The following is a 72,089-nucleotide window of genomic DNA, read 5'->3' as shown; positions in this document are numbered from 1 at the left end:
AAAGCATGATGATGTCACAAAGCATTCAGTGGATAAATGGCCGACAAGATAAAATAATGGCCGACAAAGTAAAAAGCAAAAGCAAAAAGAAAAAGAAGAAAAAACAAATGACTCAGCAACAGACAAAAGAAAATGACGCACTGACCGACACTCTTCACCAATGAAGGAAAGACAGCTCAGCAAGCACTATAATGGACCGCTCAATCAAATTTAATAACCATTTGACATCCGCGGCTATAAAAGAAGCTCTCCAGACCAACGAAGAAAAACACCGAAAAATCTCAAGCAAGAAAATTTCTCTCTTTAAATGTATTCCAGTTTATCTTTCTCATGTAAGGATACCGAAGTTTATAACAACTCGGTAGTAGCAGTAGTACCAGTGATAGTATAAATAGTACAAAAGGTAGTACATTGTATTTAGTTTTTAATACAATTATATTTTATACAACTGTTACAGTGTAAGTCCGTGTTAACGGCAATCCTATTCTCTCTCTCTCTCCGCTTATCAATCTGAGTTAATTCTGGGATTCCAGATTAACATTGCAGGAACCCTGACCAAGATAAAATCAATCATAAGTATGCTCTGTGGTTGCGGTTTATACTGATCTTCCACATCAGAAATTATATAGTGAGAAATGTTTAATCAAATAATAATTTATTGTTATTTATCCGATTGTTATTTACAAATAAGTCATCTTTACAGAATTATTAATCAATTTTCATTAGCAGAATTTTATTTAAATTTAGCTGATTATTATCTTGATCTAGCATTTTATTATTTGCTTAATTAAATAATGAGGTTTATAACATCTGCCTTAGAAAAATTAAGTTTAATAGATTTAACAAATAGAAATGAAGTAATATTTTTTAAAAATCAATTAATTCAACAAGGAACATATGTTATGGATTAGCATGTCTCTACTCATAATGAATTATGTGATTGTCGTGAAACACAAAGAACATTAGAATTATTTAATTGTATATTAATGTATTTAAATATTCTGATAGAAAATAATAATTTCTAAAAACCATGACTATTGAATTGTATGTATTTTTGTATTTATCTGGAATGATGTATGTATGGATATACGTATATATTTTATATGATATATGTATAAATTATTGGTATTATACTGAACATGATAAATGCTTTTGTTTAGATTATTGGTAATTATTCCTGATAATGACATTTGATAATTCGTAAAATAAATAAAATAAAATAGTTTAATCATAAATCATACCAATATTTAAATCATACCTGGGATCGTAAAAATGGTATCAGAGCCTGTGAAGGTTCTATGGATCTTAACCAATTCAAATTAAAGTTTTAGGGTTGGATCTGTGTCACGAAAACCGTAAGTCAGGCAGAGAGGAGTAAGACCTGCAGTGTGAGTAGAGAAGGAAGTGAATGAGAAAACCCTAGAAATTTAAGATGAATATGTTTAGGAGAAATAGATCTTCTAGGTCTAGGAGACCAGACGACGAACTCATAAATGATTTAAATATTAATACAGATCATAATCAAACAATTTTATCAAGAGAAAATATATGAAATGACCAGCAATTAACAAATTGGAAACCTCCAAAGACACCAATAGAAACAATTTATAAAACAGGAATATTAGATTTTAAATCAATTAGAGCAATTAAAACAAAAGAAAAAGTTATACCCTTATATGCTGATAAACAATCTATGAGTTTATTAAGTCAAAAAACGATAATAAAATATGTAAACCAAGGTTATAAATTTATGCACATAGGATTAGTACAAATTACTATAAAACCATTAACAGTTGAAGGATTAAACACCAGTATGCATGTAGCTCTGCGCGACTGTAGGCATAGGAATTATAAAGATTCATTATTAGGATTATTTGAAACCAGTCTTACAAATGGACCAATTTATTCAAATTGTTTTCCCAATTTTACCATATCATTAACAGACCCTCATATAATGAAAATTCTAACCTTAGAAATTCTAACTCATAATTATAATATGTTAAAAGGATCTCACATATATGAGATATTTTATAGATTAAATTATAAAATAATGAATACAGGATTATGTCCTAATGCTATAAACCATAAAAGGACAGAAGGAGAAACAATATTTTGGGAAATTGATCAATCCAAAGCAAATATAACCATTCCCAGAACTATCCAATGGAAAGATGTAACGTTACCAGAAATCTGGAAATATCCAGTCAAGACAATCCCTAACAAACCTTTTAAGGAAAATAAAGAAATAGACTATATTATTCAAAATGATGATGGATCATTAGAATTAAAATATAAGAGATCAAACTCTTTTAGACAAGCAACTCCTAATATATACCAACCCTCTCGACATTCTTTAGATACATCTCGTAGAAGACATAGTATAGAGATACAACCAGATAATAGTATATCAGAAGACTCTACTATTCCTCTTCCTCATTATCAAGGACCTTTTGTAGGAGAAACCTCTGGAACTAAACCAATAGAAGAAACATTTGACCAACATACAAAACCACAACACACTACGCAAGATATTAAAATACAAGAAGGTGTTTTTCGACAAGGCCAATTTAGTCAACCATATGAAGATAGTGATTTTACTATAAATACCTTAACCCAACCTTTCACCCTTGATAAGGACCTCATTCAAGCTGACTATATGTCAGATCAAAACTATTTTTACAAACTTATTCCAGAAAAGAACAAAGTCTCATTAAAAAACAATTCTTTACATTTTGTAAACAAGTCGAAAAGACTATACCATTTTTTACATATTTAAAATATTTTCATGAAAAGAAATTAAACGTATTGGAAAAGAAAATACACAAATGGCATAAAGTAAATAATGAAGGAGGCGTTAGTGACCTCGCCCATGAATGTGAAAAACCACCACTTGACAGAGTATTTTTCAAAAAGAACCAAATATCTCATGGAATGCAACCCATTGTAAAAACTGACAATATTGAAAAAACCCACATAAGAGAAATCAGCCTACAAAACAATTGGACCAATGTATCATTACATATCATAGGACAACAATTAGATAGGATAGAAGAAAAGATAGATAGAAATCATGAAGACATTACAAATATAGAACACATAGAAACACCCCAGGCACCATCTCCTTTACTACCAAAACCAAACACTATATATTTATCCCAACGATATAGTAATCCAAAACCATATGATCTAATAGATCCAGCTATAAAACCCATTAAACAACCTTTCACAAAAATGATACCTCCATCACAAAACCCTATAGAAATAGTAACAATAAATCCAAAAACAGAATTACAAGATATGTCAAAATTGTTACAAAACATTATAAAAGAACAAGGTACTACCTCAAAACCTATAGGAGGTATTAAAATAAAAGAACCTACACAAAGTAAGATATCAAGTGAGAGTATTAGTAAAGATAAAAATAAAATAACAATTTAAACTGAATATAATGAAACCTCTTCATCAGAAGATGACACTATAGACAATCCCTTGGAAGCATCAGACTCTGGCCAAGAAGACAATATCCCTGTAAATACTATAGGAAGAAATTATGATAAAAGACCAGATGATTTAAAAATATTAGATAGGAAACAAAAACAATATAATGCAAAAAATATTTATGAATGGAATATAGATGACTTATCAGAAACAGAAATAATACAAATAACAAAAGAAATGGTCATCGTAGGAAATATTTATAAACAACGAGTAGGCATTACAGAAAAAGATGCCGCTGAAAATATTATATTAGGCTTTACTGGTGAATTAAGAACTTGGTGGGATAAATTATTAAGTAATGAAATAAAAACAAATATATTAAATGCCAGAAGAATAGATAGTATTACTGGAGAACCTGTAATTGACCCAACAACAGGACAACCGCAAGCTTTTGTACTAGCTTATTTAGTCTATAATCTTATATCTCATTTTATAGGAGATTTAGATTTATACACTGAAAGAAATAGTGAAATATTACAAAATCTTAAATGTAGGAAGTTAGAAAATTTTAGATGGTATAAAGACAATTTTCTAAAACGAGTTTATGCATTAGCTGATCCAAACGCATACCATTGGAAAGAAAAATTCCTTACAGGACTACCTAGACTATTTGCAACTAAAGTAAAAGAAACAATTGAACAAAAATTTGGACACATTTCTTATGATGATTTAACATATGGAGACCTAATAACCTGTGTAAATTTAACAGGCATTAGACTATGTAGAGATATGAAACTACAACAAAAATTAAAAATGGAAAATAGACAATCTCGAAAAGAATTAGGGAATTGGTGTGAACAATTTGGATTTGGAACCATAAAGAAACAAAAGCATAAAAGATATAAACCATTTAAAAATAGAATTTATAAACAATATAAGTACCCTAGAAAGTCATATAATACATATAATAGATATAATAAACAGATAACTAAAAAACCTTTTACAAAGCGACCTTTTAAAAGAAATAATTATACGAAAAACAATTTTAAAAGATCTAATGATAAAACTAATATAACTTGTTATTTATGTAATCAAAAAGGACATTATGCAAAAGAGTGTCCTGCACGAAGAAAAATACATGAATTAGGCTTAGAATTAAAAATAGATAATATAGAAAAATTACTAGAAAAAATTGACCAAAATAAATTATCTTCCTCAGAATTAGATGATGAATATAATAGTGATACTTCAATAGACACAATAAGTAGTTCAGATAGTAACCATGATTGTCAAGGAGAACTTTGTAATTGCAACAATAAAATAAACGTTCTAACAGAATATAAACAAGTATTAGAACAAATAGAACAAGTACAAGATTCAAATATTAAACAAAAAATGTTTAAAAAATTAACAAAATTAATGAATGAAGAAATAAAACAAGACACTGTACCACCAACCAAATTTGAAGATATTGAACAATTGTTTAAAAATAAAAAATCGGTAACAACAATTTCCTCTATGGATTTACAATCTGAAATAAGACAATTAAAATTGGAAGTAAGACAATTAAAATTAAGATGTGATTATTTAGAACAAAATCAAAAAGTAACGCAAAATATAGAAATAGGACAAAGTTCAGGAAAAGATAAATTAAACATAGAACAGAAACCAACAGAAATAACGTCAGAAAGTGAAGGAGAAACAGCATTAAAATTTAATGACATTATAAGAATAAGATACCAAAAATGGTATGTAAAAATAAATTTGGTAATAAAAGATTTTACACTAGAAACCATAGCAATGTTAGACTCAGGTGCAGATATGAACTGTATAGACCAATGTATCATACCTAGTAAATATTTTCATAAAACAAAACAGACCCTATCAGCAGCAAATTCTACAAAGGTAAAAATAGATTACAAAATACCCAGTGCACATATATGTAATAATGGAATTTGTTTTAAAACTACTTTTATGTTAATAAAAAATCTGAATACACAAATTATATTAGGAAACCCATTTTTACAAATGTTGTATCCATTTAAGGTTACCCAATTAGGATTAGAAACAAATGTGTTAGGACAAGATATTCTTTTTCAATTTATAACACCCATTAGTTGTCATGATGTTAATCTATTCCAACAAACACATGTAAGTAAATTTTAGCTATTGTCTTAGATTTAACTAATTTTAAGTTTAATCAATAATTATATTTAAATAAAAATAGTTTAAAAATTTATATTATTTTTTATTCTCAATTTAATATGTAGTATAGATTATTAATTAAAATAATTATATTATGAAAAAAGTAATTTAAAAAAGAAATAAATTAATTTATAATATAAATTATTTATTTTTGAATAATTTAAAATTTTAAAATATTATGAAAAATTTCATTATTCTCGCTATTTTTATTTTTATATATAATATAAATTAGAACAATTAAATTAACGTGTTAATTGTTTTATTTTTTAAACTGTGAAATATTATTTGATCTAGTCTATTTTTTATATTATTTTTCATACTCTTTAATTTATTAATTGAGTCTATAAATAAATTTAATATACACTCAACTGAAATTATATATATATTTTTAAATATGTGTTTTGTTATAATTATTAGAGTGATTATATTTATATAAATTACTTTATTTTTTAAAATTTAAAGTGTTCTCATGTCATAATCTATTTAATATAATAATTTTTTCTATTTTTAATTTGTTGGTCGGGTATTTCAATTTACACTTACTCAAATTAAATTAATTAAATATTATGAAATTTAAAATATTAAAATTGAACCAATCGAAAAAATAAAAAAAATAAATTAATCTAATTAAATTAAATTAATTGAATATTCTGAAATTTTAAATATTAAAACTGGATTTATTAAATAGATTATACAAAGCACAAATATTTTCAAAATTTGACATGAAATCTGGATTTTGGCAAATTCAAATAGCTGAACAAGATAAATACAAAACTGCATTCACAGTACCATTCGGACAATATGAATGGAATATTATGCCTTTTGGATTAAAAAATGCACCAAGTGAATTTCAAAAAATAATGAACGATATTTTTAATCCATATAATTTTATATTAACATATATTGATGATGTTTTGATTTTTAGTGAAAATATAGACCAACACATTAAACATTTAAATATTTTTTATAAAGCTGTAAAACGAAACGGTTTAGTCTTATCAAAACCAAAAATGAAATTATTTCAAACTAAAATTAGATTTTTAGGACATGAAATATACCAAAATACTATAGTACCAATACAAAGAAGTTTAGAGTTTGCTAGCAAATTTCCCGATGAAATTAAAGAGAAAAACCAATTACAAATATTTTTAGGATCATTAAATTATGTTGCTGACTTTTTACCCAATCTAAGAATTTTATGCAAACCTTTATTCAACAGGCTAAAAAAGAACCCTAAACCATGGACAGCTGAACATACTAAACTAATACAAGAAATCAAAAAACATGTTAAAAGTTTACCATGTTTAAATATTTGTAATCCAAACTACCAAAAAATAGTTGAAACGGATGCTTCTGACCAAGGATATGGCGGTATACTTAAACAGAATATAAACCATAAAGATTATATTATTAGGTATTATTCTGGAATTTGGAACCCTACACAAGAAAAATATTCTACTATTAAAAAAGAAATTTTAGCTATTGTCTTATGTGTAACAAAATTCCAAAGTGATTTATTAAACAAAAAATTCACTATTAAAGTAGATTGCAAGGCAGCTAAGGATGTATTAACAAAAGATGTCAAAAATCTAGCAGCTAAACATATTTTTGCAAGATGGCAAGCTTTTCTATCCATATTTGATTTTGAAATTATTCATATTAAAGGAACTGACAATTCTATTGCAGATTTTTTAACACGAGAATTTTTGCAGGGAAGATGACAGACAAAGGAAAGGAAGCAGAAAAGATCTCTTTGAGATCACAAAGTTCACAAACAAATTTGACAAAATTACAATTATTTACTCCAGGACATAGTTCTGTCCAAAATATCACGGGACAGTTATCTGTACCCAGACCATTATATACAAATACTACTAGTATAATAAATAGACCCATTGGTCATATATCAAGTGCTTTGATCACACAACCACATTATGCAAGACCAAGATCGCCCAGACCTCATTTTACTTCATTTAACAAATTTAGCCCATTACAGGCAGTACCAATAACCCCATCCACATTTAAACAGGCTGTCACCAACACCTCATCTCCAAGCTACACAATACCTACAAGCCCATCTTCTTCAAGCCAAACTGATTTAACCCAATATAAATATAAGCCCATTGAAGACCAGATTATTACCATAGAACCAGAATATTGGGCACAAAACCCTCATTTAAATGAATACCAACTTTGTGAAACCATTTTTCCCAAAACTCATTACTACATCCCTGACAATTTCCAAAAATCCCAAATCTATTATGAAGCCATTCTCACCCACACAAATTCTATCCTCATACAAAACAATTTTGATCCTCATAATCGTACCAAACTCAGATATTGCAAAGTGAGGCTACTCAAGGTATGGACTCTTACTGAGTGGGGACAAGAACCCCATAAAACAAAAGAATTTACTTATACCAATGGACAATTGAGACAAAATGCAAAATATAATTATTATGATTATCAATTTGCTTGGGAAAGAACATTTTTCAAGCAAAATGAACAATTATCCATATCTTTCTTCTTTTATATCTCTGACAATTTTACTTATCCTATTCCATTTTGGTTTCACCAATGGTGGAACAAATTTGGTATCCATGATGATATTATCCCAGATCAAATTAAACCTGCTAAAACCCAATTTTTTGATAAACAGCAATTACCAGAAACCATTATTTGCTCTCCCCAGTGGCTTATTTACTCCCATTACTTTCATATACCTTGGATTTTCATGACTGAATATCATATTAAAGACCAAGTCATTGACAATTTCCAAATTCCCATGATAGTCAGAAAATACAAAACTAAATGGTGGACTAAAACTAATCTCCAAGGTTGCTGCCAAATAGCAGTAGACCAGTTTTTTGTAAACAATCCACAATATTGCAAAACACCTAGCCCAGCCGTTATTACCAAACAAGAAACCTTTTTAGCCCGAAAACAACAAATTATGGCACATATGGCTGCCTGTACCTCCGAACAAGAATATGAAAAATTACTTGAAGAATTAAAAGAAACAAGGAGTACTGCAGCATCACCATCACCAATCGACTTATCTGATGACAATGATGACTTTTTTACACAAGCAGAGATATAATGACAAAGTGGCAAGCAGACAAAGTGGCAGACAAAAGATAAAATATTAAAATTGAACCAATTAATAAATAATTTAACTAATTATTTTGCTAATTAGAAAAAAAAATTAACTATCTCGAATTATAATTTCAATTTAAAATCAAAATTATATCTTTTAATTTTGAATTAAAAATATAAACTTTAAATTTAATATCATAATTTACAATTGAAATCATCATTATATCTAAATTAAAAAATTGAGATACTAAATTTAAAATTAAAATATTTATTATTAAAATAAACTATATTGTAACCACGAAATATATATATATACTTTGCTCATAATACACTTTTATATATTATTGTTTTAAATATTATATTTTAATTTTTTAAATTATTTTATTAGTCTTAGTAATACAATTAAATCAATAAAATTATTTATTTAATAATATTTTATTTAATAAAAAATATTCGATAAGTAATTAATTTATAATTGAGTTCTAAATTATTAATTATTAGAAAATATTAATATAATAAATATTGAGTTATTTAATTATTTTTTATATTTAATAGGGATCAACACATATAAAAAGATGATAATATTCATATGACAAATCATAAAAGAAATTTTATGTTAAAATCAAATAAAAATTAAGAATTAAAGAATTTTTTTGTATATGTTGAAAAAATTGAATCCAATTACATGTGATAATAACATTTTACAAAATCTTATTAAAATAAAATGTCAATATTATGAATTAAAATGCCAATAAATGGATGAAAAGGAATAATTTTATTTCTATAGAAAATATTTGATATATATTTTAATTAAGAATTTTATTTATTTTTCACCTTAAATTTTATTTACAGTTTTTCTAAAAATGAATTTAATATTAATTCTAATATTTTTAATATTTTATTAATTCTTACGTAAGCTATTTCTAATGAGATTTTATTTTCTATATAATGATAAAAAAATTAAGAAAAATCATTCAATAAATTAAAATTTTTATATTTTTATCAATAAAGTAATTATAAGTGAACTATTTTTAATTTTTATGTCTTAAACATTCGTTATATATATTTTTTTGCCATTAATTTTATATATTTAATGGAATTTACACAATATATTTCATATGTAATGTAATTTTATTTTATGGCAACTATAATACATGCATCTAATGAAAAAAAAAAACCATGATACATGTATTAATAGTTTTGATAATAAATATATGTTTAAGTATGAAAAAAAATTATGATTTAAGATTTTTTATTTTATAGAAAATATTTTTAATATTTGAATACTTAAAAATTTAATGAAAAATATTTTTTAAATTAAATTATTTCAAAGAAATTGATTTTTCTTAATTGAGAAAGTTATTTTTCAAATTTTAAAAATCTTATTAAGTTTTTATATATAAATTTATTAATATATATATTTTTAATATTTAAATTAAATAACAGAAAATAAATTATTTTATTAAAAAATATTTTTATAAAAAATATTTTTCAAATATAAATTATTTTTTATAAATAAATGGAGACTTAATTTATTAAATGTGAAATTATTGTTGATAGTTAAATAAAAAATTATTTGAAATTAATAAAAAAATTATTATGAAATATTTTTTTATCTTTACTTAAAAATATTTTACTAAGATAATTTGATTACTTTTAAAATTAATTATGATAATTGTTATTTTTATCATAATTTCGGCCACCATGTGTCTCAATTTTGTTGTTTTAACTATTTTTTTCTAAAAAAAAATAGTTATGCTTTACGAGAGTTTACATAAATTTTTTAACATTAAAATAATAAAAAATATTTGTTATGCTTATTTATATTCATAAAAACAATTATGACATTAAGTATTTTTATGAAAAATTATTTATCATATTCTAAATTACTTTATTATCATATAATTTTTGATAAATAACATTGTCATATGAATAAATATATGACAAATAAAATATGGATACAATAAAGTTCTAATAAATAAAATTACAACTAATAAAATTATAGAAAAATAATTTAATAACTATTTATAATTTTATCATTAAAATAAAAAAAATATTTGTCACACTTATCTATATTAAAAAAAATTATTAGATTAAATATTTGTATCATAAATGTTCCAAAGTACTATCATATTTTTTACAAAATTATTTTCATCATTATATAGTTTTTGACAAATAATATCCTATATGAATAAACATATAACATGTAAAATATTTCACGATAATGCTCCAATAAAATAAATAAAATTACAAACTAATAAAATTAAAATAATTTAGCTAAGTATTTACAATTTCATTATTAGTCTAATAAAAATTATCACATTCGGTATTTATTTTCAAAGCATGCGCTCTTTAATAATTATTAATTTTTATCTAATGATGCCTTACACGTTTTAATACTCACTATAATAGTCGCGATTTATTTTATAAATAATAAAATTTTAATTTTTATATAATTTATTTTTTATATAATTTTATATAAAAAAATAGAGTAAATTTTTATACTCATTATAATAGTCGTAATTTATTTTATAAATAATAAAATTTTAATTTTTGTATAACTTATTTTTTATATAATTTTATAAAAAAATATAATAAAATTAGAATGTAAGTATATGAATAATAATTTTAAATTTTTATAATTTTATATAATAATTTTATATTATTTTTTAACTAAAATTAGTTTTCATGTAATAATTTTAAATTATCATGAGTAATTTTAATAGTATATATAATTTTGTTAATTTTATTCTAACAGATAAAATAATTTAAATTAATTAGTATTGCTTTTTAAATTTAGATGGTAAATTTATTTAAATGTTAAATTATAAATTATAATAGAGATTTTGATATAATTAAAATTATTATTAACATAAATTTAATTTTTATTTAATATTAATTATAATAATATTAATAATTAAATTTATTTATAAATGTAAAATTTTGTATAAATTTTTATTATTTAAGTTATTATTGACATAATGATTGCCACTGAATTTTATTAATGATAGTTTAATATGCATTAATAATAAATTTATTGTTATTAAATCATAATTTTTAGTAAACGAGAAATAATATTTTTTAAAAAATATTTAATAATTTTAACTTTTTTATAAATTTTATTTTAAATTATATAAAATTTTTTAAAAATTTAATTTAAATATAAATAGGACAAAAACATTAAATTTATGTAAATTTTAAAATTATATAAGTAATTAAAATTAAATTGTAAATAAAAATATAATTTAAATTTAAATAAAAATCAACATTTAAATAAATTAAAATTTTAAAATAATAAAATTTTATTTTATTTCTTAAGCGATCAAAATAAAAGATAATCAATAATTATATTTAAATAAAAATATTTTAAAAATTTATATTATTTTTTATTCTCAATTTAATATGTAGTATAGATTATTAATTAAAATAATTATATTATGAAAAAAGTAATTTAAAAAAGAAATAAATTAATTTATAATATAAATTATTTATTTTTGAATAATTTAAAATTTTAAAATATTATGAAAAATTTCATTATTCTCGCTATTTTTATTTTTATATATAATATAAATTAGAACAATTAAATTAACGTGTTAATTGTTTTATTTTTTAAACTGTGAAATATTATTTGATCTAGTCTATTTTTTATATTATTTTTCATACTCTTTAATTTATTAATTGAGTCTATAAATAAATTTAATATACACTCAACTGAAATTATATATATATTTTTAAATATGTGTTTTGTTATAATTATTAGAGTGATTATATTTATATAAATTACTTTATTTTTTAAAATTTAAAGTGTTCTCATGTCATAATCCATTTAATATAATAATTTTTTCTATTTTTAATTTGTTGGTCGGGTATTTCAATTTACACTTACTCAAATTAAATTAATTAAATATTATGAAATTTAAAATATTAAAATTGAACCAATCGAAAAAATAAAAAAAAATAAATTAATCTAATTAAATTAAATTAATTGAATATTCTGAAATTTTAAATATTAAAACTGAATTAATTGAAAAAATAAAAAAAATTAATTAATGTAATTAAATTAATTGAATATTCTGAAATTTTAAATGTTAAAACTGAATCAATTAAACATTTGTATCATGACTATTGAATTGTATGTATCAATTCCCTAATCCTTGACTATTAAATAATAAAAGGATGTATTGAATATGAATTGTATTATAAAAGGATGTATTAACGAGTATTGACTATTAAATGTTTATCATTAAAAAAATTAATTAAACATTTGTATCATAAATGTTCCAAAGTACTATCATATCTCTACATAAAAGCCCATCATTGATAATTGACATAATATTAATGCAAATTTAAATATAAAATTTTGTGATTTTTTATTGGATTGTAGCTTATTTAAACAAACATATATTTAAAATAAAAATAAGATTTTTTTCTTTAAATAAATAAACTTCATTATTGTCATAAAGTTTTGAAAATTTTATCTTATTTATCCAAACATATTTTTCTTGCAAATAAAATAATTAAATAATATTTAATTTAAAATATTTACCAATCCAGATAAAAATTAAGAATAATAATTATATTGATCTAAATTAAAATAAATTTTTTATGAATATTTTTCAATTATAATTTTTTAGCAATAATTCAAAAAATAATAACAAACATTATCATTAAATACCTAAAACTTTCTTTCTTTTCTTAGTTGGAATAAAATTTGAATTGGAAATAAAATAGTCATACTCATATCATTTGATTAATAAACATAATATCTTCATTTTCATGAGAATATTTAACTATAAATATACAAACCTACATTACTTATTATTTTTCCCTAAATAGTAATAATCATTCTTTGTTACAATTTTTTCTCTTTAGAGCTAAATATAAAATAAATTCTTGATAGTAACATTATAGATTTCCTGATGAAAGAGATTTTGGAAATGAATTCTAAAATTATTGTGGTGAGTGGGTGATTTCATTAGTATCACTAATTGGTGTCGAAACCACCCAAAATACTGATAAGTAAATTAATTTTATTGAATAAATAAAAATTAAATTAAATTAAAATTTTCAACGAGTTAATGATTAATATATTTCAATAACGTATATTTTATGAAATATATATTAAATTAATAAAAATTAAATTTTTAAATATATATATATAATTTTATCCCGCTAAGCTACCACAATAAAATTGAAAGATTAAAAAAAATAATATAAAGTTAAATACATATATTTTCTTTGATTTTTATATAAAATGAATTGACACTGAAATTTTATTACTAACTTTTTATTAATTATTTTTATAAAATATAATTAATTAATTTTAAAAGTTAAAATTAAAAATAGTCGAATCCAACTAAATTTTAAAATAAAAGTTAAAAAGCAATTATATACACATATTAATATAATTTTATAACAATATTATTATTTAAAAATATTATTTTGTTATATTACTTACAAAAATATATTATTAATATAACGTGTTCTTTTTTATATATTTTTTTAAATAATTACTATTTTTATTTTTTTATAAATAATTACTTCAAAAACTTTATATTATTTTTATAAAATTATAAAATAAAAACACAAATATTATATTTTTTTTAATTCAAAACATTAAAATTTCAAAAAATTATTATTATTTTCTTGTTAATAGTGTAATGTTTATATATTATAATTAATTATGAAAAATAAATCCACTCTATAAAAATTTAAAATAAAATCTAATTTTTAAAAAAATAATTAATTTAACTTTATTTAGAAAAAAGTAACAATAAAAGCCCATCGATAATTGACATAACATTAATGCAAATTTATTTATAAAATTTTGTGATTTTTTATTGGATTGTAGCTTATTTGAACAAACATATATTTAAAATAAAAATAAGATTTTTTTTTCTTAAAAAAATAAACTTCATTATTGTCATAAATTTTAGAAAATTTTATCTATAATTAAAATTTTATCTTATTTATCCAAACATATGTTTCTTCTAAATAAAATAATTAAATAATCTTTAATTTAAAATATTTATCAATCCAGATAAAAAATAAGAATAATAATTATATTGATCTAAATTAAAATAAGCTTCTTATGAATATATTAAATGGGTTATAACAAAACAACATTTCACAGTTTAAAAAATAAAAAAACTTTTACTAATATAATCACTCTAATAATTATAACAAAAAGCATATTTAAAAATATATATACAATTTAAATTGAGTGTGTATTTAAATTTATTTATAAACTCGACTAATAAATTAAAGAGTATGAAAAATAATATAAAAAATAGACTAGATCAAATAATATTTCATATTTTAAAAAATAAAATAATTCACACGCTAATTTAATTGTTCTAATTTATATTATATATAAAATTAAAAAAAAGAGAGAATAATAAAAAGAATTTATAATATTTTAAATGTTTAAATCATTTAAAAATAAATAATTTATCTTATAAATTAATTTTTTTAAAAATTATTTTGTTAATAATATAATTATTTTAATTAATAATCTATACTATATATATATATATATATAAAAGTGAGAATGAAAAATAATAAAATTTCTAAACTACTTGTATTTAAATGTAATTATTGATTGTTCTCTATTTTGATCGGTTAAGAAATAAAATAAAATTTTTATTATTTTAAATTTTTAATTTATTTAAATATTGATTTTTATTTAAATTTATATTATATTTTTATTTATAATTTAATTTTAATTAGTTATATAATTTTAAAATTTTTATAAATTTAAAATTTTTGTTCTATTTATATTTAAATTAAACTTTTAAAAACTTTGTTATATAATTTAAAATAAATTTTACAAAGTTAAAATTATTAAATATTTTTAAAAAAAATATTATTTCATATCTTACAAAAGATATGATTTAATAATAATAAATTTATTACTAATGCATATTCAATTACCATTAATAAAATTTAGTGGCAATCATTCTATAATAATGTTAAATAATAAAAATTTATATAAAATCTTATATTTATATATAAATTTAATTATTAATATTATTATAATTAATATTAAAAAGTTTAAATTATTTTAATAGTAATTTTAATTCTATTATAATTTATAATTTAAAATTTAAATAAATTTATCATCTAAATCTAATAAGTAATACTAATTAATTTAAATTATTTTATCTATTAGAATAAAATTAACAAAATTATATATATTATTAAAATTACTCATGATAATTAAAAATTATTACATGAAAACTAATTTTAATTTAAAAATAATATATATTTACTATTTAAGATTATAAAAATTTATAATTATTATTCATATACTTACATTCTAATTTTATTATATTTTTTATATAAAATTATATAAAAATAAAATATATGAAAAATTAAAATTTTATTATTTATAAAATAAATCACGACTACTGTAATAAGTAGATAAAGGTTAATAATTATAAAAAAACGCATACCTTAAAGTATTTACTAAAGATGGTAATATATATTTTTTTATGAATATAGGTGGACATGCTAAATAATTTTTCTTAGACTAAGAAATTGTAAATACTTCTAAATTATTTTAATTTTATTAGTTTGCAATTTTATTTATTTTATCGGAGTATTTATTGTGAAATATTTTAATTGTGATATATTTATTCATAGTATAATATTATTTGTCAAAAACTATATAACAGTGAAAATAATTTTATAAAAAATATGATAGTAATTTGGAGATTTATAATACAAATATTTAATTTAACCGTTTTTTTTAACATAAATAAGTGTGGTAATTATTTTTTGTTATTTTAATGATAAAATTATAAATAATTATTAAATTATTTTTCTATAATTTTATTAGTTATAATTTTATTTATTAGAATCTTTATTGTGCCTATATTTTATTTGTCATATATTTATTTATATGGCAATTGTTATTTGTCAAAAATTATATAATAATGAAAGTAATTTGGAGTATGACAAGTAATGTGATAATTTTTTTCTGAATATAGGTAGGTATAACAAATATTTTTATTATCTTAATAATAAAAAATTTAGGTAAACTATTGTGAAGCGTGACCATTTCTTTTGGGAAAAAAATATTCAACACTATAAAATTGAGACATATGCTAGTTGAAATTATGATAAAAATAACAATTATTTTAAAAGTAATCAAATTATCTTGATAAAATATTTTAAAATAAAGATAGAAAGTGTTTCATAATAATTTTTTGTTAATTTTAAATATTTTTTATTTTTTTTATTTAACTATCAACAATAATTTCACATTTAATAAATTAAATCTCTTTTTATAAATAAAAATATTTTTTAATAAGATAATTTATTTTCTATTATTTAATTTAAATATTAAAAATAAAATATATTAATAAATTTATATATAAAAACTTAATAAGATTTTTATAATTTGAAAAATAACTTTCTCCACTGAGAAAAATCAATTTCTTTATATATTTTGAAAAATAACTTTCTCCGCTGAGAAAAATCAATTTCTTTAAAATAATTTAATTTAAGTATCCAAATATTAAAAAATATTTTTTATAAAATAAAAAATCATAAATCATAAATATTTTTCTACTTAAACATGTATTTTTTATTATTATCAAAACTACTAATATTTTTTTTTTTCCTTAAATGGATTTCTTTTCATTAAATGAATGAATCATAATTTTTATAAAATAAAATTATATATTTCAAGTGCATAAATTTCATTAAATAGATAAAGTAAAATGACATAAAAACAATATATAATAAACAGTATATAATACCTTTAACGTTTAAAATATAAAAATTAAAAATAATTCACTTATAACTACTTCATTGATACAAATATAAAAATCTTAATTTATTAATAATCTCTTCTTGATCCACTTATAACTATTTCATTGATACAAATATAAAAATTTTAATTTATTGATAATCTCTTCTTAATTCATTTTATAATTATGTAGAAAATAAAATATTATTAGAAATATATGATATAAGTATTAAGATAATATTAAAAATACTGATATCAATCGATTCCAAAAAGCTGTTGGTAAATCTGAACATAACTCTTTTTCAAATTTGTCTTGAATTTCTTTTATGTGTTGTTGTATACTTGGTTTTTCTAATTGTTCTTCTATTTTTATAGAATGCAAATCTTTTTTTAAAAATTTTATTTGGTTTTCGAGATTATTAATTTTACTTACATGTGTTTGTTGGAATAGATTAACATCATGACAACTAATGGGTGTTATAAATTGGAAAAGAATATCTTGTCCTAACACATTTGTTTCTAATCCTAATTGGGTAACCTTAAATGGATACAACATTTGTAAAAATGGGTTTCCTAATATAATTTGTGTATTCAGATTTTTTATTAACATAAAAGTAGTTTTAAAACAAATTCCATTATTACATATATGTGCACTGGGTATTTTGTAATCTATTTTTACCTTTGTAGAATTTGCTGCTGATAGGGTCTGTTTTGTTTTATGAAAATATTTACTAGGTATGATACCTTGGTCTATACAGTTCATATCTGCACCTGAGTCTAACATTGCTATGGTTTCTAGTGTAAAATCTTTTATTACCAAATTTATTTTTACATACCATTTTTGGTATCTTATTCTTGTAATGTCATTAAATTTTAATGCCGTTTCTCCTTCACTTTCTGACGTTATTTCTGTTGGTTTCTGTTCTATGTTTAATTTATCTTTTCCTGAACTTTGTCCTATTTCTATATTTTGCATTAATTTTTGATTTTGTTCTAAATAGTCACATCTTAATTTTAATTGTCTTACTTCCAATTTTAATTGTCTTATTTCAGATTGTAAATCCATAGAGGAAATTGTTGTTACCGATTTTTTATTTTTAAACAATTGTTCAATATCTTCAAATTTGGTTGGTGGTACAGTGTCTTGTTTTATTTCTTCATTCATTAATTTTGTTAATTTTTTAAACATTTTTTGTTTAATATTTGAATCTTGTACTTGTTCTATTTGTTCTAATACTTGTTTATATTCTGTTAGAACGTTTATTTTATTGTTGCAATTACAAAGTTCTCCTTGACAATCATGGTTACTATCTGAACTACTTATTGTGTCTATTGAAGTATCACTATTATATTCATCATCTAATTCTGAGGAAGATAATTTATTTTGGTCAATTTTTTCTAGTAATTGTTCTATATTATCTATTTTTAATTCTAAACCTAATTCATGTATTTTTCTTCGTGCAGGACACTCTTTTGCATAATGTTCTTTTTGATTACATAAATAACAAGTTATATTAGTTTTATCATTAGATCTTTTAAAATTGTTTTTCTTATAATTATTTCTTTTAAAAGGTCGCTTTGTAAAAGGTTTTTTAGTTATCTGTTTATTATATCTATTATATGTATTATATGACTTTCTAGGGTACTTATATTGTTTATAAATTCTATTTTTAAATGGTTTATATCTTTTATGCTTTTGTTTCTTTATGGTTCCAAATCCAAATTGTTCACACCAATTCCCTAATTCTTTTCGAGATTGTCTATTTTCCATTTTTAATTTTTGTTGTAGTTTCATATCTCTACATAGTCTAATGCCTGTTAAATTTACACAGGTTATTAGGTCTCCATATGTTAAATCATCATAAGAAAATCCAAGGTATATCAAGTAATGGGAGTAAATAAGCCACTGGGGAGAGCAAATAATGGTTTCTGGTAATTGCTGTTTATCAAAAAATTGGGTCTTAGCAGGTTTAATTTGATCTGGGATAATATTATCATGGATACCAAATTTGTTCCACCATTGGTGAAACCAGAAGGGAATAGGATAAGTAAAATTGTCAGAGATATAAAAGAAGAAAGATATGGATAATTGTTCATTTTGCTTGAAAAATGTTCTTTCCCAAGCAAATTGATAATCATAATAATTATATTTTGCATTTTGTCTCAATTGTCCATTGGTATAAGTAAATTCTTTTGTTTTATGGGGTTCTTGTCCCCACTCAGTAAGAGTCCATACCTTGAGTAGCCTCACTTTGCAATATCTGAGTTTGGTATGATTATGAGGATCAAAATTGTTTTGTATGAGGATAGAATTTGTGTGGGTGAGAATGACTTCATAATAGATTTGGGATTTTTGGAAATTGTCAGGGATGTAATAATGAGTTTTGGGAAAAATGGTTTCACAAAGTTGGTATTCATTTAAATGAGGGTTTTGTGCCCAATATTCTGGTTCTATGGTAATAATCTGGTCTTCAATGGGCTTATATTTATATTGGGTTAAATCAGTTTGGCTTGAAGAAGATGGGCTTGTAGGTATTGTGTAGCTTGGAGATGAGGTGTTGGTGACAGTCTGTTTAAATGTGGATGGGGTTATTGGTACTGCCTGTAATGAGCTAAATTTGTTAAATGAAGTAAAATGAGGTCTGGGCGATCTTGGTCTTGCAGAATGTGGTTGTGTGATCAAAGCACTTGATATATGACCAATGGGTCTATTTATTATACTAGTAGTATTTGTATATAATGGTCTGGGTACAGATAACTGTCCCGTGATATTTTGGACAGAACTATGTCCTGGAGTAAATAATTGTAATTTTGTCAAATTTGTTTGTGAACTTTGTGATCTCAAAGAGATCTTTTCTGCTTCCTTTCCTTTGTCTGTCATCTTCCCTGCAAGAATTCTCTTGTTAAAAAATCTGCAATAGAATTGTCAGTTCCTTTAATATGAATAATTTCAAAATCAAATATGGATAGAAAAGTTTGCCATCTTGCAAAAATATGTTTAGCTGCTAGATTTTTGACATCTTTTGTTAATACATCTTTAGCTGCCTTGCAATCTACTTTAATAGTGAATTTTTGGTTTAATAAATCACTTTGGAATTTTGTTACACATAAGACAATAGCTAAAATTTCTTTTTTAATAGTAGAATATTTTTCTTGTGTAGGGTTCCAAATTCCAGAATAATACCTAATAATATAATCTTTATGGTTTATATTCTGTTTAAGTATACCGCCATATCCTTGGTCAGAAGCATCCGTTTCAACTATTTTTTGGTAGTTTGGATTACAAATATTTAAACATGGTAAACTTTTAACATGTTTTTTGATTTCTTGTATTAGTTTAGTATGTTCAGCTGTCCATGGTTTAGGGTTCTTTTTTAGCCTGTTGAATAAAGGTTTGCATAAAATTCTTAGATTGGGTAGAAAGTCAGCAACATAATTTAATGATCCTAAAAATCTTTGTAATTGGTTTTTATCTTTAATTTCATCAGGAAATTTGCTAGCAAACTCTAAACTTCTTTGTATTGGTACTATAGTATTTTGGTATATTTCATGTCCTAAAAATCTAATTTTAGTTTGAAATAATTTCATTTTTGGTTTTGATAAGACTAAACCGTTTCGTTTTACAGCTTTATAAAAAATATTTAAATGTTTAATGTGTTGGTCTATATTTTCACTAAAAATCAAAACATCATCAATATATGTTAATATAAAATTATATGGATTAAAAATATCGTTCATTATTTTTTGAAATTCACTTGGTGCATTTTTTAATCCAAAAGGCATAATATTCCATTCATATTGTCCGAATGGTACTGTGAATGCGGTTTTGTATTTATCTTGTTCAGCTATTTGGATTTGCCAAAATCCAGATTTCATGTCAAATTTTGAAAATATTTGTGCTTTGTATTTACTCCAGGACATAGTTCTGTCCAAAATATCACGGGACAGTTATCTGTACCCAGACCATTATATACAAATACTACTAGTATAATAAATAGACCCATTGGTCATATATCAAGTGCTTTGATCACACAACCACATTATGCAAGACCAAGATCGCCCAGACCTCATTTTACTTCATTTAACAAATTTAGCCCATTACAGGCAGTACCAATAACCCCATCCACATTTAAACAGGCTGTCACCAACACCTCATCTCCAAGCTACACAATACCTACAAGCCCATCTTCTTCAAGCCAAACTGATTTAACCCAATATAAATATAAGCCCATTGAAGACCAGATTATTACCATAGAACCAGAATATTGGGCACAAAACCCTCATTTAAATGAATACCAACTTTGTGAAACCATTTTTCCCAAAACTCATTACTACATCCCTGACAATTTCCAAAAATCCCAAATCTATTATGAAGCCATTCTCACCCACACAAATTCTATCCTCATACAAAACAATTTTGATCCTCATAATCATACCAAACTCAGATATTGCAAAGTGAGGCTACTCAAGGTATGGACTCTTACTGAGTGGGGACAAGAACCCCATAAAACAAAAGAATTTACTTATACCAATGGACAATTGAGACAAAATGCAAAATATAATTATTATGATTATCAATTTGCTTGGGAAAGAACATTTTTCAAGCAAAATGAACAATTATCCATATCTTTCTTCTTTTATATCTCTGACAATTTTACTTATCCTATTCCATTTTGGTTTCACCAATGGTGGAACAAATTTGGTATCCATGATGATATTATCCCAGATCAAATTAAACCTGCTAAAACCCAATTTTTTGATAAACAGCAATTACCAGAAACCATTATTTGCTCTCCCCAGTGGCTTATTTACTCCCATTACTTTCATATACCTTGGATTTTCATGACTGAATATCATATTAAAGACCAAGTCATTGACAATTTCCAAATTCCCATGATAGTCAGAAAATACAAAACTAAATGGTGGACTAAAACTAATCTCCAAGGTTGCTGCCAAATAGCAGTAGACCAGTTTTTTGTAAACAATCCACAATATTGCAAAACACCTAGCCCAGCCGTTATTACCAAACAAGAAACCTTTTTAGCCCGAAAACAACAAATTATGGCACATATGGCTGCCTGTACCTCCGAACAAGAATATGAAAAATTACTTGAAGAATTAAAAGAAACAAGGAGTACTGCAGCATCACCATCACCAATCGACTTATCTGATGACAATGATGATTTTTTTACACAAGCAGAGATATAATGACAAAGTGGCAAGCAGACAAAGTGGCAGACAAAAGATAAAGAAAAAAAGAGAACAAGACAAAAGCATGATGATGTCACAAAGCATTCAGTGGATAAATGGCCGACAAGATAAAATAATGGCCGACAAAGTAAAAAGCAAAAGCAAAAAGAAAAAGAAGAAAAAACAAATGACTCAGCAACAGACAAAAGAAAATGACGCACTGACCGACACTCTTCACCAATGAAGGAAAGACAGCTCAGCAAGCACTATAATGGACCGCTCAATCAAATTTAATAACCATTTGACATCCGCGGCTATAAAAGAAGCTCTCCAGACCAACGAAGAAAAACACCGAAAAATCTCAAGCAAGAAAATTTCTCTCTTTAAATGTATTCCAGTTTATCTTTCTCATGTAAGGATACCGAAGTTTATAACAACTCGGTAGTAGCAGTAGTACCAGTGATAGTATAAATAGTACAAAAGGTAGTACATTGTATTTAGTTTTTAATACAATTATATTTTATACAACTGTTACAGTGTAAGTCCGTGTTAACGGCAATCCTATTCTCTCTCTCTCTCCGCTTATCAATCTGAGTTAATTCTGGGATTCCAGATTAACATTGCAGGAACCCTGACCAAGATAAAATCAATCATAAGTATGCTCTGTGGTTGCGGTTTATACTGATCTTCCACATCAGAAATTATATAGTGAGAAATGTTTAATCAAATAATAATTTATTGTTATTTATCCGATTGTTATTTACAAATAAGTCATCTTTACATAATTATTAATCAATTTTCATTAGCAGAATTTTATTTAAATTTAGCTGATTATTATCTTGATCTAGCATTTTATTATTTGCTTAATTAAATAATGAGGTTTATAACATCTGCCTTAGAAAAATTAAGTTTAATAGATTTAACAAATAGAAATGAAGTAATATTTTTTAAAAATCAATTAATTCAACAAGGAACATATGTTATGGATTGGCATGTCTCTACTCATAATGAATTATGTGATTGTCGTGAAACACAAAGAACATTAGAATTATTTAATTGTATATTAATGTATTTAAATATTCTGATAGAAAATAATAATTTCTAAAAACCATGACTATTGAATTGTATGTATTTTTGTATTTATCTGGAATGATGTATGTATGGATATACGTATATATTTTATATGATATATGTATAAATTATTGGTATTATACTGAACATGATAAATGCTTTTGTTTAGATTATTGGTAATTATTCCTGATAATGACATTTGATAATTCGTAAAATAAATAAAATAAAATAGTTTAATCATAAATCATACCAATATTTAAATCATACTTGGGATCGTAAAAATGGTATCAGAGCCTGTGAAGGTTCTATGGATCTTAACCAATTCAAATTAAAGTTTTAGGGTTGGATCTGTGTCACGAAAACCGTAAGTCAGGCAGAGAGGAGTAAGACCTGCAGTGTGAGTAGAGAAGGAAGTGAATGAGAAAACCCTAGAAATTTAAGATGAATATGTTTAGGAGAAATAGATCTTCTAGGTCTAGGAGACCAGACGACGAACTCATAAATGATTTAAATATTAATACAGATCATAATCAAACAATTTTATCAAGAGAAAATATATGGAATGACCAGCAATTAACAAATTGGAAACCTCCAAAGACACCAATAGAAACAATTTATAAAACAGGAATATTAGATTTTAAATCAATTAGAGCAATTAAAACAAAAGAAAAAGTTATACCCTTATATGCTGATAAACAATCTATGAGTTTATTAAGTCAAAAAACGATAATAAAATATGTAAACCAAGGTTATAAATTTATGCACATAGGATTAGTACAAATTGCTATAAAACCATTAACAGTTGAAGGATTAAACACCAGTATGCATGTAGCTCTGCGCGACTGTAGGCATAGGAATTATAAAGATTCATTATTAGGATTATTTGAAACCAGTCTTACAAATGGACCAATTTATTCAAATTGTTTTCCCAATTTTACCATATCATTAACAGACCCTCATATAATGAAAATTCTAACCTTAGAAATTCTAACTCATAATTATAATATGTTAAAAGGATCTCACATATATGAGATATTTTATAGATTAAATTATAAAATAATGAATACAGGATTATGTCCTAATGCTATAAACCATAAAAGGACAGAAGGAGAAAGAATATTTTGGGAAATTGATCAATCCAAAGCAAATATAACCATTCCCAGAACTATCCAATGGAAAGATGTAACGTTACCAGAAATCTGGAAATATCCAGTCAAGACAATCCCTAACAAACCTTTTAAGGAAAATAAAGAAATAGACTATATTATTCAAAATGATGATGGATCATTAGAATTAAAATATAAGAGATCAAACTCTTTTAGACAAGCAACTCCTAATATATACCAACCCTCTCGACATTCTTTAGATACATCTCGTAGAAGACATAGTATAGAGATACAACCAGATAATAGTATATCAGAAGACTCTACTATTCCTCTTCCTCATTATCAAGGACCTTTTGTAGGAGAAACCTCTGGAACTAAACCAATAGAAGAAACATTTGACCAACATACAAAACCACAACACACTACGCAAGATATTAAAATACAAGAAGGTGTTTTTCGACAAGGCCAATTTAGTCAACCATATGAAGATAGTGATTTTACTATAAATACCTTAACCCAACCTTTCACCCTTGATAAGGACCTCATTCAAGCTGACTATATGTCAGATCAAAACCGAGGGAAAAGGGACCTATTTTTACAAACTTATTCCAGAAAAGAACAAAGTCTCATTAAAAAACAATTCTTTACATTTTGTAAACAAGTCGAAAAGACTATACCATTTTTTACATATTTAAAATATTTTCATGAAAAGAAATTAAACGTATTGGAAAAGAAAATACACAAATGGCATAAAGTAAATAATGAAGGAGGCGTTAGTGACCTCGCCCATGAATGTGAAAAACCACCACTTGACAGAGTATTTTTCAAAAAGAACCAAATATCTCATGGAATGCAACCCATTGTAAAAACTGACAATATTGAAAAAACCCACATAAGAGAAATCAGCCTACAAAACAATTGGACCAATGTATCATTACATATCATAGGACAACAATTAGATAGGATAGAAGAAAAGATAGATAGAAATCATGAAGACATTACAAATATAGAACACATAGAAACACCCCAGGCACCATCTCCTTTACTACCAAAACCAAACACTATATATTTATCCCAACGATATAGTAATCCAAAACCATATGATCTAATAGATCCAGCTATAAAACCCATTAAACAACCTTTCACAAAAATGATACCTCCATCACAAAACCCTATAGAAATAGTAACAATAAATCCAAAAACAGAATTACAAGATATGTCAAAATTGTTACAAAACATTATAAAAGAACAAGGTACTACCTCAAAACCTATAGGAGGTATTAAAATAAAAGAACCTACACAAAGTAAGATATCAAGTGAGAGTATTAGTAAAGATAAAAATAAAATAACAATTTTAACTGAATATAATGAAACCTCTTCATCAGAAGATGACACTATAGACAATCCCTTGGAAGCATCAGACTCTGGCCAAGAAGACAATATCCCTGTAAATACTATAGGAAGAAATTATGATAAAAGACCAGATGATTTAAAAATATTAGATAGGAAACAAAAACAATATAATGCAAAAAATATTTATGAATGGAATATAGATGACTTATCAGAAACAGAAATAATACAAATAACAAAAGAAATGGTCATCGTAGGAAATATTTATAAACAACGAGTAGGCATTACAGAAAAAGATGCCGCTGAAAATATTATATTAGGCTTTACTGGTGAATTAAGAACTTGGTGGGATAAATTATTAAGTAATGAAATAAAAACAAATATATTAAATGCCAGAAGAATAGATAGTACTACTGGAGAACCCGTAATTGACCCAACAACAGGACAACCGCAAGCTTTTGTACTAGCTTATTTGTCTACAATCTTATATCTCATTTTATAGGAGATTTAGATTTATACACTGAAAGAAATAGTGAAATATTACAAAATCTTAAATGTAGGAAGTTAGAAAATTTTAGATGGTATAAAGACAATTTTCTAAAACGAGTTTATGCATTAGCTGATCCAAACGCATACCATTGGAAAGAAAAATTCCTTACAGGACTACCTAGACTATTTGCAACTAAAGTAAAAGAAACAATTGAACAAAAGTTTGGACACATTTCTTATGATGATTTAACATATGGAGACCTAATAACCTGTGTAAATTTAACAGGCATTAGACTATGTAGAGATATGAAACTACAACAAAAATTAAAAATGGAAAATAGACAATCTCGAAAAGAATTAGGGAATTGGTGTGAACAATTTGGATTTGGAACCATAAAGAAACAAAAGCATAAAAGATATAAACCATTTAAAAATAGAATTTATAAACAATATAAGTACCCTAGAAAGTCATATAATACATATAATAGATATAATAAACAGATAACTAAAAAACCTTTTACAAAGCGACCTTTTAAAAGAAATAATTATAAGAAAAACAATTTTAAAAGATCTAATGATAAAACTAATATAACTTGTTATTTATGTAATCAAAAAGAACATTATGCAAAAGAGTGTCCTGCACGAAGAAAAATACATGAATTAGGTTTAGAATTAAAAATAGATAATATAGAACAATTACTAGAAAAAATTGACCAAAATAAATTATCTTCCTCAGAATTAGATGATGAATATAATAGTGATACTTCAATAGACACAATAAGTAGTTCAGATAGTAACCATGATTGTCAAGGAGAACTTTGTAATTGCAACAATAAAATAAACGTTCTAACAGAATATAAACAAGTATTAGAACAAATAGAACAAGTACAAGATTCAAATATTAAACAAAAAATGTTTAAAAAATTAACAAAATTAATGAATGAAGAAATAAAACAAGACACTGTACCACCAACCAAATTTGAAGATATTGAACAATTGTTTAAAAATAAAAAATCGGTAACAACAATTTCCTCTATGGATTTACAATCTGAAATAAGACAATTAAAATTGGAAGTAAGACAATTAAAATTAAGATGTGACTATTTAGAACAAAATCAAAAATTAATGCAAAATATAGAAATAGGACAAAGTTCAGGAAAAGATAAATTAAACATAGAACAGAAACCAACAGAAATAACGTCAGAAAGTGAAGGAGAAACGGCATTAAAATTTAATGACATTACAAGAATAAGATACCAAAAATGGTATGTAAAAATAAATTTGGTAATAAAAGATTTTACACTAGAAACCATAGCAATGTTAGACTCAGGTGCAGATATGAACTGTATAGACCAAGGTATCATACCTAGTAAATATTTTCATAAAACAAAACAGACCCTATCAGCAGCAAATTCTACAAAGGTAAAAATAGATTACAAAATACCCAGTGCACATATATGTAATAATGGAATTTGTTTTAAAACTACTTTTATGTTAATAAAAAATCTGAATACACAAATTATATTAGGAAACCCATTTTTACAAATGTTGTATCCATTTAAGGTTACCCAATTAGGATTAGAAACAAATGTGTTAGGACAAGATATTCTTTTCCAATTTATAACACCCATTAGTTGTCATGATGTTAATCTATTCCAACAAACACATGTAAGTAAAATTAATAATCTCGAAAACCAAATAAAATTTTTAAAAAAAGATTTGCATTCTATAAAAATAGAAGAACAATTAGAAAAACCAAGTATACAACAACACATAAAAGAAATTCAAGACAAATTTGAAAAAGAGTTATGTTCAGATTTACCAACAGCTTTTTGGAATCGATTGATATCAGTATTTTTAATATTATCTTAATACTTATATCATATATTTCTAATAATATTTTATTTTCTACATAATTATAAAATGAATTAAGAAGAGATTATCAATAAATTAAAATTTTTATATTTGTATCAATGAAATAGTTATAAGTGGATCAAGAAGAGATTATTAATAAATTAAGATTTTTATATTTGTATCAATGAAGTAGTTATAAGTGAATTATTTTTAATTTTTATATTTTAAACGTTAAAGGTATTATATACTGTTTATTATATATTGTTTTTATGTCATTTTACTTTATCTATTTAATGAAATTTATGCACTTGAAATATATAATTTTATTTTATAAAAATTATGATTCATTCATTTAATGAAAAGAAATCCATTTAAGGAAAAAAAAAAATATTAGTAGTTTTGATAATAATAAAAATACATGTTTAAGTAGAAAAATATTTATGATTTATGATTTTTTATTTTATAAAAAATATTTTTTAATATTTGGATACTTAAATTAAATTATTTTAAAGAAATTGATTTTTCTCAGCGGAGAAAGTTATTTTTCAAAATATATAAAGAAATTGATTTTTATCAAGAGAAAATATATGGAATGACCAGCAATTAACAAATTGGAAACCTCTCAAAGACACCAATAGAAACAATTTATAAAACAGGAATATTAGATTTTAAATTCATTAGAGCAATTAAACAAAAGAAAAAGTTATACCCTTATATGCTGATAAACAATCTATGAGTTTATTAAGTCAAAAAAACGATAATAAAATATGTAAACCAAGGTTATAAATTTATGCACATAGGATTAGTACATTTGCATAAACCATTAACAGTTGAAGGATTAAACACCAGTATGCATGTAGCTCTGCGCGACTGTAGGCATAGGAATTATAAAGATTCATTATTAGGATTATTTGAAACCAGTCTTACAATGCCAATTTATTCAAATTGTTTTCCCAATTTTACCAATCATTACAGACCCTCATATAATGAAAATTCTAAACCTTAGAAATTCTAACTCATAATTATAATATGTTAAAAGGATCTCACATATATGAGATATTTTATAGATTAAATTATAATAATAGAATACAGGATTATGTCCTAATGCTATAAACCATAAAAGGACAGAAGGAGAAAGAATATTTTGGGAAATTGATCAATCCAAAGCAAATATAACCATTCCCAGAACTATCCAATGGAAAGATGTAACGTTACCAGAAATCTGGAAATATCCAGTCAAGACAATCCCTAACAAACCTTTTAAGGAAAATAAAGAAATAGACTATATTATTCAAAATGATGATGGATCATTAGAATTAAAATATAAGAGATCAAACTCTTTTAGACAAGCAACTCCTAATATATACCAACCCTCTCGACATTCTTTAGATACATCTCGTAGAAGACATAGTATAGAGATACAACCAGATAATAGTATATCAGAGACTCTACTATTCCTCTTCCCATTATCAAGGACCTTTTTGTAGGAGAAACCTCTGGAACTAAACCAATAGAAGAAACATTTGACCAACATACAAAACCACAACACACTACGCAATATTAAAATACAAGAAGGTGTTTTTCGACAAGGCCAATTTAGTCAACCATATGAAGATATGATTTTTACTATAAATACCTTAACCCAACCTTTCACCCTTGATAAGGACCTCATTCAAGCTGACTATATGTCAGATCAAAACCGGGGGAAAGGGACCTATTTTTACAAACTTATTCAGAAAAGAACAAAGTCTCATTAAAAAACAATTCTTTACATTTTGTAAACAAGTCGAAAAGACTATACCATTTTTTACATATTTAAAATATTTCATGAAAAGAAATTAAACGTATTGGAAAAGAAAATACACAAATGGCATAAAGTAAATAATGAAGGAGGCGTTAGTGACCTCGCCCATGAATGTGAAAAACCACCACTTGACAGAGTATTTTTCAAAAAGAACCAAATATCTCATGGAATGCAACCCATTGTAAAAACTGACAATATTGAAAAAACCCACATAAGAGAAATCAGCCTACAAAACAATTGGACCAATGTATCATTACATATCATAGGACAACAATTAGATAGGATAGAAGAAAAGATAGATAGAAATCATGAAGACATTACAAATATAGAACACATAGAAACACCCCAGGCACCATCTCCTTTACTACCAAAACCAAACACTATATATTTATCCCAACGATATAGTAATCCAAAACCATATGATCTAATAGATCCAGCTATAAAACCCATTAAACAACCTTTCACAAAAATGATACCTCCATCACAAAACCCTATAGAAATAGTAACAATAAATCCAAAAACAGAATTACAAGATATGTCAAAATTGTTACAAAACATTATAAAAGAACAAGGTACTACCTCAAAACCTATAGGAGGTATTAAAATAAAAGAACCTACACAAAGTAAGATATCAAGTGAGAGTATTAGTAAAGATAAAAATAAAATAACAATTTTAACTGAATATAATGAAACCTCTTCATCAGAAGATGACACTATAGACAATCCCTTGGAAGCATCAGACTCTGGCCAAGAAGACAATATCCCTGTAAATACTATAGGAAGAAATTATGATAAAAGACCAGATGATTTAAAAATATTAGATAGGAAACAAAAACAATATAATGCAAAAAATATTTATGAATGGAATATAGATGACTTATCAGAAACAGAAATAATACAAATAACAAAAGAAATGGTCATCGTAGGAAATATTTATAAACAACGAGTAGGCATTACAGAAAAAGATGCCGCTGAAAATATTATATTAGGCTTTACTGGTGAATTAAGAACTTGGTGGGATAAATTATTAAGTAATGAAATAAAAACAAATATATTAAATGTCAGAAGAATAGATAGTATTACTGGAGAACCTGTAATTGACCCAACAACAGGACAACCGCAAGCTTTTGTACTAGCTTATTTAGTCTATAATCTTATATCTCATTTTATAGGAGATTTAGATTTATACACTGAAAGAAATAGTGAAATATTACAAAATCTTAAATGTAGGAAGTTAGAAAATTTTAGATGGTATAAAGACAATTTTCTAAAACGAGTTTATACATTAGCTGATCCAAACGCATACCATTGGAAAGAAAAATTCCTTACAGGACTACCTAGACTATTTGCAACTAAAGTAAAAGAAACAATTGAACAAAAATTTGGACACATTTCTTATGATGATTTAACATATGGAGACCTAATAACCTGTGTAAATTTAACAGGCATTAGACTATGTAGAGATATGAAACTACAACAAAAATTAAAAATGGAAAATAGACAATCTCGAAAAGAATTAGGGAATTGGTGTGAACAATTTGGATTTGGAACCATAAAGAAACAAAAGCATAAAAGATATAAACCATTTAAAAATAGAATTTATAAACAATATAAGTACCCTAGAAAGTCATATAATACATATAATAGATATAATAAACAGATAACTAAAAAACCTTTTACAAAGCGACCTTTTAAAAGAAATAATTATAAGAAAAACAATTTTAAAAGATCTAATGATAAAACTAATATAACTTGTTATTTATGTAATCAAAAAGGACATTATGCAAAAGAGTGTCCTGCACGAAGAAAAATACATGAATTAGGCTTAGAATTAAAAATAGATAATATAGAAAAATTACTAGAAAAAATTGACCAAAATAAATTATCTTCCTCAGAATTAGATGATGAATATAATAGTGATACTTCAATAGACACAATAAGTAGTTCAGATAGTAACCATGATTGTCAAGGAGAACTTTGTAATTGCAACAATAAAATAAACGTTCTAACAGAATATAAACAAGTATTAGAACAAATAGAACAAGTACAAGATTCAAATATTAAACAAAAAATGTTTAAAAAATTAACAAAATTAATGAATGAAGAAATAAAACAAGACACTGTACCACCAACCAAATTTGAAGATATTGAACAATTGTTTAAAAATAAAAAATCGGTAACAACAATTTCCTCTATGGATTTACAATCTGAAATAAGACAATTAAAATTGGAAGTAAGACAATTAAAATTAAGATGTGATTATTTAGAACAAAATCAAAAATTAACGCAAAATATAGAAATAGGACAAAGTTCAGGAAAAGATAAATTAAACATAGAACAGAAACCAACAGAAATAACGTCAGAAAGTGAAGGAGAAACAGCATTAAAATTTAATGACATTACAAGAATAAGATACCAAAAATGGTATGTAAAAATAAATTTGGTAATAAAAGATTTTACACTAGAAACCATAGCAATGTTAGACTCAGGTGCAGATATGAACTGTATAGACCAAGGTATCATACCTAGTAAATATTTTCATAAAACAAAACAGACCCTATCAGCAGCAAATTCTACAAAGGTAAAAATAGATTACAAAATACCCAGTGCACATATATGTAATAATGGAATTTGTTTTAAAACTACTTTTATGTTAATAAAAAATCTGAATACACAAATTATATTAGGAAACCCATTTTTACAAATGTTGTATCCATTTAAGGTTACCCAATTAGGATTAGAAACAAATGTGTTAGGACAAGATATTCTTTTCCAATTTATAACACCCATTAGTTGTCATGATGTTAATCTATTCCAACAAACACATGTAAGTAAAATTAATAATCTCGAAAACCAAATAAAATTTTTAAAAAAAGATTTGCATTCTATAAAAATAGAAGAACAATTAGAAAAACCAAGTATACAACAACACATAAAAGAAATGACAACGTTCAGGATACAACATTAATATTTTTATCTAATTTTAAGTTAAAAGCAATTTATTATATTTTCCTATTGTATCAATTTAGAGTATGAGAATGGTTGTTTATAAAAGCTGACCACCTCACATAGTCAATTTAGTTTTATTTTTCAGTCACATTAAAAATAATAATTTTGATAATATAAAATTATTAGATAAAATGTTAGATTTTTTAATTATGACAATTATATTTAAATTTTAAAATAAAAATAATAATTATTGTTATTGGAATTAATTTAAAATTGGTAAATAATTATGTAACTTTTAAGATACACATCAATAGTAAGAAAATCCAAATTTTAATATAAGAAATTATGGAATAATAATTAAATTAATTATAATAAATTTAAGGATCCACTATTATATATATATATATATATAATTTAAAAATTTTAATATAATCTAAAAATTTCTTTATGTAATTATAAAAGATTAATAATTTTGATTATATAAAATTATTATATAATAAGTTGTTGCTTTAATTATTTAAAATTATATTTAAATTTTGAAGTAGAGAATAATTTTTATTATCTCAATTTATTTAAATTAAATTATGAGATTTATGAAAATATAAAATAATCAAAATTTTGATATAAAATTATCAAAATAGCTGTCCATGGTTTAGGGTTCTTTTTTAGCCTGTTGAATAAAGGTTTGCATAAAATTCTTAGATTGGGTAAAAAGTCAGCAACATAATTTAATGATCCTAAAAATCTTTGTAATTGGTTTTTCTCTTTAATTTCATCGGGAAATTTGCTAGCAAACTCTAAACTTCTTTGTATTGGTACTATAGTATTTTGGTATATTTCATGTCCTAAAAATCTAATTTTAGTTTGAAATAATTTCATTTTTGGTTTTGATAAGACTAAACCGTTTCGTTTTACAGCTTTATAAAAAATATTTAAATGTTTAATGTGTTGGTCTATATTTTCACTAAAAATCAAAACATCATCAATATATGTTAATATAAAATTATATGGATTAAAAATATCGTTCATTATTTTTTGAAATTCACTTGGTGCATTTTTAATCCAAAAGGCATAATATTCCATTCATATTGTCCGAATGGTACTGTGAATGCAGTTTTGTATTTATCTTGTTCAGCTATTTGAATTTGCCAAAATCCAGATTTCATGTCAAATTTTGAAAATATTTGTGCTTTGTATAATCTATTTAATAAATCTTGCTTATTTGGTATAGGATATCTTATCCATTTTAAAACTGTATTTAAAGGTTTATAATTTATGACTAATCGGGGTGCTCCCCTTTCAATCTCTGCATTTTTCATTACATAAAAAGCTGCACATGACCATGGTGATTTACTTGGTCTAATTAATTTTTTTGTTAATAAATCTTGGATTTCTTTTTTGCAGAATTCTAACATTTCTTGGTTCATCTGTATAGGTCTTGCTTTTGTTGGTATATCTTGTTCTTTAAAGTCTGGTTCATATGGTAAAGTTACTATATGTTGTTTGCGATTCCAAAAAGCTGTTGGTAAATCTGAACATAACTCTTTTTCAAATTTTTCTTGAATTTCTTTTATGTGTTGTTGTATACTTGGTTTTTCTAATTGTTCTTCTATTTTTATAGAATGCAAATCTTTTTTTAAAAATTTTATTTGGTTTTCGAGATTATTAATTTTACTTACATGTGTTTGTTGGAATAGATTAACATCATGACAACTAATGGGTGTTATAAATTGGAAAAGAATATCTTGTCCTAACACATTTGTTTCTAATCCTAATTGGGTAACCTTAAATGGATACAACATTTGTAAAAATGGGTTTCCTAATATAATTTGTGTATTCAGATTTTTTATTAACATAAAAGTAGTTTTAAAACAAATTCCATTATTACATATATGTGCACTGGGTATTTTGTAATCTATTTTTACCTTTGTAGAATTTGCTGCTGATAGGGTCTGTTTTGTTTTATGAAAATATTTACTAGGTATGATACCTTGGTCTATACAGTTCATATCTGCACCTGAGTCTAACATTGCTATGGTTTCTAGTGTAAAATCTTTTATTACCAAATTTATTTTTACATACCATTTTTGGTATCTTATTCTTGTAATGTCATTAAATTTTAATGCTGTTTCTCCTTCACTTTCTGACGTTATTTCTGTTGGTTTCTGTTCTATGTTTAATTTATCTTTTCCTGAACTTTGTCCTATTTCTATATTTTGCGTTAATTTTTGATTTTGTTCTAAATAATCACATCTTAATTTTAATTGTCTTACTTCCAATGCCTGTTAAATTTACACAGGTTATTAGGTCTCCATATGTTAAATCATCATAAGAAATGTGTCCAAATTTTTGTTCAATTGTTTCTTTTACTTTAGTTGCAAATAGTCTAGGTAGTCCTGTAAGGAATTTTTCTTTCCAATGGTATGCGTTTGGATCAGCTAATGCATAAACTCGTTTTAGAAAATTGTCTTTATACCATCTAAAATTTTCTAACTTCCTACATTTAAGATTTTGTAATATTTCACTATTTCTTTCAGTGTATAAATCTAAATCTCCTATAAAATGAGATATAAGATTATAGACTAAATAAGCTAGTACAAAAGCTTGCGGTTGTCCTGTTGTTGGGTCAATTACAGGTTCTCCAGTAATACTATCTATTCTTCTGGCATTTAATATATTTGTTTTTATTTCATTACTTAATAATTTATCCCACCAAGTTCTTAATTCACCAGTAAAGCCTAATATAATATTTTCAGCGGCATCTTTTTCTGTAATGCCTACTCGTTGTTTATAAATATTTCTTACGATGACCATTTCTTTTGTTATTTGTATTATTTCTGTTTCTGATAAGTCATCTATATTCCATTCATAAATATTTTTTGCATTATATTGTTTTTGTTTCCTATCTAATATTTTTAAATCATCTGGTCTTTTATCATAATTTCTTCCTATAGTATTTACAGGGATATTGTCTTCTTGGCCAGAGTCTGATGCTTCCAAGGGATTGTCTATAGTGTCATCTTCTGATGAAGAGGTTTCATTATATTCAGTTAAAATTGTTATTTTATTTTTATCTTTACTAATACTCTCACTTGATATCTTACTTTGTGTAGGTTCTTTTATTTTAATACCTCCTATAGGTTTTGAGGTAGTACCTTGTTCTTTTATAATGTTTTGTAACAATTTTGACATATCTTGTAATTCTGTTTTTGGATTTATTGTTACTATTTCTATAGGGTTTTGTGATGGAGGTATCATTTTTGTGAAAGGTTGTTTAATGGGTTTTATAGCTGGATCTATTAGATCATATGGTTTTGGATTACTATATCGTTGGGATAAATATATAGTGTTTGGTTTTGGTAGTAAAGGAGATGGTGCCTGGGGTGTTTCTATGTGTTCTATATTTGTAATGTCTTCATGATTTCTATCTATCTTTTCTTCTATCCTATCTAATTGTTGTCCTATGATATGTAATGATACATTGGTCCAATTGTTTTGTAGGCTGATTTCTCTTATGTGGGTTTTTTCAATATTGTCAGTTTTTACAATGGGTTGCATTCCATGAGATATTTGGTTCTTTTTGAAAAATACTCTGTCAAGTGGTGGTTTTTCACATTCATGGGCGAGGTCACTAACGCCTCCTTCATTATTTACTTTATGCCATTTGTGTATTTTCTTTTCCAATACGTTTAATTTCTTTTCATGAAAATATTTTAAATATGTAAAAAATGGTATAGTCTTTTCGACTTGTTTACAAAATGTAAAGAATTGTTTTTTAATGAGACTTTGTTCTTTTCTGGAATAAGTTTGTAAAAATAGGTCCCTTTTCCCCCGGTTTTGATCTGACATATAGTCAGCTTGAATGAGGTCCTTATCAAGGGTGAAAGGTTGGGTTAAGGTATTTATAGTAAAATCACTATCTTCATATGGTTGACTAAATTGGCCTTGTCGAAAAACACCTTCTTGTATTTTAATATCTTGCGTAGTGTGTTGTGGTTTTGTATGTTGGTCAAATGTTTCTTCTATTGGTTTAGTTCCAGAGGTTTCTCCTACAAAAGGTCCTTGATAATGAGGAAGAGGAATAGTAGAGTCTTCTGATATACTATTATCTGGTTGTATCTCTATACTATGTCTTCTACGAGATGTATCTAAAGAATGTCGAGAGGGTTGGTATATATTAGGAGTTGCTTGTCTAAAAGAGTTTGATCTCTTATATTTTAATTCTAATGATCCATCATCATTTTGAATAATATAGTCTATTTCTTTATTTTCCTTAAAAGGTTTGTTAGGGATTGTCTTGACTGGATATTTCCAGATTTCTGGTAACGTTACATCTTTCCATTGGATAGTTCTGGGAATGGTTATATTTGCTTTGGATTGATCAATTTCCCAAAATATTCTTTCTCCTTCTGTCCTTTTATGGTTTATAGCATTAGGACATAATCCTGTATTCATTATTTTATAATTTAATCTATAAAATATCTCATATATGTGAGATCCTTTTAACATATTATAATTATGAGTTAGAATTTCTAAGGTTAGAATTTTCATTATATGAGGGTCTGTTAATGATATGGTAAAATTGGGAAAACAATTTGAATAAATTGGTCCATTTGTAAGACTGGTTTCAAATAATCCTAATAATGAATCTTTATAATTCCTATGCCTACAGTCGCGCAGAGCTACATGCATACTGGTGTTTAATCCTTCAACTGTTAATGGTTTTATAGCAATTTGTACTAATCCTATGTGCATAAATTTATAACCTTGGTTTACATATTTTATTATTGTTTTTTGACTTAATAAACTCATAGATTGTTTATCAGCATATAAGGGTATAACTTTTTCTTTTGTTTTAATTGCTCTAATTGATTTAAAATCTAATATTCCTGTTTTATAAATTGTTTCTATTGGTGTCTTTGGAGGTTTCCAATTTGTTAATTGCTGGTCATTCCATATATTTTCTCTTGATAAAATTGTTTGATTATGATCTGTATTAATATTTAAATCATTTATGAGTTCGTCGTCTGGTCTCCTAGACCTAGAAGATCTATTTCTCCTAAACATATTCATCTTAAATTTCTAGGGTTTTCTCATTCACTTCCTTCTCTACTCACACTGCAGGTCTTACTCCTCTCTGCCTGACTTACGGTTTTCGTGACACAGATCCAACCCTAAAACTTTAATTTGAATTGGTTAAGATCCATAGAACCTTCACAGGCTCTGATACCATTTTTACGATCCCAGGTATGATTTAAATATTGGTATGATTTATGATTAAACTATTTTATTTTATTTATTTTACGAATTATCAAATGTCATTATCAGGAATAATTACCAATAATCTAAACAAAAGCATTTATCATGTTCAGTATAATACCAATAATTTATACATATATCATATAAAATATATACGTATATCCATACATACATCATTCCAGATAAATACAAAAATACATACAATTCAATTAAATCTTATAATAAAATATTAATTTAATATATAATTTTAAAAAATATCATATGGTACACATTTTTATATAACAAACAGTGACTTAGATTATAGAGAATTTCTGTATTGAATTTTTCAATTCAATAAATTAAATTTTATTGTCAATGAATCGACTCGTTAATAAATAAAGTGTTTCAATAAAGTAATATTTAAAATGTATATAATAATATAATTATTTTCAAAATTATTTATTATTTAAAAATATTACTCTTAAAAATTAGATTCAAATATAATATTTAAATAAATTAATATATAATTTTAACATCAAGAAAATAATAATAATATTAAAAATTAGTAACAATTATATAGTTTCATAAAAATATTATAAATATATTAAAATTATGATAATGTTAAAATTGTGATTTAATTATCTAAAATTTAAAAATTAATATAAATATGAATTCGAAAAAAGTTTTGATTATTTTATGCAATTGACCATTAATAGTTAATTAAAAGTTAAAAATATTTCATTGAATAGATTTGGTTTTATTGAAATTTAAACTTATATACTTTGTCATTTTAAAAATAATTTAAATATTATTAATAAATTAAAACCCGTCGATGGTGAAAAAAGAGAATAGGGATTTTTCTGTTTTTTTTTTTTTAAATCAAAGGTAGAGATAATAGGGAACCTTCGGTCCAATCCTATATATGCATAGGAATCCGAAAAGTAACGTGTACTAATGTGAAATATTAAAATAATTTATTTTTCATTATATATTTAATAAATTTTTATAGTGCTCACATTTTAAAAAATTTTAATTTTTTAAAAATAATAAAATTAAAAAAATAAAATTATTTTGTGACTTATTAAAAAAAGAAAATGTGAATTCAAATCAGTATATTAGAAAATATAATAAATATAATAAATTATAATCTATGATAGCATCAGACTCTGACCAAAAAGACAATATCCCTGTAAATACTATAGGAAGAAATTATGATAAAAGACCAGATGATTTAAAAATATTAGATAGGAAACAAAAACAATATAATGCAAAAAATATTTATGAATGGAATATAGATAACTTATCAGAAACAGAAATAATACAAATAACAAAAGAAATGGTTATCGTAGGAAATATTTATAAACAACGAGTAGGCATTACAGAAAAAGATGCCGCTGAAAATATTATATTAGGCTTTACTGGTGAATTAAGAACTTGTTTATATTCTGTTAAAACGTTTATTTTATTGTTGCAATTACAAAGTTCTCCTTGACAATCATGGTTACTATCTGAACTACTTATTGTGTCTATTGAAGTATCACTATTATATTCATCATCTAATTCTGAGGAAGATAATTTACTTTGGTCAATTTTTTCTAGTAATTGTTCTATATTATCTATTTTTAATTCTAAGCCTAATTCATGTATTTTTCTTCGTGCAGGACACTCTTTTGCATAATGTCCTTTTTGATTACATAAATAACAAGTTATATTAGTTTTATCATTCGATCTTTTAAAATTGTTTTTCTTATAATTATTTCTTTTAAAAGGTCGTTTTGTAAAAGGTTTTTTAGTTATCTGTTTATTATATCTATTATATGACTTTCTAGGGTACTTATATTGTTTATAAATTTTATTTTTAAACGGTTTATATCTTTTATGCTTTTGTTTCTTTATGGTTCCAAATCCAAATTGTTCACACCAATTCCCTAATTCTTTTCGAGATTGTCTATTTTTCATTTTTAATTTTTGTTGTAGTTTCATATCTCTACATAATTTTAGTTTGAAATAATTTCATTTTTGGTTTTGATAAGACTAAACCGTTTCGTTTTACAGCTTTATAAAAAATATTTAAATGTTTAATGAAATGAAAGATATAATATTTATTTAACATATGGAGAAACAGCATAATCATAATATAATTTTTAATTGATTAGTGATTATCATACTACCAATCATAACGAATATTGCGATTGTAGAGAAGTAGAACGAATATTAGAATTGTTTAATTCTATGATTATGTATCTTGAAATATTATTGAGTAATAATAATTTCTAAACACCATAACTATTGAATTGTATGTATTTTTGTATGTATTTTTATATTTATCCGGAATGATATATGTATGGATAATTGTATGTCTACTATATGAGTTTATTAAGTCAAAAAACGATAATAAAATATGTAAACCAAGGTTATAAATTTATGCACGTCGGATTAGTACAAATTGCTATAAAACCATTAACAGTTGAAGGATTAAACACCAGTATGCATGTAGCTCTGCGCGACTGTAGGCATAGGAATTATAAAGATTCATTATTAGGATTATTTGAAACCAGTCTTACAAATGGACCAATTTATTCAAATTGTTTTCCCAATTTTACCATATCATTAACAGACCCTCATATAATGAAAATTTTAACCTTAGAAATTCTAACTCATAATTATAATATGTTAAAAGGATCTCACATATATGAGATATTTTATAGATTAAATTATAAAATAATGAACACAGGATTATGTCCTAATGCTATAAACCATAAAAGGACAGAAGGAGAAACAATATTTTGGGAAATTGATCAATCCAAAGCAAATATAACCATTCCCAGAACTATCCAATGGAAAGATGTAACGTTATAAATTCTTTTTATTATTCTCTTTTTTTAATTTTATATATAATATAAATTAAAACAATTAAATTAGCGTGTGAATTATTTTATTTTTTAAAATATGAAATATTATTTGATCTAGTTTATTTTTTATATTATTTTTCATACTCTTTAATTTATTAGTCGGGTCTATAAATAAATTTAAATACACACTCAATTTAAATTATATATATATTTTTAAATATGTTTTTTGTTATAATTATTAGAGTGATTATATTAGTAAAAGTTTTTTTATTTTTTAAACTGTGAAATGTTGTTTTGTTATAACCCATTTAATATATATTTTTTCACAATTTAATTTGTTGGTTGGTATATAAATAAATTTGAATTTACGTTTAATCCAATTAAATTAATTGAATATTTTAAAATTTAAAATATTAAAATTGAACCAGTTAAAAAAATAAAAAATTAATAAATAATTTAACTAATTATTTTACTGATTAAAAAAATTAACTATGCACAATTATAATTTCAATTTAAAATCAAAATTATACCTTTTAATTTTGAATTAAGAATATAAAATTTAAATTTAATATCATAATTTAAAATTGAGACCCACCATTATATCTAAATTAAAAAATTGAGATACTAAATCTAAAATTAAAAAATTTATTATTAAAATAAACTATATTGTAACCATGAAATATATATATTTATATACTTTACTTGAGAATGCACTATTATAAATTACTGTTTTAAATATTATATTTTAATTTTTTAAATTATTTTATTAGTCTTAATAATATAATTAATCTTATGAAACTATTAATTTAATAATATTTTATTTAATAAAAAGTATTGGATAAATAATTAATTTTTAATTGAGTTTTAAATTATTAGTTATTAAAAAAATATTAATATGATAAATATTGAGTTATTTAATTATTTTTTATATTTAATAAGGATCACACATAAAAAGATGATGATATTAATATGAGTAGATGTGAAATCGTAAAAGAAATTTTATGTTAAAATTAAATAAGAATTGAGAATTAAAGATTTTTTTTACATGTTAAAAAAATTTAATTTAATTACTTTAATAGTCAATTAGAGCAAATAATAAAAATATGGGAATAAGCATGTGATAATAACATTTTATAAAATTTCATCAAAATAAAATATTAATATTATAAATTAAGATGCCAATAAATGTACGAATCGAAATGATTTTATTTATATATATTTTAGTTATGAATTTTAATTTTTTATTTATTTTTCATCTTAAATTTTATTAACAGTTTTTCTAAAAATTAATTTAATGTTGATACCAATATTTTTAATATTTTATTAATATTTATGTAATATATTTTTTTCTCAATAAATTATAACTTTTATACTTTTATAATAAAGTAGTTATGAATAGACTACTTTTAATTTTTATTTCTTAAATATTTTTTATATATTTTTTTTGTGCCACTAACTTTATATATTTAATGGAATTTATACATTATATTTCATATATTATGTAATTTTAATAAAAAAACCATAATACATGTATTAATAGTTTTGATAATAATAAAAAATACATGTTTAAGTATGAAAAAAATTTATGATTTAAGATTTTTTATTTTATAGAAAATATTTTTTAATATTTGAATACTTTAAAATTTAATGAAAAATATTTTTTTACATTAAATTATTTCAAACAAATTGATTTTTCTGAATGGAGAATTATTTGGCATGTATTTTTTGGCATGTCTATTTATATTCATAAAAAAAAATATATTACCACCTTTCGTATATATTTTTAAGGTTATAATTATTAACTTTTATGTAGTGTGCGTTATACATTTTTATACTCATTATAATAGTCATGATTTATTTTATAAATAATAAAATTTTAATTTTTATATATTTTATTTTTATATAATTTTATATAAAAATATAATAAAATTAGAATGTAAGTATATGAATAATAATTATAAATTTTTATAATTTTAAATAGTAAATTTATATTATTTTTAATTAAAATTAATTTTCATGTAATAATTTTAAATTATCATGAGTAATTTTAATAATATATATAATTTTGTTAATTTCATTCTAAGAGATAAAATAATTTAAATTAATTAGTATTACTTATTAGATTTATATGATAAACTTATTTAAATTTTAAATTATAAATTATAATAGAATTAAAATTACTATTAAAATAATTTTAATTTTTTATTTAATATTAATTATAATAATATTAATAATTAAATTTATATATAAATATAAGATTTTATATAAATTTTTATTATTTGACATTATTATTCACAGAATAATTGTCACTAAATTTTATTAATGGTAATCGAATATCTTTTGGTAAGATATAAAATAATATTTTTTTAAAAAATATTTAATAATTTTAACTTATTTATAAATTTTATTTTAAATTATATAACAAAGTTTTTTAAAGTTTAAATATAAATAGAAAAAAAATAAATTTATATAAATTCTAAAATTATATAACTAATTAAAATTAAATTATAAATAAAAATATAATTTAAATTTAAATAAAAATCAATATTTAAATAAATTGAAATTTTAAAATAACAAAAATTTCATTTTATTTCTTAACGATCAAAATAGTGAACTATCAATAATTATATTTAAATAAGTGTAATTTAGAAATTTTTATTATTTTTCATTCTCACTTATATATATATATATAGTATAGATTATTAATTAAAATAATTATGTTATTAAAAAAAATAATTTAAAAAAATAAATAAATTAATTTATAAGATAAATTATTTATTTTTAAATAATTTAAACATTTAAAATATTATGAAAAATTTATTTTTTTTTTTGAATCAATATGAAAAATTTTATTATTCTTGCTCTTTTTATTTTTTTATATAATATAAATTAGAGTAATTAAATTAACGTGTGAATTATTTTATTTTTTTAAACTGTGAAATATTATTTGATTTAATCCATTTTTTATATTATTTTTCATACTCTTTAATTTATTAATCGAGTCTATAAATAAATTTAAATATACACTCAATCGAAATTGTATATATATATTTTTAAATATACTTTTTATTATAATTATTAGTGTGATTATATTAGTATAAATTGCTTTATTTTTTAAATTGTAAAGTATTCTTTTGTCATAACGCATTTAATACACCATTTTCCCACAATTTAATTTGTTGGTGGAGTATATAAATAAATTTAAATTTAGATTTAATCCAATTAAATTAATTGAATATTCTGAAATTTAAAATATTAAAATTGAACCAATTAATAAATAATTTAACTAATTATTTTGCTAATTAGAAAAAAAAATTAACTATCTCGAATTATAATTTCAATTTAAAATCAAAATTATATCTTTTAATTTTGAATTAAAAATATAAACTTTAAATTTAATATCATAATTTACAATTGAAATCATCATTATATCTAAATTAAAAAATTGAGATACTAAATTTAAAATTAAAATATTTATTATTAAAATAAATTATATTGTAACCACGAAATATATAGATATATTTGCTCATAATACACTTTTATAAATTATTGTTTTAAATATTATATTTTAATTTTTTAAATTATTTTATTAGTCTTAGTAATACAATTAAATCAATAAAACTATTTATTTAATAATATTTTATTTAATAAAAAATATTCGATAAGTAATTAATTTATAATTGAGTTCTAAATTATTAATTATTAGAAAATATTAATATAATAAATATTGAGTTATTTAATTATTTTTTATATTTAATAGGGATCAACACATATAAAAAGATGATAATATTCATATGACAAATCATAAAAGAAATTTTATGTTAAAATCAAATAAAAATTAAGAATTAAAGAATTTTTTTGTATATGTTGAAAAAATTGAATCCAATTACATGTGATAATAACATTTTACAAAATCTTATTAAAATAAAATGTCAATATTATGAATTAAAATGCCAATAAATGGATGAAAAGGAATAATTTTATTTCTATAGAAAATATCTGATATATATTTTAATTAAGAATTTTATTTATTTTTCACCTTAAATTTTATTTACAATTTTTCTAAAAATGAATTTAATATTAATTCTAATATTTTTAATATTTTATTAATTCTTACTTAAACTATTTCTAATGAGATTTTATTTTCTATATAATGATAAAAAAATTAAGAAAAATCATTCAATAAATTAAAATTTTTATATTTTTATCAATAAAGTAATTATAAGTGAACTATTTTTAATTTTTATGTCTTAAACATTCGTTATATATATTTTTTTGCCATTAATTTTATATATTTAATGGAATTTACACAATATATTTCATATGTAATGTAATTTTATTTTATGGCAACTATAATACATGCATCTAATGAAAAAAAAAACCATGATACATGTATTAATAGTTTTGATAATAAATATATGTTTAAGTATGAAAAAAAATTATGATTTAAGATTTTTTATTTTATAGAAAATATTTTTAATATTTGAATACTTAAAAATTTAATGAAAAATATTTTTTAAATTAAATTATTTCAAAGAAATTGATTTTTCTTAATTGAGAAAGTTATTTTTCAAATTTTAAAAATCTTATTAAGTTTTTATATATAAATTTATTAATATATATATTTTTAATATTTAAATTAAATAACAGAAAATAAATTATTTTATTAAAAAATATTTTTATAAAAAATATTTTTCAAATATAAATTATTTTTTATAAATAAATGGAGACTTAATTTATTAAATGTGAAATTATTGTTGATAGTTAAATAAAAAATTATTTGAAATTAATAAAAAAATTATTATGAAATATTTTTTATCTTTACTTAAAAATATTTTACTAAGATAATTTGATTACTTTTAAAATTAATTATGATAATTGTTATTTTTATCATAATTTCGGCCACCATGTGTCTCAATTTTGTTGTTTTAACTATTTTTTTCTAAAAAAAATAGTTATGCTTTACGAGAGTTTACATAAATTTTTTAACATTAAAATAATAAAAAATATTTGTTATGCTTATTTATATTCATAAAAACAATTATGACATTAAGTATTTTTATGAAAAATTATTTATCATATTCTAAATTACTTTATTATCATATAATTTTTGATAAATAACATTGTCATATGAATAAATATATGACAAATAAAATATGGATACAATAAAGTTCTAATAAATAAAATTACAACTAATAAAATTATAGAAAAATAATTTAATAACTATTTATAATTTTATCATTAAAATAAAAAAAATATTTATCACACTTATCTATATTAAAAAAAATTATTAGGTTAAATATTTGTATCATAAATGTTCCAAAGTACTATCATATTTTTTACAAAGGAAAAATTATTATGTAGAGATATGAAATTGGTAATAAAAGATTTGGGATTTTTTCGTTTTACAGCTTTATAATATCACATACGATCAGTTATATCAATTCCCTAATCCTTGTTAATACATCCTTAGCTGCCTTGCAATCTACTTTAATAATGAATTTTTGGTTTAATAAATCACTTTGGAATTTTGTTACACATAAGACAATAGCTAAAATCTCTTTTTTAATAGTAGAATATTTTTCTTGTGTAGGGTTCCAAATTCCAGAATAATACCTAATAATATAATCTTTATGGTTTATATTCTGTTTAAGTATACCGCCATATCCTTGGTCAGAAGCATCCGTTTCAACTATTTTTTGGTAGTTTGGATTACAAATATTTAAACATGGTAAACTTTTAACATGTTTTTTGATTTCTTGTATTAGTTTAGTATGTTCAGCTGTCCATGGTTTAGGGTTCTTTTTTAGCCTGTTGAATAAAGGTTTGCATAAAATTCTTAGATTGGGTAGAAAGTCAGCAACATAATTTAATGATCCTAAAAATCTTTGTAATTGGTTTTTATCTTTAATTTCATCAGGAAATTTGCTAGCAAACTCTAAACTTCTTTGTATTGGTACTATAGTATTTTGGTATATTTCATGTCCTAAAAATCTAATTTTAGTTTGAAATAATTTCATTTTTGGTTTTGATAAGACTAAACCGTTTCGTTTTACAGCTTTATAAAAAATATTTAAATGTTTAATGTGTTGGTCTATATTTTCACTAAAAATCAAAACATCATCAATATATGTTAATATAAAATTATATGGATTAAATATATCGTTCATTATTTTTTGAAATTCACTTGGTGCATTTTTTAATCCAAAAGGCATAATATTCCATTCATATTGTCCGAATGGTACTGTGAATGCGGTTTTGTATTTATCTTGTTCAGCTATTTGGATTTGCCAAAATCCAGATTTCATGTCAAATTTTGAAAATATTTGTGCTTTGTATAATCTATTTAATAAATCTTGCTTATTTGGTATAGGGTATCTTATCCATTTTAAAGCTGTATTTAAAGGTTTATAATTTATGACTAATCGGGGTGCTCCCCTTTCAATCTCTGCATTTTTCATTACATAAAAAGCTGCACATGACCATGGTGATTTACTTGGTCTAATTAATTTTTTTGTTAATAAATCTTGGATTTCCTTTTTGCAAAATTCTAACATTTCTTGGTTCATCTGTATGGGTCTTGCTTTTGTAGGTATATCTTGTTCTTTAAAGTCTGGTTCATATGGTAAAGTTACTATATGTTGTTTGCGGTTCCAAAAAGCTGTTGGTAAGTCTGAACATAAATCTTTTTCAAATTTTTCTTGAATTTCTTTTATGTGTTCTTGTATACTTGGTTTTTTTAATTGTTCTTCTATTTTTATAGAATACAAATCTTTCTTTAAAAATTTTATTTGGTTTTCGAGATTATTAATTTTACTTACATTTGTTTGTTGGAATAGATTAACATCATGACAACTAATGGGTGTTATAAATTGGAAAAGAATATCTTGTCCTAACACATTTGTTTCTAATCCTAATTGGGTAACCTTAAATGGATACAACATTTGTAAAAATGGGTTTCCTAATATAATTTGTGTATTCAGATTTTTTATTAACATAAAAGTAGTTTTAAAACAAATTCCATTATTACATATATGTGCACTGGGTATTTTGTAATCTATTTTTACCTTTGTAGAATTTGCTGCTGATAGGGTCTGTTTTGTTTTATGAAAATATTTACTAGGTATGATACCTTGGTCTATACAGTTCATATCTGCACCTGAGTCTAACATTGCTATGGTTTCTAGTGTAAAATCTTTTATTACCAAATTTATTTTTACATACCATTTTTGGTATCTTATTCTTGTAATGTCATTAAATTTTAATGCTGTTTCTCCTTCACTTTCTGACGTTATTTCTGTTGGTTTCTGTTCTATGTTTAATTTATCTTTCCAAAAATCCCAAACTAATATAATTCAAATCAGTCTTAATAATACATTAATTATATTATTAAGACTAATAAAATAATTTAAAAAATTAAAATATAATATTTAAAACAGTAATTTATAATAGTGCATTCTCAAGTAAAGTATATAAATATATATATTTCATGGTTACAATATAGTTTATTTTAATAATAAATTTTTTAATTTTAGATTTAGTATCTCAATTTTTTAATTTAGATATAATGGTGGGTCTCAATTTTAAATTATGATATTAAATTTAAATTTTAAATTCTTAATTCAAAATTAAAAGATATAATTTTGATTTTAAATTGAAATTATAATTGTGCATAGTTAATTTTTTTAATCAGTAAAATAATTAGTTAAATTATTTATTATTTTTTTATTTTTTTAATTGGTTCAATTTTAATATTTTAAATTTTAAAATATTCAATTAATTTAATTGAATTAAACGTAAATTCAAATTTATTTATATACCAACCAACAAATTAAATTGTGGAAAAATATATATTAAATGGGTTATAACAAAACAACATTTCACAGTTTAAAAAATAAAAAAACTTTTACTAATATAATCACTCTAATAATTATAACAAAAAGCATATTTAAAAATATATATACAATTTAAATTGAGTGTGTATTTAAATTTATTTATAAACTCGACTAATAAATTAAAGAGTATGAAAAATAATATAAAAAATAGACTAGATCAAATAATATTTCATATTTTAAAAAATAAAATAATTCACACGCTAATTTAATTGTTCTAATTTATATTATATATAAAATTAAAAAAAAGAGAGAATAATAAAAAGAATTTATAATATTTTAAATGTTTAAATCATTTAAAAATAAATAATTTATCTTATAAATTAATTTTTTTTAAAATTATTTTGTTAATAATATAATTATTTTAATTAATAATCTATACTATATATATATATATATAAAAGTGAGAATGAAAAATAATAAAATTTCTAAACTACTTGTATTTAAATGTAATTATTGATTGTTCTCTATTTTGATCGGTTAAGAAATAAAATAAAATTTTTATTATTTTAAATTTTTAATTTATTTAAATATTGATTTTTATTTAAATTTATATTATATTTTTATTTATAATTTAATTTTAATTAGTTATATAATTTTAAAATTTTTATAAATTTAAAATTTTTGTTCTATTTATATTTAAATTAAACTTTTAAAAACTTTGTTATATAATTTAAAATAAATTTTACAAAGTTAAAATTATTAAATATTTTTAAAAAAAATATTATTTCATATCTTACAAAAGATATGATTTAATAATAATAAATTTATTACTAATGCATATTCAATTACCATTAATAAAATTTAGTGGCAATCATTCTATAATAATGTTAAATAATAAAAATTTATATAAAATCTTATATTTATATATAAATTTAATTATTAATATTATTATAATTAATATTAAAAAGTTTAAATTATTTTAATAGTAATTTTAATTCTATTATAATTTATAATTTAAAATTTAAATAAATTTATCATCTAAATCTAATAAGTAATACTAATTAATTTAAATTATTTTATCTATTAGAATAAAATTAACAAAATTATATATATTATTAAAATTACTCATGATAATTAAAAATTATTACATGAAAACTAATTTTAATTTAAAAATAATATATATTTACTATTTAAGATTATAAAAATTTATAATTATTATTCATATACTTACATTCTAATTTTATTATATTTTTTATATAAAATTATATAAAAATAAAATATATGAAAAATTAAAATTTTATTATTTATAAAATAAATCACGACTACTGTAATAAGTAGATAAAGGTTAATAATTATAAAAAAACGCATACCTTAAAGTATTTACTAAAGATGGTAATATATATTTTTTTATGAATATAGGTGGACATGCTAAATAATTTTTCTTAGACTAAGAAATTGTAAATACTTCTAAATTATTTTAATTTTATTAGTTTGCAATTTTATTTATTTTATCGGAGTATTTATTGTGAAATATTTTAATTGTGATATATTTATTCATAGTATAATATTATTTGTCAAAAACTATATAACAGTGAAAATAATTTTATAAAAAATATGATAGTAATTTGGAGATTTATAATACAAATATTTAATTTAACCGTTTTTTTTAACATAAATAAGTGTGGTAATTATTTTTTGTTATCTTAATGATAAAATTATAAATAATTATTAAATTATTTTTCTATAATTTTATTAGTTATAATTTTATTTATTAGAATCTTTATTGTGCCTATATTTTATTTGTCATATATTTATTTATATGGCAATTGTTATTTGTCAAAAATTATATAATAATGAAAGTAATTTGGAGTATGACAAGTAATGTGATAATTTTTTTCTGAATATAGGTAGGTATAACAAATATTTTTATTATCTTAATAATAAAAAATTTAGGTAAACTATTGTGAAGCGTGACCATTTCTTTTGGGAAAAAAATATTCAACACTATAAAATTGAGACATATGCTAGTTGAAATTATGATAAAAATAACAATTATTTTAAAAGTAATCAAATTATCTTGATAAAATATTTTAAAATAAAGATAGAAAGTGTTTCATAATAATTTTTTGTTAATTTTAAATATTTTTTATTTTTTTTATTTAACTATCAACAATAATTTCACATTTAATAAATTAAATCTCTTTTTATAAATAAAAATATTTTTTAATAAGATAATTTATTTTCTATTATTTAATTTAAATATTAAAAATAAAATATATTAATAAATTTATATATAAAAACTTAATAAGATTTTTATAATTTGAAAAATAACTTTCTCCACTGAGAAAAATCAATTTCTTTATATATTTTGAAAAATAACTTTCTCCGCTGAGAAAAATCAATTTCTTTAAAATAATTTAATTTAAGTATCCAAATATTAAAAAATATTTTTTATAAAATAAAAAATCATAAATCATAAATATTTTTCTACTTAAACATGTATTTTTTATTATTATCAAAACTACTAATATTTTTTTTTCCTTAAATGGATTTCTTTTCATTAAATGAATGAATCATAATTTTTATAAAATAAAATTATATATTTCAAGTGCATAAATTTCATTAAATAGATAAAGTAAAATGACATAAAAACAATATATAATAAACAATATATAATACCTTTAACGTTTAAAATATAAAAATTAAAAATAATTCACTTATAACTACTTCATTGATACAAATATAAAAATCTTAATTTATTAATAATCTCTTCTTGATCCACTTATAACTATTTCATTGATACAAATATAAAAATTTTAATTTATTGATGATCTCTTCTTAATTCATTTTATAATTATGTAGAAAATAAAATATTATTAGAAATATATGATATAAGTATTAAGATAATATTAAAAATACTGATATCAATATTAAATTAATTTTTAAAAAAACTGTTAATCAAATTCAAAGCGAAAAATAAATAAAAAAATAAAAATTTTAACTAAAATATATATCACGTAGTTTTCATAGAAATAAAATCATTCACTCCGCCCATTTATTATTATCTTAATTCATAATATTGACATTTTATTTTGAATAAATTTTGTAAAATATTAATTATAATATACTTATTGGCATATTTTTTATTTGCTTTAATTGACCATTTCTGTGTTTGGATTCAATTTATTCAACACGTAGAAAAAGATTTTTAATTCTCAATTTTTATTTGATTTTAACCTAAGATTTCTTTTAAAAATTGACGTTAATTCATATTGATATCATTCCCTTTTATATATGTGGATCCTCTATTAAATACAAAAAATTAATTAAATAACTCAATATTTATCATATTAATATTTTTTAATAACTAATAAATTAGGACTTAATTATAAATTAATTACTCATTGAATATTTTTATTAAATAAAATATCATTAAATAAATAGGTCTATAGGTTGAATTGTATTACTAAGATTAATAAAACTATTTAAAAAATTAAAATATAATATTTAAAATAATAATTTATAAAATTACATTCTCAAGTAAAGTATATGGTTACAATATAGCGTATTTTAATAATAAATATTTTAATTTTAGATTTAGTGTGTCGAATTTTTAACTTAGATATAATGGTTTTAATTTTAAATTATAATATCAAATTTAAATTTTATATTTTCAATTCAAAATTAAAAGATATAATTTTGATTTTAAATTGAAATTATAATTGCGGATAGTTAATTTTTTTTTCTAGTCAGCACAATAATTAGTTAATTTATTTATTAATTTTTTATATTTTAATAGATTTAATTTTAATATTTTAAATTTCAGAATATTTAATTAATTTAATTGGATTAGGTCTAAATTTGAATTTATTTATCCTGACCAATAAATTAAAAAGTAGGGAAGTAAATGGATAATGACAAGAGAATAGTTTAAAAAATAATACAATTTGCATTAATATAATCACTCTAATAATTATAATAAAAAATATATTTAAAAATATATATACAATTTCGGTTAATAAAAAAATGAGCTAAATCAAATAATATTTCACAAGTTTAAAAAATAAAACAATTGGCAGGCTAATCTAATTTTTCTTATTTATATTATATAAAAATATTTCATAATGTTTTAAAATTTTAAATTATTTAAAAATAAATAATTTATCTTATAAATTAGTTTATTGTTTAAAATTATTTTTTTAACATTATAATTATTTTAATTAATAATTTATAATGAGAATGAAAAATAATAAAAAATTTTAAACTACCCTTATTTAAATATAATTATTGATTGTCTTCTATTTTAACCGGTTAAAAAATAAAATAAAATTTTTGGTATTTTCAAATTTCAATTTATTTGAATATGGATTCTTATTTAAATTTGAATTATATTTTTATTTATAATTTAATTTTAATTAGTTTATATAATTTTAAAATTTATATAAATTTAAAGCTTTTGTCCTATTTATATTTAAATTATTGGGATAGACCCGGAGGTGATGACTCACAAGCTGAACGTCCTTCCAGAAGCCAGGCCGGTGAAACAAAAGAAGAGGGTGGTGGGAAGAGAGAAGCAGCAAGCCACCAGGGAGGAGGTGCAAAAACTAGAGGAGGCAGGGTTTATTAGAGAAGTTATGTACCCGCAATGGCTGGCAAATCCTGTATTAGTCAAAAAAGCCAATGGCACATATAGGATGTGTATAGATTTTACCGATCTCAACTAGGCATGCCTCAAAGATTGTTACCCCCTCCCTGATATTAATAAAATGGTTGATTCTACGGCCGGTTTTGATTATATGTCGTCTCTGGATGCAATGTTGGGTTATCATCAAATTCCAATGGACAGGTCGGATGAGGAGAAAACCTCGTTCATAACAGAATATGGGACCCATTGCTATAGAGCCATGCCTTTTGGGCTAAAGAATGCTGGGGCGACATATCAGAGACTAATGAATAAAATTTTCAAAGACCAGATTGGTAGGAATGTCGAAGTGTACGTGGACGACATGGTGGTGAAAAGCCCAACTTTTCAGCAACACTTGATAGACCTAAGGGAGGTGTTCGAGGTATTAGAACAGTACAGAATGAGGCTGAATCCAGCGAAGTGTGCTTTCTTCATCAGGGGAGGAAAGTTTTTGAGACACATGGTGAGTGGGAAAGGCATCGAGCCCAACCCCGAGAAGGTGGAAGCCATCCTGAACATGCCTGAGCTGACCTGTGTAAGGGATGTCCAAAGGCTTACTGGAAGAGTGGTAGCGCTCAATCGCTTTATGTCGAGGTCGGCAAAGAGATGCTTGCCATTTTTTAGGAAGTTGAGGAAAGTTCTGAACTTCGAATGGACCGAGGACTGTCGAGAAGCTTTCAAAGAGTTCAAAAGCTATCTTAACTCGCCACATGTGCTCAGTAGTCCACTGGAGGGAGAAGAGCTCCTGATCTACTTATCAGCCTCAGAGCAAGCTGTCAGTGCTGTACCGGTGAGAGCGGAAGGAGGAGAGCAGAAGCCAATTTTCTATGTCAGCAAAGTGCTCAAAGATGCTGAGGTGAGATACCTGAACATTGAAAAAATAGCATATGCTCTGTTGCTGGCGGTCAGAAAATTCAGAGTTTACTTAGAGAGCCACCAAGGAGTAGTAATGACAGATCAGCCGCTGAAGAAAATTCTCCATAGACCAGAAACTTCAGGTCGGATGCTTGCTTGGTCCATTGAGATTAGCCCTTACTGCTTGGAATACCGACCTCGCACCACCATAAAATCTCAAGCTCTTGCAGACTTCATAGCAGAGTGTTCCTTCAACAAAAAACAAGCAGAGCTGGGTAGGACATCCTCACAAACACTAGAGGGTGAGCCAGAGGGGCAGTCCTCTATAGAATTCAGCTGGAAGCTATATGTAGACGGAGCATCCGGCGCAGGGGGCAGTGGTGCGGGAGTAATGCTGAAAGGTCCTGAAGGATTCAAAGTTTGCTATGCTCTGCACCTAAAGTTCAGTGCCTCCAACAATGTAGCAGACTATGAAGCCCTAATAAATGGGATGTTGATTGCAATGGAAGTAGGGGTGACTGACCTCGAGGTAAATAGCGACTCCCAGCTAGTGGTCAATCAGATAACGGGAGCATATCAGGCAAGAAACCCGACCATGCAGAGCTACTTGACAAGGGTAAAGGCCATAGAAATTGAGCTCGAAAGGCAGAGAATCGTGGTAAAGTATCAGATAATACCCAGGGAAGAAAATGAGGAGGCAGACATGTTAAGTCGACTGACTAGAGAAGAGCTGGAGCAGCTCCCAAATGAGGTGTATATACAACACGTTCACATTCCTGCTTTTGAAAAAGCAAACATCGTGATGGAAGTCAAAGGACAGAACTGGATGACCCCGTACCTAGAATATTTAGAGAAGGGAAAGCTTCCGGAAGACAAAGTCGATGCGAAGAAAATTGCAGCCCGAGCTGCTAACTACCAAGCGGTGAGGGGGACCCTATACTGAAGAGGGAAGTCTAGTCCCTAGCTCCGATGTGTAAGTCCGGAGGAGGCTGCGAGGGTGATGGAGGAGATACACCAAGGAATGTGCGGAGCCCACGAAGGATCTGGGACATTGGCAAACAAAATACTTAGACAAGGTTACTACTGGCCGACCGTCAAAAGGGAGGCTGAAGAGTTTGTACGAAGGTGTAATGTATGCCAGAGGTTTGCCAACGCCATCAACGTTCCAGCTACCCCTCAGTCCAACATATCTAGCCCATGGCCGTTATCACAGTGGGGCATAGACATCCTGGGGCCTTTTCCCAAGACCACAGGACAGAAGAAGTTTGTGATAGTGGCTGTAGAATACTTCTCAAAGTGGCCAGAGGCAGAAGCGGTCCCCACCATTACAGCAAGAAAAATGATAGACTTTGTCTGGGGCAACATCATCTGCAGATTTGGGATACCTAGGGTGCTCATATCGGATAATGGCAGACAATTTGACTGCAAGACCTTCAAGGAATTCATAGTGAACATGGGCATATGGCACAAATTCTCCTCAGTGGCCCACCCTCAGACCAACGGCCAAATAGAGGTCACTAACAGAGCTATCCTCCAGGGATTGAAGAAGCGACTGGATGGAACAAAGGCAAATTGGGCAGATGAGCTCAGCAGTATCCTGTGGGCACTCCGAACCACCCCCAGGGCTTCCACTAAGGAGACACCCTTTGCACTCGCGTTTGGCACCGAAGCTGTTGTCCCAATTGAGCTGCAAGTCCCTACTCATCGAATCCAATTCAATAGCGAGAGCACCAACGACGATAAGCTGAGAAGTAACTTAGACACCCTGGAATAAGTCAGAGAAGAAGCTCAAGTCTGCACGGCTGCATATCAACAGAGGGCAGCTAGTTACTACAACCAACGAGTCAGAGAAAGGAGCCTAAAAGTAGGAGATCTAGCACTAAGAAATCTTGAAGCCACTAGAAAAAAGGTTGCAGTTGGAAAGTTAGCACCAACCTGGGAAGGCCCCTTCAAAATAACCAAAGTTGTCAAGCCGGGTGTATATCGAATTGAAGACCTGCAGGGAAATCCGGAACCCCATGCTTCGAATATGCAGCATCTGAAGAGGTACTTCCCTTAAAGTGTTTGTAACCTGAAGAAAACTCTTGTACTTTGAAAATATGAATGAATCGAATTACACCATTCTTAGCATGCAATGTTATTTCTATTATTATGCGTCTTAATTTTCTTTGGAAAAGAAAGAACAGATGCTAGAAGACCTCAGTGAGGTAGGTGACCGGGCTCCCCAAGTGCCCCCGGCATCATAAAACCAGCTGAGATGATGAAGCGACAGTAAGGCCAAAGTGCCTGAATCTTGTGCAAGACCTCAGTGAGGTAGGTGACTGGGCTCCCCAAGTGCCCCCGGCACCACAAAACCGGCTAAGATGATGAAGCGACAGTAAGGCCAAAGAGCCTGAATCTCGTTCAAGACCTTAGTGAGGTAGGTGACCGGGCTCCCCAAGTGCCCCTGGCACCATAAAACCAGCTGAGATGATGAAGCGACAGTAAGGCCAAAGAGCCTGAATCTCGTTCAAGACCTCAGTGAGGTAGGCGACCGGGCTCCCCAAGCGCCCCCGGCACCACAAAACCGGCTGAGGTGATGAAGCGACAGTAAGGCCAAAGTGCCTGAATCCTGCGCAAGACCTGAGTGAGGTAGGTGACCGGGCTCCCCAAGCGCCTCCGGCACCACAAAACCGACTGAGATGACGAAGCAACATGAGGCCAAAAGTGCCGACCTAAGATACACGAATCTGAGCTCAGAGAAACCAAGCGAAAAGAGAGCTGAGCCCAGGAATCCCAATGGCAAACTGAAAGTTACAAATTTCCTCTGACCCAAGAGGCAAATCCAAGACATGAACTGACAAACAAAGCCACAATCTCAGTCCCACTCAACACAAGATAAAAAACAAATCCAGAAAGATAGATTCATCATTCTAAGAAGGTACATTACCTCACCTACTTTGGTTATACAAAAATTTTGCGTCCGAGTTTGCATCATTGATAAGTCAACAAAGTAAAAAATAGGGATGCTTCCCCAAGATTATAAAAAATTCATAAGTTAGAAGCCCAATTCATTACTGAAGTTTCAGCCCAAATTAACTAAAGGGTGAAAAAATTGATAACTGAGCTAGTCAGTCTAGTATAGTTGGTTTCTTGGGGAAAATACTGAAGGAACATATGGCTTAAGAGTTTTATCTTTAACAAATTGGCAGATTAAGCAAATTAGGCCTTTAATTGATTAAGCAACTTGGTGAAGCTAGAAAAATAAACATAAACAAAAATTAGATTTCATTAAATCAAAAGAAAATAGATTACAACCTGATCTAATCATCTACAGCTATTGGGTTAGAAGAGTTCGAATTACCTGACTGTTGCTTGTCATTCCCTTGAAAAGGTCCTGTAATAGTGGAGACCGAGTCTTTGCCCCCTTGGATTGGGCTTTTGTAATCTTTCTTTTCTCCACTTCTATAGCCTGAAAATCCACCACCACTATTTAAGGACTTGTATGTGATTTTAAGGTTATTCCTGCCCTTGTGATGCCTTTCTATTTTCATTGCTTTTTCAACCATATCCTCCATGGTATTGTATTGGTACATGTCAAGTTCTTCAGCAATGTAGTGGTTAAGACCACCTAGAAACCTGGACATCAACATTTGCTCATCCTCCTCAATATGAGCCCGAGCCATCATCATCTCCATCTCCTTGTGGTATTCTTCCACACTCTTTCCTCCTTACACTAGTCTTGCCAACCTGTTGTACAAATCCCTATAATAGTGTGAAGGAATAAATCTTTGGCGCATCAACTCTTTCAAGTATTCCCATGGTGGAACTGCCCTTAAGCCTTTATTCCTCCTAGTGGATTCCAATTGATCCCACTAGAAAGAGGCATAACCCGTGAACTCAACAGCAGCAATATGAGACTTCTTCTCCTCAGTATAGTTATGACATTCAAATATCTGCTCAGTTTTTCTCTCCCATTCAATGTATTCTTCAGCATTGTTATTTCCTTTAAATTCAGGAACTTTCATCTTTATGGAGCTCAAGTCACCGTCAATTGTGTTGGTTTGGTATGTCTCGGTGTCATCATCATTTCTGCCAAGTCTAGCATCTCCACCCCTATTCCACCCAAAACTAGTTCTGTTACCTCCATGAACTTCACCTCTTCCCCTTCCTTGTCCGACATTATCTTCTGTATCGTCAACTTCGCCGCGGACTTGAGGTTCTCGGACTTATGGTCTATCGGGGTTAAGAATTCGATGAGCTATTCTGGTAGAAGTGGAAGCCTGTGAGACTTTCAAACTCTCCATAGTTTCGGTCATCCTCTCAAGAGCTCTATTGAGCCTTTGTAACTCACCACTGACTGACTTCTTAAAGAGCTTATAATCGTTACCCATGTCCGATTCACTTTCATCAGTAGTATCCACCACATTCTTGTCTTTACTCATCCTACCTTAAATCAACAAAGAACAAGGAGAACTAGCAAATATTGTGCTAGAAAAGAAAGCACTCAAGTGTTTGCACTCTTACCACTCTTTTGCTGATTCTTCAATTGCACTTCAGAAACTAAGGTCAACCAACCAACCACAAGGTGCATTTAATGAAAACAAAGAAGAAAATCTAAAGAAAGAAGGAAGCACACAAAACTAGAAAGAAGACACTGACAATTTGGAAAGTAACACAAGAACTAGGTTTTGTGCTACTTGAAAAATATCACCTAGAGTATAGACGCAAGCAAACAATACTCCAGCAATGTTAAGGAAGTAAAAGCAAGTTTAAACCAAAAAGGAAACTTAGAATTCGAATAAAAACAAACATGGACAGAAGTTTGAATTTAATTCACTTCAAAGTAAATTAAATATGGATCTATTTAAATCTACCCAAAAAGGCAAGTATCAAGACCCACAAATAGAAACAGAAAAGAAAAAAAAAATTCAATAGGCAGATTTCTTTTGTCTCCTAATCTGGAATTAACCCAATTTAAAATTTAAAAATCAAAATTGATTTCCATAAACTACAGCAATCAATTGAGATAGGTAAGGTAATATAGATGTAACGACCCGGAATCCGGACCGCTACCGGTGCTAGGATCCAGGTCGACTTAAGGTCGCCGGGACCCGTAGCAAGCCTGCTATACTGTCTGTGTGCCTGTAAAATCCCATACATGATCATACATTTTCTGTAAAAGCATAAAACTCTGCTCTGAACCACGGCTCAACATGTGCATGCACTATCTCTGTACTTACAGAACCCCTTACTAGAGCTTGCTCTAGACGGGTTAAACTCATACTATGGTAAGCCTGGTTTCCATACCCATAAAAATATTTATATACAATAAACAGATCATGTATACCAAAAGGATTTACAACACATCTAGGTCTAATACAATACTAAACTCTATACAATACCATTACATCTCTTTACAAATATTACATGTCCACACTATGCTATTACAAAACTCTTTACTCTTTCTGTACTCATCTGACTTGCCCTGCACTCTAATCTTACAAGATTGGGGTTAAGGGAGAGGGGTGAGCTATACTAGCCTAGTGAGTAGAACAATAAAACATGTTCTTAAACATGCTCTCATGGAATGCATCACATCACAGACAATTCACATCATCTCGGGTGAACATGTCACCAATAGTCCCGACATCCTAAACTCGTGCCATAGCGTAGAATATAAATATATATATTTCATAGTTACAATATAGTTTATTTTAATAATAAATTTTTTAATTTTAGATTTAGTATCTCAATTTTTTAATTTAGATATAATGGTGGGTCTCAATTTTAAATTATGATATTAAATTTAAATTTTATATTCTTAATTCAAAATTAAAAGATATAATTTTGATTTTAAATTGAAATTATAATTGTGCATAGTTAATTTTTTTAATCAGTAAAATAATTAGTTAAATTATTTATTAATTTTTTATTTTTTTAATTGGTTCAATTTTAATATTTTAAATTTTAAAATATTCAATTAATTTAATTGGATTAAACGTAAATTCAAATTTATTTATATACCAACCAACAAATTAAATTGTGGAAAAATATATATTAAATGGGTTATAACAAAACAACATTTCACAGTTTAAAAAATAAAAAAACTTTTACTAATATAATCACTCTAATAATTATAACAAAAAGTATATTTAAAAATATATATACAATTTAAATTGAGTGTGTATTTAAATTTATTTATAGATCCGACTAATAAATTAAAAAGTATGAAAAATAATACAAAAAATAGACTAAATCAAATAATATTTCATATTTTAAAAAATAAAATAATTCACACGCTAATTTAATTGTTCTAATTTATATTATATATAAAATTAAAAAGAGAGAGAATAATAAAAAAAATTTATAATAATTTAAATGTTTAAATCATTTAAAAATAAATAATTTATCTTATAAATTAATTTTTTTTAAAATTATTTTGTTAATAATATAATTATTTTAATTAATAATCTATACTATATATATATATATATATAAAAGTGAGAATGAAAAATAATAAAATTTCTAAACTACTTGTATTTAAATATAATTATTGATTATTCTCTATTTTGATCGGTTAAGAAATAAAATAAAATTCTTATTATTTTAAAATTTTAATTTATTTAAATATTGATTTTTATTTAAATTTATATTATATTTTTATTTATAATTTAATTTTAATTAGTTGTATAATTTTAAAATTTTTATAAATTTAAAATTTTTGTTCTATTTATATTTAAATTAAACTTTTAAAAACTTTGTTATATAATTTAAAATAAAATTTATAAAGTTAAAATTATTAAATATTTTTTTTAAAAATATTATTTCATATCTTACAAAAGATATGATTTAATAATAATAAATTTATTACTAATGCATATTCAATTACCATTAATAAAATTTAGTGGCAATCATTCTATAATAATGTTAAATAATAAAAATTTATATAAAATCTTATATTTATATATAAATTTAATTATTAATATTATTATAATTAATATTAAAAAGATAAAATTATTTTAATAGTAATTTTAATTCTATTATAATTTATAATTTAAAATTTAAATAAATTTATCATCTAAATCTAATAAGTAATACTAATTAATTTAAATTATTTTATCTATTAATTTCACATTTAATAAATTAAATCTCTTTTTATAAATAAAAATATTTTTTAATAAGATAATTTATTTTCTATTATTTAATTTAAATATTAAAAATAAAATATATTAATAAATTTATATATAAAAACTTAATAAGATTTTTATAATTTGAAAAATAACTTTCTCCACTGAGAAAAATCAATTTCTTTATATATTTTGAAAAATAACTTTCTCCACTGAGAAAAATCAATTTCTTTAAAATAATTTAATTTAAGTATCCAAATATTAAAAAATATTTTCTATAAAATAAAAAATCCTAAATCATAAATATTTTTCTACTTAAACATGTATTTTTTATTATTATCAAAACTATTAATATTTTTTTTCCTTAAATGGATTTCTTTTCATTAAATGAATGAATCATAATTGTTATAAAATAAAATTATATATTTCAAGTGCATAAATTTCATTAAATAGATAAAGTAAAATGACATAAAAACAATATATAATAAACAATATATAATACCTTTAACGTTTAAAATATAAAAATTAAAAATAATTCACTTATAACTACTTCATTGATACAAATATAAAAATCTTAATTTATTGATAATCTCTTCTTGATCTACTTATAACTATTTCATTGATACAAATATAAAAATCTTAATTTATTGATGATCTCTTCTTAATTCATTTTATAATTATGTAGAAAATAAAATATTATTAGAAATATATGACATAAGTATTAAGATAATATTAAAAATACTGATATCAATATTAAATTAATTTTTAAAAAAACTGTTAATCAAATTCAAAGCGAAAAATAAATAAAAAAATAAAACTTTTAACTAAAATATATATCACGTACTTTTCATAGAAATAAAATCATTCACTCCGCCCATTTATTATTATCTTAATTCATAATATTGGCATTTTATTTTGAATAAATTTTATAAAATATTAATTATCATATACGTATTGGCATATTTTTTATTTGCTTTAATTGACCATTTCTGTGTTTGGATTCAATTTGTTCAACACGTAGAAAAAGGTTTTTAATTCTCAATTTTTATTTGATTTTAACCTAAAATTTCTTTTAAAAATTGACGTTAATTCATATTGATATCATTCCCTTTTATATATGTGGATCCTCTATTAAATATAAAAAATTAATTAAATAATTCAATATTTATCATATTAATATTTTCTAATAACTAATAAATTAGGACTTAATTATAAATTAATTACTCATTAAATATTTTTATTAAATAAAATATCATTAAATAAATAGGTCTATAGGTTGAATTGTATTACTAAGATTAATAAAACTATTTAAAAAATTAAAATATAATATTTAAAACAATAATTTATAAAATTACATTCTCAACTAAAGTATATGGTTACAATATAGCGTATTTTAATAATAAATATTTTAATTTTAGATTTAGTGTGTCTATTTTTTAACTTAGATATAATGGTTTTAATTTTAAATTATAATATCAAATTTAAATTTTATATTTTCAATTCAAAATTAAAAGATATAATTTTGATTTTAAATTGAAATTATAATTGCGGATAGTTAATTTTTTTTAATATTTTAAATTTCAGAATATTTAATTAATTTAATTGGATTAAGTCTAAATTTGAATTTATTTATCTTGACCAATAAATTAAAAAGTAGGGAAGTAAATGGATAATGACAAGAGAACAGTTTAAAAAATAATACAATTTGCATTAATAAAATCACCCTAATAATTATAATAAAAAATTTATTTAAAAATATATATACAATTTCGATTAATAAAAAAATGAGCTAAATCAAATAATATTTCACAAGTTTAAAAAATAAAACAATTGGCAGGCTAATCTAATTTTTTTTATTTATATTATATATAAAAATATTTCATAATGTTTTAAAATTTTAAATTATTTAAAAATAAATAATTTATCTTATAAATTAGTTTATTGTTTAAAATTATTTTTTTAACATTATAATTATTTTAATTAATAATTTATAGTGAGAATGAAAAGTAATAAAAAATTTTAAACTACCCTTATTTAAATATAATTATTGATTGTCTTCTATTTTGACCGGTTAAGAAATAAAATAAAATTTTTGGTATTTTAAAATTTCAATTTATTTGAATATGGATTCTTATTTAAATTTGAATTATATTTTTATTTATAATTTAATTTTAATTAGTTTATATAATTTTAAAATTTATATAAATTTAAAGCTTTTGTCCTATTTATATTTAAATTACTGGGATAGACCTGTGGGTGATGACTCACAAACTGAATGTCCTTCCAGAAGCCAGGCCGGTGAAACAAAAGAAGAGGGTGGTGGGAAGAGAGAAGCAGCAAGCCACCAGGGAGGAGGTGCAAAAACTAGAGGAGGCAGGGTTTATTAGAGAAGTTATGTACCCGCAATGGCTGTCAAATCCTGTATTAGTCAAAAAAGCCAATGGCACATATAGGATGTGTATAGATTTTACCGATCTCAACTAGGCATGCCTCAAAGATTGTTACCCCCTTCCTGATATTAATAAAATGGTTGATTCTACGGCCGGTTTTGATTATATGTCGTCTCTGGATGCAATGTTGGGTTATCATCAAATTCCAATGGATAGGTCGGATGAGGAGAAAACCTCGTTCATAACAGAAGATGGGACCCATTGCTATAGAGCCATGCCTTTTGAGCTAAAGAATGCTGGGGCGACATATCAGAGACTAATGAATAAAATTTTCAAAGACCAGATTGGTAGGAATGTCGAAGTGTACGTGGACGACATGGTGGTGAAAAGCCCAACTTTTCAGCAACACTTGATAGACCTAAGGGAGGTGTTCGAGGTATTAGAACAGTACAGAATGAGGCTGAATCCAGCGAAGTGTGCTTTCTTCATCAGGGGAGGAAAGTTTTTGGGACACATGGTGAGTGGGAAAGGCATCGAGCCCAACCCCGAGAATGTGGAAGCCATCCTGAACATGCCTGAGCTGACCTGTGTAAGAGATGTCCAAAGGCTTACTGGAAGAGTGGTAGCGCTCAATCGCTTTATGTCGAGGTCGGCAGAGAGATGCTTGCCATTTTTTAGAAAGTTGAGGAAAGTTCTGAATTTCAAATGGACTGAGGACTGTCGAGAAGCTTTCAAAGAGCTCAAAAGCTATCTTAGCTCGCCACATGTGCTCAGTAGTCCACTGGAGGGAGAAGAGCTCCTGATCTACTTATCAGCCTCAAAGCAAGCTGTCAGTGCTGTACGGGTGAGAGCGGAAGGAGGAGAGCAGAAGCCAATTTTCTATGTCAGCAAAGTGCTCAAAGATGCTGAGGTGAGATACCTGAACATTGAAAAAATAGCATATGCTCTATTGCTGGCGGTCAGAAAATTCAGAGTTTACTTAGAGAGCCACCAAGGAGTAGTAATGACAGATCAGCCGCTGAAGAAAATTCTCCATAGACCAGAAACTTCAGGTCGGATGCTTGCTTGGTCCATTGAGATTAGCCCTTACTGCTTGGAATACCGACCTCGCACCACCATAAAATCTCAAGCTCTTGCAGACTTCATAGCAGAGTGTTCCTTCAACAAAAAACAAGCAGAGCTGGGTAGGACATCCTCACAAACACTAGAGGGTGAGCCAGAGGGGCAGTCCTCTCGAGAATTTAGCTGGAAGCTGTATGTAGACGGAGCATCCGGCGCAGGGGGCAGTGGTGCGGGAGTAATGCTGAAAGGTCCTGAAGGATTCAAAGTTTGCTATGCTCTGCACCTAAAGTTCCGTGCCTCCAACAATGTAGCAGAATATGAAGCCCTAATAAATGGGATGTTGATTGAGATGGAAGTAGGGGTGACTGACCTCGAGGTAAATAGCGACTCCCAGCTAGTAGTCAATCAGATAACGGGAGCATATCAGGCAAGAAACCCGACCATGCAGAGCTACTTGACAAGGGTAAAGGCCATAGAAACTGAGCTCAAAAGGCAGGGAATCGTGGTAAAGTATCAGATAATACTCAGGGAAGAAAATGAGGAGGCAGACATGTTAAGTCGACTGACTAGAGAAGAGTTGGAGCAGCTCCCAGATGAGGTGTATATACAACACGTTCACATTCCTGCTTTTGAAAAAGCAAACATCGTGATGGAAGTCGAAGGACAGAACTGGATGACCCCGTACCTAGAATATTTAGAGAAGGGAAAGCTTCCGGAAGACAAAGTCGATGCGAAGAAAATTGCAGCCCGAGCTGCTAACTACCAAGCGGTGAGGGGGACCCTATACTGAAGAGGGAAGTCTAGTCCCTGGCTCCGATGTGTAAGTCCGGAGGAGGCTGCGAGGGTGATGGAGGAGATACACCAAGGAATGTGCGGAGCCCACGAAGGATCTGGGACATTGGCAAACAAAATACTTAGACAAGGTTACTACTGGCCGACCGTCAAAAGGGAGGCTGAAGAGTTTGTACGAAGGTGTAATGTATGCCAGAGGTTTGCCAACGCCATCAACGTTCCAGCTACCCCTCAGTCCAACATATCCACCCCATGGCCGTTATCACAGTGGGGCATAGACATCCTGGGACCTTTTCCCAAGACCACAGGACATAAGAAGTTTGTGATAGTGGCTGTAGAATACTTCTCAAAGTGGCCAGAGGCAGAAGCGGTCCCCACCATTACAACAAGAAAAATGATAGACTTTGTCTGGGGCAACATCATCTGCAGATTTGGGATACCTAGAGGGCTCATATCGGATAATGGCAGACAATTTGACTGCAAGACCTTCAAGGAATTCATAGCGAACATGGGCATATGGCACAAATTCTCCTCAGTGGCCCACCCTCAGACCAACGGCCAAATAGAGGTTACTAACAGAGCTATCCTCCAGGGACTAAAGAAGCGACTGGATGGAGCAAAGGCAAATTGGGCAGATAAGCTCAGCAGTATCCTGTGGGCACTCCAAACCACCCCCAGGGCGTCCACTAAGGAGACACCCTTTGCACTCGCGTTTGGCACCGAAGCTATTGTCCCAATTGAGCTGCAAGTCCCTACTCATCGAATCCAATTCAATAGCGAGAGCACCAACGATGATAAGCTGAGAAGTAACTTAGACACCCTAGAAGAAGTCAGAGAAGAAGCTCAAGTCTGCACGGCTGCATATCAACAGAGGGCAGCTCGTTACTACAACCAACGAGTCAGAGAAAGGAGCCTAAAAGTAGGAGATCTAGCACTAAGAAATCTGGAAGCCACTGGAAAAAGGGTTGTAGTTGGAAAGTTAGCACCAACCTGAGAAGGCTCCTTCAAAATAACCAAAGTTGTCAAGCCGGGTGTATATCGAATTGAAGACCTGCAGGGAAATCCGGAACCCCATGCTTGGAATATCTAGCATCTGAAGAGGTACTTTGAAAATATGAATGAATCGAATTACACCATTCTTAGTATGCAATGTTATTTCTATTATTATGCGTCTTAATTTTCTTTGGAAAAGAAAGAACAGATGCTAGAAGACCTCAGTGAGGTAGGTGACAGGGCTCCCCAAGTGCCCCCGGCATCATAAAACCAGCTGAGATGATGAAGCGACAGTAAGGCTAAAGTGCCTGAATCTTGTGCAAGACCTCAGTGAGGTAGGTGACCGGGCTCCCCAAGTGCCCCCGGCACCACAAAACCGGCTAAGATGATGAAGCGACAGTAAGGCCAAAGAGCCTGAATCTCGTTCAAGACCTTAGTGAGGTAGGTGACCGGGCTCCCCAAGTGCCCCTGGCACCATAAAACCAGCTGAGATGATGAAGCGACAGTAAGGCCAAAGAGCCTGAATCTCGTTCAAGACCTCAGTGAGGTAGGCGACCGGGCTCCCCAAGCGCCCCCGGCACCACAAAACCGGCTGAGGTGATGAAGCGACAGTAAGGCCAAAGTGCCTGAATCCTGAGCAAGACCTGAGTGAGGTAGGTGACCGGGCTCCCCAAGTGCCCCCGGCACCACAAAACCGACTGAGATGACGAAGCAACATGAGGCCAAAAGTGCCGACCTAAGATACACGAATCTGAGCTCGGAGAAACCAAGCGAAAAGAGAGCTGAGCCCGGGAATCCCAATGGCAATTTGAAAGTTACAAATTTCCTCTGACCCAAGAGCCAAATCCAAGGCATGAACTGACAAACAAAGCCACAATCTCAGTCCCACTCAACACAAGACAAAAAACAAATCCAGAAAGATAGATTTCATTAAATCAAAAGAAAATAGATTACAACCTGATCTAATCATCTACAATTATTGGGTTAGAAGAGTTCGAATTACCTGACTGTTGCTTGTCATTCCCTTGAAAAGGTCCTGTAATAGTGGAGACCGAGTCTTTGCCCCCTTGGATTGGGCTTTTGTAATCTTTCTTTTCTCCACTTCTATAGCCTGAAAATCCACCACCACTATTTGAGGACTTGTATGTGATTTTAAGGTTATTTCTGCCCTTGTGATGCCTTTCTATTTTCATTGCTTTTTCAACCATATCCTCCATGGTATTGTATTGGTACATGTCAAGTTCTTCAGCAATGTAGTGGTTAAGACCACCTAGAAACCTGGACATCAATATTTTCTCATCCTCCTCAATATGAGCCCGAGCCATCATCATCTCCATCTCCTTGTGGTATTCTTCCACACTCTTTCCTCCTTGCACTAGTCTTGCCAACTTGTTGTACAAATCCCTATAATAGTGTGAAGGAATAAATCTTTGGCGCATCAACTCTTTCAAGTATTCCCATGGTGGAACTGCCCTTAAACCTTTATTCCTCCTAGTGGATTTCAATTGATCCCACTAGAAAGAGGCATAACCCGTGAACTCAACAGCAGCAATATGAGACTTCTTCTCCTCAGTATAGTTATGACATTCAAATATCTGCTCAGTTTTTCTCTCCCATTCAATGTATTCTTCAGCATTGTTATTTCCTTTAAATTCACGAACTTTCATCTTTATGGAGCTCAAGTCACCGTCAATTGTGTTGGTTTGGTATGTCTCGGTGTCATCATCATTTCTGCCAAGTCTAGCATCTCCACCCCTATTCCACCCAAAACCAGTTCTGTTACCTCCATGAACTTCACCTCTTCCCCTTCCTTGTCCGACATTATCTTCTGTATCGTCAACTTCGCCGTGGACTTGAGATTCTCGGACTTATGGTCTATCGGGGTTAAGAATTCGATGAGCCATTCTGGTAGAAGTGGAAGCCTGTGAGACTTTCAAACTCTCTATAGTTTCGGTCATCCTCTCAAGAGCCCTATTGAGCCTTTGTAACTCACCACTGACTGACTTCTTAAAGAGCTTATAATCGTTACCCATGTCCGATTCACTTTCATCAGTAGTATCCACCACATTCTTGTCTTTACTCATCCTACCTTAAATCAACAAAGAACAAGGAGAACTAGCAAATATTGTGCTAGAAAAGAAAGCACTCAAGTGTTTGCACTCTTACCACTCTTTTGCTGATTCTTCAATTGCACTTCAGAAACTAAGGTCAACCAACCAACCACAAGGTGCATTTAATGAAAACAAAGAAGAAAATCTAAAGAAAGAAGGAAGCACACAAAACTAGAAAGAAGACACTGACAATTTGGAAAGTAACACAAGAACTAGGTTTTGTGCTACTTGAAAAATATTACCTAGAGTATAGACGCAAGCAAACAATACTCCAGCAATGTTAAGGAAGTAAAAGCAAGCTTAAACCAAAAAGGAAACTTAGAATTCGAATAAAAACAAACCTGGACAGAAGTTTGAATTTAATTCACTTCAAAATATATTAAATATGGATCTATTTAAATCTATCCAAAAAGGTAAGTATCAAGACCCACAAATAGAAACAGAAAAGAAAAAAAAAATTCAATAGGCAGATTTCTTTTGTCTCCTAATATGGAATCAATCCAATTTAAAATTTAAAAATCAAAATTGATTTCCATAAACTACAGCAATCAATTGAGATAGGTAAGGTAATATAGATATAACAACCCGAAATCCGGACCGCTACCGGTGCTAGGATCCAGGTCGACTTAAGATCGCTGGGACCCGTAGCAAGCCTGCTATACTGTCTGTGTACCTGTAAAATCCCATACATGATCATACATTTTCTGTAAAAGCATAAAATTCTGCTCTGAACCACCGCTCAACCTGTGCATGCACTATCTCTGTACTTACAGAACCCCTTACTAGAGCTTGCTCTAGACGGGTTAAACTCATACTATGGTAAGCCTGGTTTCCATACCCATAAAAACATTTACATACAATAAACAGATCATGTATACCAAAAGGATTTACAACACATCTAGGTCTAGCACAATACTAAACTCTATACAATACCATTACATCTCTTTACAAATATTACATGTCCACACTATGCTATTACAAAACTCTTTACTCTTTCTGTACTCATCTGACTTTCCCTGCACTCTAATCCTGCAAGACTGGGGTTAAGGGAGAGGGGTGAGCTATACTAGCCCAGTGAGTAGAATAATAAAACATGTTCTTAAACATGCTCTCATGGAATGCATCACATCACAGACAATTCACATCATCTCGGGTGAACATGTCACCAATAGTCCCGACATTCTAAACTCGTGCCAGGGCGTAGAATGGGCACCTGGTCTTCCTGTTATATCACATCATAACATAACTTACCATAGACCGTGCCAGGCCATAGAATGGGGTCCTGGACTTCCTTATCTACCGTGCCAGGCCGTAGAATGGAGTCCTGGTCTTACTCAGGGACTAATGGATCATCCACTATCACCCACACCAACAACAATATAGATGCAATGCAACATATTCGTGATGGCTAATGCAATCAACCTATTGCACATTCATGATGCATGAAACATGCTAAAAACATTGAAGTTCTCATATTAAAAGATTAAGTTTTGTTTAGTTCCACTCACCTCTGGTTGACTCTGAAAGCTCTGAAGCAGTGCTCACTGCTGATCTCTTCGGTTCCTCTGGTCCGTTCCTACACAGGTGGACTCAAATGAGGGACCAAACTAACTCAAAGACATCTCTATAAACCTCCCCAAAAACCCCCTAAAACATCCTCAAACAATCAAGGAAAACATGCAAAGGAAGGCTGGACAGGGCACTTTCGGCGGCACTTCGGCTGTCGAAAGTCCTCTCCAGAGGCGAAAGTCCCTACCCTTCGGTGGCACCTTCGGCGGTCGAAACCTCCCTCCAGAGCCGAAAGTCCAAACTTTCGGGGGCAAGCTTGGGCAAGCTTAGGCAGCCGAAACCACCTCCTTAGCATGTTCGGCGGCCGAACCCTCTTTCGGCGGCCGAAACTGGGTTCCCCAGTAAGGCAGAATCCTGCTCAACTTCATGCAATCTTCCTCCAACCTTCTCCAACATGCAAACCTTAACTCTACAACACACATATACTCAAACATATGCACAAAGGGGTCCAAAACTACCTCAAAACCCCAACAAACAGCACAACTAAACACATAAGCATGCTTTGACCACAAATCAACCAAAACTCAACTTACCCTACTCATGCATCTCTACCCATAAACCTCCATAAAACCTTCATAAAACATCAAAGAAGCTAAGGATCTACACTTACCTCTTGAAGATCTAGAGGATATGTGATCCTAACGTGGAGATGTGGAGAAATTCACTCTCAAACTCTCCAAACTTCTAAAACTTGGTTTTTAGCTCAAAACCTTCAAAACAACATACAAACTCATCAAAACTTTGAAAGATTTGTAAAAATCATAAAGAACACCCAAGGAAGAGCATGATCTCACCTCTATCTGTGAAAATGGATGAAACTTATCCATTTCACCGACCTAGGGCCTTTTATAGGTGGCTGGCCAGACCACCTTCGGCGGCCTAACGTGAATCCAAACTCATGCATGTTCGGCGGTCGAACTTTCACCTTCGGCGGCCGAACTTTTACCTTCGGCGGCCGAACCTTGCATTTCTTCCTTGGCTCTTTTCTTTCAAAACAACTTATTTCTTTATACGTAAAACATAAAAACATACTAAAATGCTTTAGAAAAACATACATCTTACCCTTCTAGAGGATTCTGACATCCTGGAGTACACCGGAAAGTAGAATTCCGATGCCGGACTCTAGCCGGGTTTTACATTCTCCTCCCCTTAAGAATATTCGTCCCCGAATGTTCCTCAAACAAATAAATACATCAAAAGGAGGAAAAACTAACCTCAAAACAGATATGGATATTGTTGAAGCATAGCCTCCCGTGTCTCCCAAGTGCACTCTTCTAGATTATGGTGGTTCC

General features: G+C 26.1%; 2 protein-coding genes across 2 annotated transcripts; both read left to right on the top strand.

The window, feature by feature from the left end:
- The first annotated feature begins 7,174 nt into the window (after positions 1 to 7,174).
- LOC122724431 lies at positions 7,175 to 22,702 on the top strand. Its single transcript, XM_043959388.1, has 2 exons — positions 7,175 to 7,454; positions 21,414 to 22,702. Exons 1-2 carry the CDS (start codon positions 7,361 to 7,363, stop codon positions 22,700 to 22,702), a joined length of 1,383 nt encoding a protein of 460 aa, XP_043815323.1. The 5' UTR covers positions 7,175 to 7,360.
- A 31,731-nt stretch (positions 22,703 to 54,433) lies between these two features.
- Positions 54,434 to 55,714, top strand: LOC122724430. Its single transcript, XM_043959387.1, has 2 exons — positions 54,434 to 54,914; positions 55,002 to 55,714. The coding sequence occupies exons 1-2, from the start codon at positions 54,434 to 54,436 to the stop codon at positions 55,712 to 55,714; spliced, it is 1,194 nt and encodes a 397-aa protein (XP_043815322.1).
- The last annotated feature ends 16,375 nt before the right edge of the window (positions 55,715 to 72,089 follow it).

This window comes from Manihot esculenta, chromosome 8 (assembly GCF_001659605.2).
Source record: "Manihot esculenta cultivar AM560-2 chromosome 8, M.esculenta_v8, whole genome shotgun sequence".
In the NCBI taxonomy this organism is placed as follows: Eukaryota; Viridiplantae; Streptophyta; class Magnoliopsida; order Malpighiales; family Euphorbiaceae; genus Manihot; species Manihot esculenta.
This window is presented reverse-complemented; position numbering and strand designations above follow the sequence as displayed.

Coding starts and splice junctions, on each gene's coding strand:
- LOC122724431 (XM_043959388.1), top strand. CDS start 7,361: ATGACAGACAAAGGAAAGGAAGCAGAAAAGATCTCTTTGAGATCACAA. Junction 7,455..21,413: donor ACAATTATTTACTCCAGGAC/ATAGTTCTGTCC, acceptor TTACTCCAGGAC/ATAGTTCTGTCCAAAATATC.
- LOC122724430 (XM_043959387.1), top strand. CDS start 54,434: ATGCCTGAGCTGACCTGTGTAAGGGATGTCCAAAGGCTTACTGGAAGA. Junction 54,915..55,001: donor CCATAGACCAGAAACTTCAG/GTCGGATGCTTG, acceptor AAGCTCTTGCAG/ACTTCATAGCAGAGTGTTCC.